Here is a 72,089-nt window from a genome sequence, read left to right as displayed (position 1 = left end):
TTAATCAATCCAACAAAACAATACACAGCAATACCATAACAATGCAATCCAATTCCAAAACCAAACCCGACCCAGCAACACTCAGAACTGCAATAAACAGAGCAAACACGACACAGAACAAACCAAAAGTAGTGAAACAAAAATGAATATTATCAACAACAGTATCAATATGAGTTACAATTTCAACAAAGCAGTGATTAAAAATCCCTCATTGACATTATCATTAGACATTAATAAAAAAAAAAAAAATTAACACTAGTGTCACAGTGGCTTACACTTGCATCACATCTCATAAGCTTGACAACACACTGTGTCCAATATTTTCACAAAGATAAAATAAGTCATATTTTTGGTTCATTTAATAGTCAAAACAAATTTACATTATTGCAATCAGTTGATAAAACATTGTCATTTACAATTATAAAAGCTTTTTACAAAAATCTACTACTCTGCTTGCATGTCAGCAGACTGGGGTAGATCCTGCTGAAATCCTATGTATTGAATGAATAGAGAATCCTTTTGAATCGGGAACAAATCGTTTTTGAATCAAGAATCGTGTTGAATTGAAAAAAAAAAAATCGATTTTGAATCGAATCGTGACCCCAAGAATCGATATTGAATCGAATCGTGGGACACCCGAAGATTCACAGCCCTAGTAGACATGCTGGCAGCGGGATATTTTTGATGAGCACGCTGTGGAGTAAACTTTAAGAAGTCAGCCAACACGCCTCGTCTGAATCTTTTATGATTAGACAAGACAACACATATATTTGCAAGGCCATTTTCAAGAAGGATATTTAAAGAGAAACTAAAGGCCTAATGAAACCCACTACTACCGACCACGCAGTCTGATAGTTTATATATCAATGATGAAATCTTAACATTGCAGCACATGCCAATACGGCCGGGTTAGTTTACTAAAGTGCAGTTTTAAATTTCGCGCAAAATATCCTGCTGAAAACGTCTCGGTATGATGACGTCAGCGCGTGACGTCACGGATTGTGGAGGACATTTTGGGACAGCATGGTGGCCAGCTATTAAGTCGTCTGTTTTCATCGCAAAATTTCACAGTATTCTGGACATCTGTGTTGGTGAATCTTTTGCAATTTGTTCAATGAACAATGGAGACAGCAAAGAAGAAAGCTGTAGGTGGGAAGCGGTTTGTTGCGGCAGGTGTTGTGCTGGATAACGCACCCCCGCCATATAATGCACCCCCTGACTGTTTTGCCGGATAACACAGCCGGTGTTTCATTGTTTACATTCCCGAAAGATGACAGTCAAGCTTTACCATTGGCCTGTGGAGAACTGGGACAACAGAGACTCTTACCAGGAGGACTTTGAGTTGGATATGCAGACGCGGTACCGTGAGTACGCATGCAGCTGCGGCTTCCAAACATTTGATCGCTTGCCCGTACGTGCGTGCCGCTATGTGCATGTCATGTACGTAACTTTGGGGACTTTGGGGAAATATATGTGCTGTATGAACTTTGGGGAGGTGGACGGTACTTTGGGCTGTGGGATTGAGTGTGTTGTGCAGGTGTTTGAGTTGTATTGGCGGGTTATATGGACGGGAGGGGGGAGGTGTTTGTTATGCGGGATTAATTTGTGGCATATTAAATATAAACCTGGTTGTGTTGTGACTAATAGAGTATATATATGTCTTGTGTTTATTTACTGTTTTAGTCATTCCCAGCTGAATATCAGGTCCCACCCGCCTCTCAAAGCATCTTCCCTATCTGAATCGCTCTCACTGCCCTCTAGTCCTTCACTCTCACTTTCCTCATCCACAAATATTTCATCCTCGCTCAAATTAATGGGGAAATCGTCGCTTTCTCGGTCCGAATCGCTCTCGCTGCTGGTGGCCATGATTGTAAACAATGTGCAGATGTGAGGAGCTCCACAACCTGTGACGTCACGCTACTCGTCTGCTACTTCCGGTACAGGCAAGGCTTTTTTATCAGCGACCAAAAGTTGTGAACTTTATCGTCGATGTTCTCTACTAAATCCTTTCAGCAAAAATATGGCAATATCGCGAAATGATCAAGTATGACACACAGAATGGACCTCCTATCCCCGTTTAAATAAGAAAATCGCATTTCAGTAGGCCTTTAAATCTTGTGAGACCATATCGACCTAGCTCAACTGTCTCGGCGATGAAATGGGAGTTCAGGTATTTTATTTCTTTATTTTTTCACGTTTAGTATGTTTTTTGCAATTTTAATTTTGACAGTACCACATAAGATATGTTTTAATAGCTGATGCGGGATTATTGATTTTTAAATGTGCCAGAAAATAACACTGTTGGTGGAGATTCAATGCACAGTAGTGTGTAAAAGTTTTTCTATATAGCATTTCTCCAGCAATGGTCATGTGGTGAAATAAATGATGGTATTTGGAGAGGTAATCATTGAAGTCGGACATCACTGAAGGCCTAGGTGGGAAACGCACGGCCCGCCACTGCCTGGGGATAAGTTGATTGGAAACACTAAATTGGCCCTCGTGTGTGAATGTTGTCTGTCTATCTGTGTTGGCCCTGCGATGAGGTGGCGACTTGGCCAAGGTGTACCCCGCCGTGACCTCAAAAGGAACAAGCGGTAGAAAATGGATGGATGAACCTCAGAAGTTCAGCTGTCTTTCAGAAAGCAAACATAAGAAGGAGCTTAAAAAGTAGATGTGTTTCTGTCAGGGGGGGTTCATCTGTGGAACAGCTTGGATCATTCCTTAAAATGTTCCAGTTCCATTCCCACATTTAAAAAACACTTTAAGACCAATGTCTTGGAAAAAATATATCACTCTTGAATCAACACAGTAGTTAATACTATGATCGATGTTAATTACAAACTAAATGTGGGATTAGATGTAAATATAAACGGAATACAATGATTTGCAAATCCTTTTCAACCCATTTTCAATTGAATGCACTACAAAGACAACATATTTGATGTTCAAACTCAAACTTGTTTTTTTTTTTGCAAATAATTAACTTAGAATTTCATGGCTGCAACACGTGTCAAAGTCGTTGGGAAAGGGCATGTTCACCACTGTGTTACATGGCCTTTCCTTTTAACAACACTCAGTAAACGTTTGGGAACTGAGGAAACTAATTGTTGAAGCTTTGAAAGTGGAATTCTTTCCCATTCTTGTTTTATGTAGAGCTTCAGTCGTTCAACAGTCCGGGGTCTCCGCTGTCGTATTTTACACTTCATAATGCGCCACACATTTTCGATGGGAGACAGGTCTGGACTGCAGGCGAGCCAGGAAAGTACCCGCACTCTTTTTTTACAAAGCCACGCCGTTGTAACACGTGCTGAATGTGGCTTGGCATTGTCTTGCTGAAATAAGCAGGGGCGTCCATGAAAAAGACGGCGCTTAGATGGCAGCATATGTTGTTCCAAAACCTGTATGTACCTTTCAGCATTAATGGTGCCTTCACAGATGTGTAAGTTACCCATGCTTTGGGCACTAATGCACACCCATACCATCAAAGATGCTGGCTTTTGAACTTTGCGTCGATAACAGTCTGGATGGTTCGCTTCCCCTTTGGACACGATGTCGAATATTTCCAAAAACAATTTGAAATGTGGACTTATCAGACCACAGAACACTTTTCCACTTTGCATGAGTCCATCTTAGATGATCTCGGGCCCAGAGAAGCTGGCGGCGTTTCTGGATGTTGTTGATAAATGGCTTTCGCTTTGCATAGTAGAGCTTTAACTTGCACTTACAGATGTAGCGACCCACTGTATTTAGTGACAGTGGTTTTCTGAAGTGTTCCTGAGCCAATGTGGTGATATCCTTTAGAGCATGATGTCGGTTTTTGATACAGTGCCGTCTGAGGGATCGAAGGTCACGGTCATTCAATGTTGGTTTCCGGCCATGCCGCTTACGTGGAGTGATTTCTCCAGATTCTCTGAACCTTTTGATGATATTATGGACCGTAGATGTTGAAATCCCTAAATTTCTTGCAATTGCACTTTGAGAAACGTTGTTCTTAAACTGTTTGACTATTTGCTCACGCAGTTGTGGACAAAGGGGTGTACCTCGCCCCATCCTTTCTTGTGAAAGACTGAGCATTTTTTGGGAAGCTGTTTTTATACCCAATCATGACACCCACCTGCTCCCAATTAGCCTGCACACCTGTGGGATGTTCCAAATAAGTGTTTGATGAGCATTCCTCAACTTTATCAGTATTTATTGCCATCTTTCCCAACTTCTTTGTCACGTGTTGCTGGCATCAAATTCTAAAGTTAATGATTATTTGCAAAAAAAATCAAATAAATCAGTTTGAACATCAAATATGTTGTCTTTGTAGCATATTCAACTGAATATGGGTTGAAAATGATTTGCAAATCATTGTATTCCGTTTATATTTACATCTAACACAATTTCCCAACTCATATGGAAACCGGGTTTGTAATTAGTACAACGGTTTAACTAACACGTGCTCAAGGATATTTCACTTTACTGTGTATATAATTGAACAGTGTTTATGTTGTGTACAAGGTGTATTTATAATATGTTGTGCAAAGGAAATTTCATATTTTTAGGAAGCTCATCTTGTATTTGACATTGTTTTTAGGGTTAGGCGCAATAAGTGTTCAACTTCAGCTTAAACCCTTTCGGTCTGCAACATTTTCAATTTATGAATGTTTTTTTTTTATGTAAAACTGTTTGTTTATTTTGTTGACCACTGACCGAAGAAAAAATAAACTCAACTAAATATCCCAAAATGTGTGTGGCAGTTATTGATTTGAAGAGTGGCTGTGATTGGCAATGTCCTTCCTTGTCAAACCATCAACAATTCCATATACGACTGATGATTAAAGCGAGATTGCATGGTGGAGTCTTTGTCATTTGGAGCTTTGCTGTTATTCTCTGCATTAAATGTGGAAAGTGTTCCCGTAAAATGATAACTAAGCAATTTAATTTAAAGCTTTTAGATCAAACTATAACTTGTTGACACTGCGATTATTTCTGAATATTAAACCCCGGCAAATTCCATTAATAAACAAATCAATGTGCAAACTAATTTTGCAAAGCTTGAAATATACAACCTGATCCTGGACACAACCTGATCCCGGACGGATGCCAGTTCACTGTCAACAGGCTCATGAAACAGAACAATTCTAAGTGCCTCAGTGGACTTTGACAACAAACGGGAAGGTGTACATCATCCAAGCAGCCTTGAAAGCAGCTTTCCTCATTCCTGTTGTGTCAGAAACTGGTGTGGGGGATTCGCAAGCAGGGACCCCGAGACTGCGACTGATGATCAAAAGTTTGGGTGCTGAAAAAAAGCACACGCCTTTGAGATGAGAAGTGCACCAGATCAAATCTCAGCACACTGAGCAGGGAAAAATACTTCCGTCCTTTAAGTGGGGAAAGATGTGGCTCCAAACTGGGCTGCAGTCAACCACCTCACAGTATATCGAGGTACATAAAAAAAAAGATGAAGCCCACAGTCACAGCTTTCATGCTAACTGACTAGCTGCATAGTCTACAGTAGTCACCTGGTAAGATCACAAAGCCATACATACTGTATGGTTGCTTATGGGCACATAGTGTGTTATTCATTTCTTTACATTAAAGGCCTACTGAAACCCACTACTACCGACCACGCAGTCTGATAGTTTATATATCAATGATGAAATCTTAACATTGCAACACACTAAAGTGCAATTTTAAATTTCGCGCCTAAATATCCTGCTGAAAACGTCTCGGTATGATGACGTCAGCGCGTGACGTCACAGATTGTAGAGGACATTTTGGGACAGCATGGTGGCCAGCTATTAAGTCGTCTGTTTTCATCGCAAAATTCCACAGTATTCTGGACGTCTGTGTTGGTGAATCTTTTGCAATTTGTTCAATGAACAATGGAGACAGCAAAGAAGAAAGCTGTAGGTGGGAAGCGGTGTATTGCGGGCGACTGCAGCAACACAAACACAGCCGGTGTTTCATTGTTTACATTCCCGGAAGATGACAGTCAAGCTTTACCATTGGCCTGTGGAGAACTGGGACAACAAAGACTCTTACCAGGAGGACTTTGAGTTGGATACGCAGACGCGGTGCCGTGAGTACGCATGCAGCTGCGGCTTCCAAACATTTGATCGCTTGCCCGTACGTGCGTGCCGCTATGTGCATGTCACGTATGTAACTTTAGAGAAATATATGTGCTGTATGAACTTTGGGGAGGTGAACGGTACTTTGGGCTGTGGGATTGAGTGTGTTGTGCAGGTGTTTGAGTTGTATTGGACGGGAGGGGGGAGGTGTTTGTTATGCGGGATTCATTTGTGGCATATTAAATATAAGCCTGGTTGTGTTGTGGCTAATAGAGTACATATATGTCTTGTGTTTATTTACTGTTTTAGTCATTCCCAGCTGAATATCAGGTCCCACCCGCCTCTCACAGCATCTTCCCTATCTGAATCGCTCCCACTGCCCTCTAGTCCTTCACTCTCACTTTCCTCATCCACAAATCTTTCATCCTCGCTCAAATTAATGGGGAAATCGTCGCTTTCTCGGTCCGAATCGCTCTCGCTGCTGGTGGCCATGATTGTAAACAATGTGCGGATGTGAGGAGCTCCACAACCTGTGACGTCACGCTACTCGTCTGCTACTTCCGGTACAGGCAAGGCTTTTTTATCAGCGACCAAAAGTTGCGGCCTTTATCGTCGATGTTCTCTACTAAATCCTTTCAGCAAAAATATGGCAATATCGCGAAATGATCAAGTATCACACATAGAATGGACCTGCTATCCCCGTTTAAATAAGAACATCGCATTTCAGTAGGCCTTTAAAAAACATGCAGTCTCTGCTCTACTGACATATTTGCTCATAGAAAGCAAGATGGCAGTTTGTGACCAAAAACAAAAGAGAGGTTTAGTCAACAACACCCAGTCAACAAAACATAAAAAACTTCAGATTCTGATATCAGAAGAGTTGGTAGATAGCAGCCCTGGTGCTCTTGAAGGGATTAATTCCCTGACCAAACGGTCTAATTTAAATGTTTCAAATTAAATAGGATCTGTATACTTCCATATAGAGCCAACAGGTCCACAGAGGACGCCATCGCCACAGCCCTTCACTCCTATCTGGGTCACCTGAAGACGAGGGGGAAACTACGTGCGGCAGCTTTTTGTGGATTATAGTTTGGCATTTAACACCATAATACCTGACAAGACTGGTGTCCAAACTTTCAGACCTAGGTCTATCGAACTCCATGTGGATTAAGGACTTCTTAACCAACCGCCCCCAGAGGGTGCAGTTGTGCCGCCACATGTCATCGAGCCTATACCTCAGCACCGGCTCTCCACAAGGCTGCGTGTTGAGCCCCCTACTCTACTCCCTCTACACATATGACTGCACACCTGCCCACTCCAGCAACACTGTCATCAAATGTGCGGATGACACCACCGTAGTGGGGCTCATCCCGGGGGGAGACCAGGCTGCATATAGGGACGAGGTGGAGAAGCTGTCGGAGTGGTGCACAGTAAACAACCTGGCTCTGAACACCTCCAAGACCAAGGAGCTGGTCATAGACTTCAGGAGGAAAAAAACGGACATCCTCCCCCTGGTCATCAGCGGTGACTGCGTGGAGAGGGTCTCCGACTTCCGCTTCCTGGGAGTCCACCTGGACGACGACCAAACCTGGAGCACCAACACCACGGCTACCATCAAGAAGGCACACCAGAGACTGCACTTCCTGAGAATACTCAGGAACAACCACCTCTCACAGGAACTGCTGGTGTCCTACCGGTGCTCTATTGATAGCATCCTGACCTACTGCATCTGCGTGTGGTTCAGCAGCTGCACGGCCGCAGAGAGAAAGGCGCTCCAAAGGGTCGTAAAGACCGCCCAGAAGATCATCGGATGCCCCCTCCTCTCCCTGGCTGACCTGTACAGCTCCCGCTGTCTCAGGAAAGCACAGAGCATCCTGAAAGACCCATTCCACCCCGGGCACCGCCACCTAGAACTGCTACTCTCGGGCAGATGCTATAGGGTGCTAAAAGCGGGCACAAATAGACTAAAAAACAGTTTTTACCAAAGAGCCATAGTAGCATTAAACAAGCACTGAGTCATGTCCTCATGTGTCATGTCTTTTTATTTTTTCGGACTATGATGTGCAAAAATGTTATATGTGTATATGTATGTATATGCATATGTATGGATATGTGTGGATATATATATATATATATATATATATATATATATATATATATATATATACTATTTAAATTACTAAATTATTGTGCTGGCTGTCCAGAGTCGGTTGGGGACATCTCTGCGCTGCTGACCCGTCTCCGCTCGGGATGGTCTCCTGCTGGCCCCACTATGAACTGGACTCTCACTATTATGTTAGATCCACTATGGACTGGACTCTCACTATTATGTTGGATCCACTATGGACTGGACTCTCACTATTATGTTAGATCCACTATGGACTGGACTCTCACTGTTATGTTAGATCCACTATGGACTGGACTCTCACTATTATGTTAGATCTATTATGGACTGGACTCTCACACTATTATGTTAGATCCACTATGGACTGGACTCTCACTATTATGTTGGATCCACTATGGACTGGACTCTCACTATTATGTTAGATCCACTATGGACTGGACTCTCACTACTATGTTAGATCCACTATGGACTGGACTTTCACTGTTATGTTAGATCCACTATGGACTGGACTCTCACTATTATGTTAGATCTATTATGGACTGGACTCTCACACTATTATGTTAGATCCACTATGGACTGGACTCTCACTATTATGTTAGATCTACTATGGACTGGGCTCTCACTATTATGTTAGATCTACTATGGACTGGACTCTCACTATTATGTTAGATCCACTATGGACTGGACTCTCACTATTATGTTAGATCCACTATGGACTGGACTCTCACTATTATGTTAGATCCACTATGGACTGGACTCTCACTACTATGTTAGATCCACTATGGACTGGACTTTCACTGTTATGTTAGATCTACTATGGACTGGACTCTCACACTATTATGTTAGATCCACTATGGACTGGACTCTCACTATTATGTTAGATCTACTATGGACTGGACTCTCACTATTATGTTAGATCCACTATGGACTGGACTCTCACTATTATGTTAGATCCACTATGGACTGGACTCTCACTATTATGTTAGATCCACTATGGACTGGACTCTCACATTATTATGTTAAATCCACTATGAACTGGACTCTTACTATTATGTTAGATCCACTATGGACTGGACTTTCACTGTTATGTTAGATCTACTATGGACTGGACTCTCACACTATTATGTTATATCCACTATGGACTGGACTCTCACTATTATGTTAGATCCACTATGGACTGGACTCTCAATACTATGTTAGATACACTATGGACTGGACTTTCACTGTTATGTTAGATCTACTATGGACTGGACTCTCACTATTATGTTAGATCCACTATGGACTGGACTCTCACTATTATGTTAGATCCACTATGGACTGGACTCTCACTATTATGTTAGATCCACTATGGACTGGACTCTCACTATTATGTTAGATCCACTATGGACTGGACTCTCACTACTATGTTAGATCCACTATGGACTGGACTTTCACTGTTATGTTAGATCTACTATGGACTGGACTCTCTCACTATTATGTTAGATCCACTATGGACTGGACTCTCACTACTATGTTAGATCCACTATGGACTGGACTCTCACTATTATGTTAGATCTACTATGGACTGGACTCTCACACTATTATGTTAGATCTACTATGGACTGGACTCTCACTATTATGTTAGATCTACTATGGACTGGACTCTCACAATATTATGTTAGATCCACTATGGACTGGACTCTCACTATTATGTTAGATCCACTATGGACTGGACTAAATATATATATATATAAATAAACATTGATTGATTGATTGATAGATTGAAAGACCCATTCCTGCCACCTAGAACTGCTACCCTCGGGCAGACGCTATAGGGTGCTAAAAGCGGGCACAAATAGACTAAAAAACAGTTTTTACCAAAGAGCCATAGTAGCATTAAACAAGCACTGAGTCATGTCCTCATGTGTCATGTCTTTTTATTTTTTCGGACTATGATGTGCAATAATGTTATATGTGTACATATGCATATGGATGGATATAGAATAGAATAGAATAGAATAGAAAGTACTTTATTGATCCCTGGGGGAAATTCATATGTGCATGTGTGTGGATATATACATACTGTATATATAGATAAACAAACCCCGTTTCCATATGAGTTGGGAAATTGTGTTAGATGTAAATATAAACGGAATACAATGATTTGCAAATCATTTTCAACCCATATTCAGTTGAAACGCTACAAAGACAACATATTTGATGTTCAAACTGATAAAAAAAATTTTTTTGCAAATAATCATTAACTTTAGAATTTGATGCCAGTAACACATGACAAAGAAGTTGGGAAAGGTGGCAATAAATACTGATAAAGTTGAGGAATGCTCATCAAACACTTATTTGGAACATCCCACAGGTGAACAGGCAAATTGGGAACAGGTGGGTGCCATGATTGGGTATAAATGTAGATTCCATGTCATTCACAAACAAGGATGGGGCGAGGGTCACCACTTTGTCAACAAACGCGTGAGCAAATTGTTGAACAGTTTAAGAAAAACCTTTCTCAAGCAGCTATTGCAAGGAATTTAGGGATTTCACCATCTACGGTCCGTAATATCATCAAAGGGTTCAGAGAATCTGGAGAAATCACTGCACGTAAGCAGCTAAGCCCGTGACCTTGGATCCCTCAGGCTGTACTGCATCAACAAGCGACATCGGTGTGTAAAGGATATCACCACATGGGCTCAGGAACACTTCAGAAACCCACTGTCAGTAACTACAGTTGGTCGCTACATCTGGAAGTGCAAGTTAAAACTCTCCTATGCAAGGCGAAAACCGTTTATCAACAACACCCAGAAACGCCGTTGGCTTCGCTGGGCCTGAGCTCATCTAAGATGGACTGATACAAAGTGGAAAAGTGTTCTGTGGTCTGATGAGTCCACATTTCAAATTGTTTTTGGAAACTGTGGACGTCGTGTCCTCCGGACCAAAGAGGAAAAGAACCATCTGGATTATTATAGGCGCAAAGTTGAAAAGCCAGCATCTGTGATGGTATGGGGGTGTATTAGTGCCCAAGACATGGGTAACTTACACATCTGTGAAGGCACCATTAATGCTGAAAGGTACATACAGGTTTTGGAGCAACATATGTTGCCATCCAAGCAACGTTACCATGGACGCCCCTGCTTATTTCAGCAAGACAATGCCAAGCTACGTGTTACATCAACGTGGCTTCATAGTAAAAGAGTGCGGGTACTAGACTGGCCTGCCTGTAGTCCAGACCTGTCTCCCATTGTAAATGTGTGGCGCATTATGAAGCCTAAAATACCACAACGGAGACCCCCGGACTGTTGAACAACTTAAGCTGTACATCAAGCAAGAATGGGAAAGAATTCCACCTGAGAAGCTTAAAAAATGTGTCTCGTCAGTTCCCAAACGTTTACTGAGTGTTCTTAAAAGGAAAGGCCATGTAACACAGTGGTGAACATGTCCTTTCCCAGACATGAAATTCTAAGTTAATTATTATTTGCAAAAAATAAATAAAGTTTATGAGTTTGAACATCAAATATGTTGTCTTTATATTTCATTCAATTGAAAATGGGTTGGAAAGGATTTGCAAATCATTGTATTCCGTTTATATTTACATCTAACACAATTTCCCAACTCATATGGAAACGGGGTTTGTATATCTTCTTTTTTATCTGCTCCAATTTCGTTGTTCTTTCAACCTGTTCACTGTAATAATGACAATACAACTCTATTCTATATACTATATGTACACAGCTGAATTAGAATGTTGTGCAAGAATGAAATAGTGTGAATTATTAATTCATAGAATATACGATCACATAAACATTCGTACCCCGGTCGCAAACATCTTCCATACTCCTATTTGTAAAATCTAGAGTAGAATTTATAAATGGTTTTCCTCAAAGAAGCTGGAAATGTCAGAGCATCATTGTGTTATTATTATTGAAAGTACTCACTGTGCCTTATCAGGCCAGTAGAACACCCTATTCCCAGAATGCAGACCTATTTGTGATTCTCAAATGTTCAAAGGCAGAATGGGAGGCAGAGCCTCCAGCCAACAGGTTCCCGACTTGTAAAAAAAAAAAAAAAACACCTTATAGATTCAGTTTGAAGGGGCCGATAGCCTGTCTGCATTTAAAAGAAGACTTGAGAGCTTCCTAACTCACACTCATCTTTTGGCTATGATGACAGGAACAAGGAACACAGCTTGTGGTCTCCAGCATCTAGCCTGGAGGCCATTTGCTCCCTGTGACTCATAACTGGCTCTTATTAAAGGCCTACTGAAATGCAATTTTCTTATTTAAACGGGGATAGAAGGTCCATTCTATGTGTCATACTTGATCATTTCGCGATATTGCCATATTTTTGCTGAAAGGATTTAGTAGAGAACATCGACGATAAAGTTCGCAACTTTTGGTCACTGATAAAAAAAGCCTTGCCTGTACCGGAAGTAGCAGACGAGTAGCGTGACGTCACAGGTTGTGGAGCTCCTCACATCTGCACATTGTTTACAATCATGGCCACCAGCAGCGAGAGCGATTCGGACCGAGAAAGCGACGATTTCCCCATTAATTTGAGCGAGGATGAAAGATTTGTCGATGAGGAAAGTGAGAGTGAAGGACTAGAGGGCAGTGGGAGCGATTCAGATAGGGAAGATGCTGTGAGAGGCGGGTGGGACCTGATATTCAGCTGGGAATGACTAAAACAGTAAATAAACACAAGACATATATATACTCTATTAGCCACAACACAACCAGGCTTTTTTTTAATATGCCACAAATTAATCCCGCATAACAAACACCTCCCCACACCCGTCCATATAACCCGCCAATACAACTCAAACACCTGCACAACACACTCAATCCCACAGTCCAAAGTACCGTTCACCTCCCCAAAGTTCATACAGCACATATATTTCCCCAAAGTCCCCAAAGTTACGTACGTGACATGAACATAGCGGCACGCACGTACGGGCAAGCGATCAAATGTTTGGAAGCCGCAGCTGCATGCGTACTCACGGTACCGCGTCTGGGCATTGTTGCGTTTGGACCAGTTGTTCCTCCCAGGGAATTCAAGTTTCTGGTCGTCGCTCCCGAGCTCTTTACGACACTTAAAGCTGAGTAAAAGAACCACCACAGACAGAATAGGTATTTTGTAATATATTTGCAAAGCTTTGTAAATATCATGAGACCAGTCCAGCATAGAACATTCAATCGCGCAGCTAAGATGGTCTAATCTAAAAAATGGCAACCTTCTCTTCTATAAAGTCTCTCTCCCTCCCACCCTCGTTGTCTTGTCTTTCCAGCCTAAACACATGCCCATTGTCCTCCGCACCTGGACATAAGAATAGATAAGAAGAAGGAGTATTTCTCTTTCTTACATTCCATATTCAAGGTTAGCACACAGTATTTGCAGACAACCAAAAGACCACAATTGGAAGAAAAACACTAGCTGTTTTGTAATATGATTATGAAATTAAAGAAGTAACACTTAAATTCGGATATATGTAAATATCTGCCTCCGACAGCATCCAACTCAAAGTCCTCCTGGTAAGAGTCTCTGTTGTCCCAGTTCTCCACAAGCCAATGGTAAAGCTTGACTGTCATCTTCCGGGAATGTAAACAATGAAACACCGGGTGTGTTATCCCGCACAACAGTCAGGGGGTGCATTCTACGGCGGGGGTGTGTTATCCGGCAGAACACCTGCCGCAATACACCGCTTCCCACCTACAGCTTTCTTCTTTGCTGTCTCCATTGTTCATTGAACAAATTGCAAAAGATTCACCAACACAGATGTCCAGAATACTGTGGAATTTTGCGATTGAAACAGACGACTTAATAGCTGGCCACCATGCTGTCCCAAAATGTCCTCCACAACCCGTGACGTCACGCGCAGGCGTCATCATACCGAGACGTTTTCAGCAGGATATTTCGCGCGAAATTTAAAATTGCACTTTAGTAAGCTAACCCGGCCGTATTGGCATGTGTTGCAATGTTAAGATTTCATCATTGATATATAAACTATCAGACTGCGTGGTCGGTAGTAGTGGGTTTCAGTAGGCCTTTAAAAAAGAAAGTTTAAACAGGAAAAAAGCAGAAATCGTTTCACAACGCTGACGTCTGTACATGAAGAAATAAAACTCCTGTTTTCACTGCATCTTTGTAATCCTAAACAAAAAGTGAGTAAGTAAACATCGTTCAACATGTTTGCAGCCATTTCTTACACCCTTTACAAAAACTTCAGATTTAAGGTAAAACTTCAGAATGACCCCAACATTCACTATAACTAGAGATGTCCGATAATATCGGGCTGCCGATATTATCGACCGATAAATGCTTTAAAATGTAATATCGGAAATTATCGGTATCGGTTTCAAAAAGTAAAATGTATGACTTTTTAAAACGCCGCTGTACGGAGCGGTACACGGACGTAGGGCAGACCTGGGCAAATTAAGGCCCGACTTGTGGGACTCTAACCTGGGTGTGCTTTTTGCTCATTTTCGGGACTTTTGCCCACTTTTCCAACTTTTTTCCCCCACTCACAGTGCGACTTTGCTGGGTGCGTTTTGGACATGTCGGGGAACCCTGGACTCGGGTGGGACGCGGCGGGACTTGTGGGACTCGAACCTGGTTGTGATTTTAGATACATTTCGGGACTTTTGCCCACTTTTCCAACTTTTCTTCCCCACTCACAGTGCGACTTTGCTGGGTGCGTTTTGGACATGTCGGGCACCCCCGGACTCGGGTGGGACGCGGCGGAACTTGTGGGACTCGAACCTGGGTGTGATTTTTGATCATTTTGTGGACTTTTGCTATGCATGCCTTCTCCCCGCTACGTTGATGTGTGCTGCTGCAAAAGTCCCAAGAGGGCGTTTTTGCCCCTCCAAACTCCCTCTCTTTGTTTATAGTGCATATTTTCTGCTGGATCTACTTTCTATTTACTCCAAGGAAAAAAACTAGCCAGCAGCAGCAAATTTTTACAATTGGTCGCCAAACTACGGCCCGCGGGCCGAACGCGGTACGCCGGCGTCCAAAATCCGGTTGGGGGATTTTTTTATTTTTTTTATTTTTTATTTTGGACATCTTGGGCATCCCAGGACTCGGGTGCGACTGCGGGACTTGTGGGACTCTAACCTGGGTGTCATTTTTGATCATTTTCGGGACTTTTGCCAACTTTTCCAAATTTTCTTCCCCCACTCACAGTGCGACTTTGCTGGGTGCGTTGTGGACATGTCGGGCACCCCCGGACTCGGGTGGGACACGGCGGGACTTGTGGGACTCTAACCTGGGTGTGATTTTTGATCATTTTCGGGACTTTTGCCAACTTTTCCAACTTTTTTCCCCCACTCACAGTGCGACTTTGCTGGGTGCGTTGTGGACATATCAGGCACCCCCGGACTTGGGTGGGACGCGGCGGGACTTGTGGGACTCTAACCTGGGTGTGCTTTTTGCTCATTTTCGGGACTATTGCCCACTTTTCCAACTTTTCTTCCCCACTCACAGTGCGACTTTGCTGGGTGCGTTGTGGACATGTCAGGCACCCCCAGACTCGAGTGGGACGCGGCGGGACTTGTGGGACTCTAACCTGGGTGTCCTTTTTGATCATTTTCGGGACTTTTGCCAACTTTTCCCCCCACTCACAGTGCGACTTTGCTGGGTGCGTTGTGGACATGTCGGGCACCCCCGGACTCCGGTGGGACGCGGCGGGACTTGTGGGACCCTAACCTGGGTTAGCTTTTCAATCTGGCCCGTCGGACATTCCCAAATAATTTTATTTAGATCTTTAAGATGTAAAGTGTAGCTGCCATTATGATGTTTTCTAATGACTAAGTCTTGAACTATACAAAGTATTTCAATGGTTGTAATCTGCACTTTTGCATGATATTTTAGTGACTAGTGTTGTCCCGATGCCAATATTATTTTGATACTTTTCTAAATAAAGGGGACTGGAAAAATTGCATTGTTGGCTTTATTTTAACAAAAAATCTTAGGGTGTGGCAGACCGGTACTTTTCAGAGGCGGTATGGTACCGAATATGATTCATTAGTATCGCGGTACTATTCTAATACCCGTATACCGTACAACCCTACTAGTGACTATGGTATTCTAAGTCACAGCAGCTCAGACGAGGCACCAAGCAGTGTGGGTGGGGAGCGTTTCCACAGAGTGTTTCCAGAGCCTGAAATGCGAGTGCCAGGGACAGACGCAGAAGGAGATTTTTACAAGAAAGTTCTGAAGCTTAGTGATTTATCACATATATCAGTTTGTAGATGTTTTTTTTTTTTTTTTACCCTTCGCGTTCATATTTCGCTGTTTGTTGCATTTTTGTTGCATTTGGCTTGATTGTTGTCATGTCTGTGTAATCATGTTTTGGTCATGTTTTGTTTAGTTATTGGACTCTTTAGTTTCTGGCTTTTCACTCCCTTGTCTTGTTTCCATGATTACCCATTTGTTTCACGTTTGGACTCATTGTGCACTCTTGTTTGTCACCATAGCAACCCATTAGTTTTCACCTGTCACGTCACGCACCTGTTTCACGTTTTGAGTCACGCACCTGTTTTCGTTAATCATGTCTGTAGTATTTAAGTTCATTGTTTTCAGTTTGTCTTTCTGGTGACATCCCACATTCTTACCCCTGTCACACTCTGTCTACCTCTGCGCACTCCATGCCTTGTCCAAGTAAGTTTTTTCTATTAATGCCACAGTTAGTGTTTTTGTTTAATTGTTCACATTTTTTTGCCCACGTGCAAGTCTTTTTGTTTCGTTAGTCAAGTTTGTACTTCCGCCTTGAGCGCGCTTTTTGTTCCTTTGAGTGTTATAAATAAATATGTATTTACCTTCACGCCATGACCAGTCCAGCTTTTCTTGCATCTCGGGAAAACAAACACACCATAGTCCACGTCTTGACAATTGTAAAATATGTCGATTGAGAGGGGGTGAGACGTTCATATGTTGTCAATATTCAGGGTTTTATCGTTAATAGGAAAATTAAAAATCCCATTCCGTTTTTAAGGCGGTCTGTCATAACATTTTTAGCATTCAATCAGACTTTATTGTGAGGTTTTATATTAGTTTTCGCAAAAATAGATATACCGGCCCCCAGACACATTTTTTTCTCTAAATTTGGCCCACCGAGTCAAAATAATTGCCCAGGCCTGACGTAGGAGGAAGTACAGAGCGCCAATAAACCTTAAAAGCACTGCCGGCTTTTCACACACACAAGTGAATGCAACGCATACTTGATCAACAGCCATACAGGTCACACTGAGGGTGGCCGTATAAACAACTTTAACACTGTTACAAATGTGCGCCACACTGTGAACCCACACCAAACAAGAATGACAAACATATTTCGGGAGAACATCCGCACCGTAACACAACATAAACACAACAGAACAAATACCCAGAACCCCTAGCAGCACTAACTCTTCCGGGACGCTACAATATACACCGCCCGCACCTCAACCTCCTCATGCTCTCTCAGGGAGAGCATGTCCCAAATTCCAAGCTGCTGTTTTGAGGCATGTTAAAAAAAAATAATGCACTTTGTGACTTTAATAATAAATATGGCAGTGCCATGTTGGCATTTTTTTCCATGACTTGAGTTGATTTATTTTGGAAACCTTGTTAGATTGTTTAATGCATCCAGCGGGGCATCACAACAAAATTAGGCATAATAATGTGTTAATTCAACAACTGTATATATCGGACTCGGACTCCAAGTCCGAGTCCATGGTTCTCGCCCAGAAAAGGGTGGAGTGCCATCTCCGGGTTGGGGAGGAAATCTTGCCCCAAGTGGAGGAGTTCAAGTACCTCGGAGTCTTGTTCACGAGTGAGGGAAGAGTGGATCGTGAGATCGACAGGCGGATCGGTGCGGCGTCTTTAGTAATGCGGACGCTGTATCGGTCCGTTGTGGTGAAAAAGGAGCTGAGCCGGAAGGCAAAGCTCTCAATTTACCGGTCGATCTACGTTCCCATCCTCACCTATGGTCATGAGCTTTGGGTTATGACCGAAAGGACAAGATCACGGGTACAAGCGGCTGAAATGAGTTTCCTCCGCCGAGTGGCGGGGCTCTCCCTTAGAGATAGGGTGAGAAGCTCTGTCATCCGGGAGGAGCTCAAAGTAAAGCCGCTGCTCCTCCACATGGAGAGGAGCCAGATGAGGTGGTTCGGGCATCTGGTCAGGATGCCACCCGAACGCCTCCCTAGGGAGGTGTTTAGGGCACGTCCGACCGGTAGGAGGGCGCGGGGAAGACCCAGGACACGTTGGGAACACTATGTCTCCCGGCTGGCCTGGGAACGCCTCGGGGTCCCACAGGAAGAGCTGGACGAAGTGGCTGGGGAGAGGGAAGTCTGGGCTTCCCTGCTTAGGCTGCTGCCCCCGCGACCCGACCTCGGATAAGCGGAAGAAGATGGATGGATGGATATATCGGTATCGGTAATTAAGAGTTGGACAATATCGGATAGCGGCAAAAAAGCCATTATCGGACATCTCTAGTTTTAAATATAGATTAGAATCATCATAGGTCCCATTTAAAAAAGTACCTTGCCATTTTAAATGTTGTATAGCGGTAATTCTAGGAAAGAAAAAGTCTGAGCGATACTGAAAGGTTTCTTTTGGCAGTGGTTTTGGTCACCTGGAGGTCCTGACTCACATACCACACCCACAAACCAATTTCTGTTATCTCCTCTGAAACATGAAGACAAAACTTTGATCTTTTTATTTCATTTCAAAGTACCAGTCTAACTCATCTCATCTGCTCATTATTCTCAACAATCCCTCTTTGACAATTTATTTGAAATACAGAAATAGTTTTGCGTGCAGTCAGATTGAAAGAGAGCATGCAGAAAATCTCATCTGTCAGCAGGTGGACTTCATTTATGACTTTTGGTGTTGAGAGACAATGGCTTCATTCAGAGGCCAAATGATCGGGCACAGATGGGGTTCAAGACTTTTCAACAATCGCCAATCATGACCTTTCCTCTGGACCTACAAACTGTCGAGCCTTGTCTGAATATTGTCTCAACAGCCGGCTTGTAGCATCTGTGCAGATGCTCCAACCTCCCCCGCACCTAACAAAGACCAGGTTCAGTCTCGGAGGCCTCATGACCCCACCTCCTGTGGCCAAACAACAAGCTCATTCACTGCACCTCTGCTGACCTCATTGTCTATTTATGAAGAGAAAATCCAGAGTTGCATTTTGTTAAATGGTCCAACTGCGGACACCCGACTGACAGTCCGCTCCAGGTCTGCGACTGGGCTCCAGATGAGCGCGCGACGGCACAAGCAAACAAAATGGTAAGAAAAATGACTTGCATGTGCTTTTCGTTCAACTGCTGTATGCGTCGGTATATAAACATGCAGCTTTGTCACAGTTTGCATGATTGATATTGTAAGTGTATCTCAAATTACCTAAAGCGGCATCTGTATTGTTTTTGAGTTACATGTGGTGACAATGACCTATTTAGCAACACTTACACAAGAGAGTAGCATTTATTTCACTGGAAAGTAAAACCAAATAAATTGACTAGCATCTAAACTGGGGTTGCAAAGGGGTGGAAAGTTTCCGGTAAATTTCCGGAAATTTACCACGAGAAGTTAAGCTCGGGAAGTTTGAAAATATTAACCATTTTTTTGATTATTCAAAGTTGGACACCGTCCATGGGAATTAATGGGAATATATGGGAATTCACGGGGAATTACAATAATGATATTACAGTGTTTCCCACAGGACAGGCATCTATTTGTGGTGGTGTGGTTGGGGGGTGGCGGCGGCAGCGGCGGCGATGACAAAGAAGAACGCGGAGTTGGAATATAATTACAACATTTTATGTACATATTTATATACAGATTTGAACAATTAGTGATTCACTGAAATATATTTATTAATTGTGGTTCTTACAAAAAATATATCTTATAAAATATAAAAGCTAAAATCAAATCAAATCAAATCAACTTTATTTATAAAGCACAAAATGTCTCTTAAAGCTCTGCCCCTTTAATTAGTGAATACTAAATAATTTAACTTTAGCCTACTACTACAACCATATTATTTACCAGCAACATGAAGTGAAACAGAGGCAGAGGCGTCCTGCCACAGTCAGTCAACCTCTTCCTCCTCCTCCTCCTGCTGCTGCTGAACAGGTCGCACCTGTGGTCCGGACTGTAGGCCTACCTCCTCTCCAAGTCGAGCCCTTTTCGGCCGTTGGAAATATTTTTCTATAGTCATCTGTGTGAAGGAGTGAACATCCAACATTAGAATTTATTACTAACGAGCAGAACCGCTCTATGTACAGTGCCGTCTAACCTTAAACGGCAGCAGCTCAACACATGCAGGGTTCAACGTTAAGGTTTTTTTCTACTTGCCCGACTTCTCAAATCTACTTGCCCCAATATTTTTACTTGTTCTGTCTAGGTTTTTTTCTGGCTGTGTAGTGCTCATGGCTTATATCTTACTAAAATCCTTCCCGTTGACTATTTACAACACTACACAGTATTTATTATTATTATTATCTATAATTACATTTAAATGGCATTGCATACATGTAAAATTAAATGCTATTTCACATTATTTGACCAGTAGCAGTTACACCCATCTGAACAGGTCAGCCACCTGTTTAAAGCCCGATCACAGTTGAAATCTTGAAATGAAGGGCCTTTAATGGCCAAAACATTAACCTGGACAACATTTTAACAGCTGGTTGGCTCAGATTTTATTCTTTTCATTGCATTCACATGCTGCAGTGGACAATTTAGCTTCAGTCCACGTGTGTTTATTGACAACAGGGTTATAACCTGGACACGTTAACTCGTCGGTATGAAAACATGTGACTGTTACTACGTGCATGAAGCAGCGTCAGGCTGCTCACCGTCAGTGAAACGCTCGGTGAAATCGCGGATTAACGTTAAATATATGACGAGCCGCAAGCGATGCAGCTATAACCTATCTACCTATATTACCCTCGTATTTTGATCCCGTCCGTCCGTCCCTCTTCTTCTTCTTCTTCTTCTGGCCCACCAGGTGAATTAAGTGCTATTGGCGGAGTTACAATGCATAGTAGGCTACCGCCACCTACTGCACCAGAGTTGTAACTACAAGCAACATTCACAGACAGTCCCATTGCTTTTATGAGCGGTCGAGCGAGTCAAAAGCCGAAAAATCCATTTGTGGCGGACGTAATTCTTTCGTGGCGGGCCGCCACAAATAAATGAATGTGTGGGAAACACTGATATATTATTGGACACTTGTCTATACGCTGCTGCATCTTTGTGGCATTTTTTGACGTAGCTCTTTGCACAGTATTTGCAAATGTACACAGCCTTTCCGCCTACATTGGTTGGGGTGAAATGTCTCCACACATCAGATGGTGTACGTGGCATTATTCTGTTTGTATTTATTTATTCTTGTAAAACACTAATGCTCCTCTCTGAGCTGCCACCTTAACGTGGTAGAGGAGTTTGCGTGTCCCAATGATCCTAGGAGCTATGTTGTCCGGGGGCTTCCATGCCCCCTGGTAGGGTCTCCCAAGACAAACAGGTCCTAGGTGAGGGATCAGACAAAGAGCAGCTCGAAGACTTCTATGGAAATGCAAGAACCGAGACTCAGATTTCCCTCGCCCGGACGCGGGTCACCGGGGCCCCCCTCCGGAGCCAGGCCCGGAGTTGGGGCACGATGGCGAGCGCCTGGTGGCCGGGCCTGTCCCCATGGGGCCCGGCCGGGCACAGCCCGAAGAGGCAAAGTGGGTCCCCCCTCCAATGGGCTCACCACCCATAGCAGGGGCCATAGAGGTCGGGTGCAATGTGAGCTGGGCGGTAGCCGAAGGCAGGGCACTTGGCGGTCCGATCCTCGGCTACAGAAGCTAGCTCTTGGGACGTGGAACGTCACCTCGCTGGGGGGGAAGGAGCCTGAGCTAGTGCGCGAGGTAGAGAAGTTCCGGTTGGATATAGTCGGACTCACCTCGACGCACAGCAAGGGCTCTGGAACCAGTTCTCTCGAGAGGGGCTGGACTCTCTTCCACTCTGGCGTTGCCAGCAGTGAGAGGCGACGGGCTGGGGTGGCAATTCTTGTTGCCCCCCGGCTCAGAGCCTGCATGTTGGAGTTCAACCCGGTGGACGAGAGGGTAGCTTCCCTCCGCCTTCGGGTGGGGGGACGGGTCCTGACTGTTGTTTGCGCTTACGCGCCAAACAGCAGCTCAGAGTACCCACCCTTTTTGGATTCACTCGAGGGAGTACTTGAGAGTGCTCCCCCGGGTGATTCCCTCGTTCTACTGGGGGACTTCAACGCTCATATTGGCAACGACAGTGAAACCTGGAGAGGCGTGATTGGGAAGAATGGCCGCCCGGATCTGAACCCAAGTGGTGTTTTGTTATTGGACTTTTGTGCCCGTCACGGATTGTCCATAACGAACACCATGTTCAAGCATAAGGGTGTCCATATGTGCACTTGGCACCAGGACACCCTAGGCCGCAGTTCTATGATCGACTTTGTAGTTGTGTCATCGGATTTGCGGCCTCATGTTTTGGACACTCGGGTGAAGAGAGGGGCGGAGCTTTCTACCGATCACCACCTGGTGGTGAGTTGGCTGCGATGGTGGGGGAGGATGCCGGACAGACCTGGCAGGCCCAAACGCATTGTGAGGGTTTGCTGGGAACGTCTGGCAGAGTCTCCTGTCAGAGAGAGTTTCAATTCCCACCTCCGGAAGAACTTTGAACATGTCACGAGGGAGGTGCTGGACATTGAGTCCGAGTGGACCATGTTCCGCACCTCTATTGTCGAGGCGGCTGATTGGAGCTGTGGCCGCAAGGTAGTTGGTGCCTGTCGTGGCGGTAATCCTAGAACCCGTTGGTGGACACCGGCGGTGAGGGATGCCGTCAAGCTGAAGAAGGAGTCCTATCGGGTTCTTTTGGCTCATGGGACTCCTGAGGCAGCGGACAGGTACCGACAGGCCAAGCGGTGTGCGGCTTCAGCGGTCGCGGAGGCAAAAACTCGGACATGGGAGGAGTTCGGGGAAGCCATGGAAAACGACTTCCGGACGGCTTCGAAGCGATTCTGGACCACCATCCACCGCCTCAGGAAGGGGAAGCAGTGCACTACCAACACCGTGTATGGTGCGGATGGTGTTCTGCTGACCTCGACTGCGGAAGTTGTGGATCGGTGGAGGGAATACTTCGAAGACCTCCTCAATCCCACCAACACGTCTTCCTATGAGGAAGCAGTGCCTGAGGAATCTGTGGTGGGCTCTCCTATTTCTGGGGCTGAGGTTGCTGAGGTAGTTAAAAAGCTCCTCGGTGGGTGGATGAGATCCGCCCGGAGTTCCTTAAGGCTCTGGATGCTGTAGGGCTGTCTTGGTTGACAAGACTCTGCAGCATCGCGTGGACATCGGGGGAAGTACCTCTGGATTGGCAGACCGGGGTGGTGGTTCCTCTCTTTAAAAAGGGGAACCGGAGGGTGTGTTCTAACTATCGTGGGATCACACTCCTCAGCCTTCCCGGTAAGGTCTATTCAGGTGTACTGGAGAGGAGGCTACGCCGGATAGTCGAACCTCGGATTCAGGAGGAACAGTGCGGTTTTCGTCCTGGTCGTGGAACTGTGGACCAGCTCTATACTCTCGGCAGGGTCCTTGAGGGTGCATGGGAGTTTGCCCAACCAGTCTACATGTGCTTTGTGGACTTGGAGAAGGCATTCGACCGTGTCCCTCGGGAAGTCCTGTGGGGAGTGCTCAGAGAGTATGGGGTTTCGGACTGTCTGATTGTGGCGGTCCGCTCCCTGTATGATCAGTGTCAGAGCTTGGTTCGCATTGCCGGCAGTAAGTCGGACACGTTTCCGGTGAGGGTTGGACTCCGCCAAGGCTGCCCTTTGTCACCGATTCTGTTCATAACTTTTATGGACGGAATTTCTAGGCGCAGTCAAGGCGTTGAGGGGATCCGGTTTGGTGGCTGCAGGATTAGGTCTCTGCTTTTTGCAGATGATTTGGTCCTGATGGCTTCATCTGGCCAGGATCTTCAGCTCTCACTGGATCGGTTCGCAGCTGAGTGTGAAGCGACTGGGATGAGAATCAGCACCTCCAAGTCCGAGTCCATGGTTCTCGCCCGGAAAAGGGTGGAGTGCCATCTCCGGGTTGGGGAGGAGATCTTGCCCCAAGTGGAGAAGTTCAAGTACCTCGGAGTCTTGTTCACGAGTGAGGGAAGAGTGGATCGTGAGATCGACAGGCGGATCGGTGCGGCGTCTTCAGCAATGCGGACGCTGTATCGATCCGTTGTGGTGAAGAAGGAGCTGAGCCGGAAGGCAAAGCTCTCAATTTACCGGTCGATCTACGTTCCCATCCTCACCTATGGTCATGAGCTTTGGGTTATGACCGAAAGGACAAGATCACGGGTACAAGCAGGCCGAAATGAGTTTCCTCCGCCGGGTGGCGGGGCTCTCCCTTAGAGATAGGGTGAGAAGCTCTGTCATCCGGGGGGAGCTCAAAGTAAAGCCGCTGCTCCTCCGCATCGAGAGGAGCCAGATGAGGTGGTTCGGGCATCTGGTCAGGATGCCACCCGAGCGCCTCCCTAAGGAGGTGTTTAGGGCATGTCCGACCGGTAGGAGGCCACGAGGAAGACCCAGGACACGTTGGGAAGACTATGTCTCCCGGCTGGCCTGGGAACGCCTCGGGATCCCCCGGGAGGAGCTGGACGAAGTGGCTGGGGAGAGGGAAGTCTGGGCTTCCCTGCTTAGGCTGCTGCCCCCGCGACCCGACCTCGGATAAGCGGAAGAAGATGGATGGATGGAAACACTAATGCAATGCCACACACAGATATAACTAGTCAGCTAAACTAGGGATGTCGGATAATGGCTTTTTTGCCGATATCCGATATTCCGATATTGTCCAACTCTTAATTACCGATACCGATATCAACCGATACCGATATATACAGTCGTGGGATTAACACATTATTATGCCTCATTTGGACAACCAGGTAAGGTGAAGATACATATATATATTAAACAAAATAATAAAATAAAATAAGATAAATACATTTAAAAAAAATTATTGAATAAAAAAAGAAAGTAAAACAATATAAAAACAGTTACATAAAACAAGTAATTAATGAAAATTAGTAAAATTAACTGTTAAAGGTTAGTACTATTAGTGGAGCAGCAGCACGCACAATCATGTGTGCTTACGGACTGTATCCCTGCAGACTGTATTGATATATATTGATATATAATGTAGGAACCACAATATTAATAACAGAAAGAAACAACCCTTTTGTGTGAATGAGTGTGAATGGGGGAGGGAGGTGTTTTGGGTTGGTGCACTAATTGTAAGTGTATCTTGTGTTTTTTATATTTATTTAATAAAAATAAAAAAACTTATCACTTTCCTCTGGCACTGTTCCCCTAGCATTCAAGAAAGCGGTTATTCATCCTCTGCTCAAAAGACCTAACCTTGATCCTGACCTCATGGTAAACTACCGACCGGTGTCCCACCTTCCCTTTATTTCGAAAATCCTCGAAAAAATTGTCGCACAGCAGCTAAATGAACACTTAGTGTCTAACAATCTCTGTGAACCTTTTCAATCCGGTTTCAGGGCAAATCACTCTACGGAGACAGCCCTCGCAAAAATGACTAATGATCTACTGCTGACGATGGATTCTGATGCGTCATCTATGTTGCTGCTTCTTGATCTTAGCGCTGCTTTCGATACCGTCGATCATAATATTTTATTAGAGCGTATCAAAACACGTATTGGTATGTCAGACTTAGCCTTGTCGTGGTTTAACTCTTATCTTACTGACAGGATGCAATGCGTCTCCCATAATAATGTGACCTCTGACTATGTTAAGGTAACGTGCGGAGTTCCTCAGGGTTCGGTTCTTGGCCCTGCACTCTTTAGTATTTACATGCTGCCGCTAGGCGACATCATACGCAAATACGGTGTTAGCTTTCATTGCTATGCTGATGACACCCAACTCTACATGCCCCTAAGGCTGACCAACACGCCGGATTGTAGTCAGCTGGAGGCGTGTCTTAATGAAATTAAACATTGGATGTCCGCTAACTTCTTGCAACTCAACGCCAAGAAAACGGAAATGCTGATTATCGGTCCTGCTAAACACCGACATTTATTTAATAATACCACCTTAACATTTGACAACCAAACAATTACACAAGGCGAATCAGTAAAGAATCTGGGTATTATCTTCGACCCAACTCTCTCGTTTGAATCACACATTAAGAGTGTTACTAAAACGGCCTTCTTTCATCTCCGTAATATCGCTAAAATTCGTTCTATTTTATCCACTAGCGACGCTGAGATCATTATTCATGCGTTCGTTACGTCTCGTCTCGACTACTGTAACGTATTATTTTCGGGTCTCCCTATGTCTAGCATTAAAAAATTACAGTTGGTACAAAATGCGGCTGTTAGACTTTTGACAAGAACTAGAAAGTTTGATCATATTACGCCTATACTGGCTCACCTGCACTGGCTTCCTGTGCACTTAAGAAGTGACTTTAAGGTTTTACTACTTACGTATAAAATACTACACGGTCTAGCTCCGTCCTATCTTGTCGATTGTATTGTACCATATGTCCCGGCAAGAAATCTGCGTTCAAAGAACTCCGGCTTATTAGTGATTCCCAGAGCCCAAAAAAAGTCTGCGGGCTATAGAGCGTTTTCTATTCGGGCTCCAGTACTATGGAATGCCCTCCCGGTAACAATTAGAGATGCTACCTCAGTAGAAGCATTTAAGTCCCATCTTAAAACTCATTTGTATACTCTAGCCTTTAAATAGCCCCCCTGTTGGACCAGTTGATCTGCCGTTTCTTTTCTTTTCTCCTCTGCTCCCCTTTTCCTTGAGGGGGGGGGGGGCACAGGTCCGGTGGCCATGGATGAAGTGCTGGCTGTCCAGAGTCGGGACCCGGGGTGGACCGCTCGCCTGTGCATCGGCTGGGAACATCTCTACGCTGCTGACCCGTCTCCGCTCGGGATGGTGTCCTGCTGGCCCCACTATGGACTGGACTCTTACTATTATGTTGGATCCACTATGGACTGGACTCTCACAATATTATGTCAGACCCACTCGACATCCATTGCTTTCGGTCTCCCCTAGAGGGGGGGGGTTACCCACATATGCGGTCCTCTCCAAGGTTTCTCATAGTCATTCACATCGACGTCCCACTGGGGTGAGTTTTTCCTTGCCCGTATGTGGGCTTTGTACCGAGGATGTCGTTGTGGCTTGTGCAGCCCTTTGAGACACTTGTGATTTAGGGCTATATAAATAAAGATTGATTGATTGATTGAAAAATAAAAAAAATAAAATAAAAAAAAGATACCGATAATAAAAAAACGATACCGATAATTTCCGATATTACATTTTAAAGCATTTATCGGCCGATATTATCGACCGACATCCTAAGCTAAACAATTGGAGAAGTCTTTAAAAATATTTTACTGATGGACAAATGAATAGAAATAGGCTAGATGAATAAATGAACAGTCAATCAGCATGCTGAATCAAACTATAAGCTACATTATTGTATAACAACAGAATGGCTAGCAGAACAGAAGGCAGAGGAAACTACACCTTTTCATTTAGTATTAGCAAGTTGAACTTTACACATCACAAAAAAAGGTCAATTCGGATCGCTAACGTTGTTAGCATATATGAATGGGATTTAACATAGAGAAAATTAGCATCACGGCTAACGGAGAAATATTTTTGGTTCATTATGAGACTGTGGTGGTACATAAACCTAGCTCGCTATAAATATTTGCCCCAAAATCATTTAACAAGTACAGGAACATCTAGCTAGCTTGAGTGGAAGTCTGCTGGAGTAGTCTACAGTCATACAATAACAAACAATTACACTTCTATTCAACTTAAATACCATAGATCAAATATATTTACCCCAGTAATACAAACCCCGTTTCCATATGAGTTGGGAAATTGTGTTAGATGTAAATATAAATGGAATACAATGATTTGCAAATCATTTTCAACCCATATTCAGTTGAATATGCTATTTGATGTTCAAACTGATAAACTTTTTTTTTTTGCAAATAATCATTAACTTTAGAATTTGATGCCAGCAACACGTGACAAAGAAGTTGGGAAAGGTGGCAATAAATACTCATAAAGTTGAGGAATGCTCATCAAACACTTATTTGGAACATCCCACAGGTGAACAGGCTAATTGGGAACAGGTGGGTGCCATGATTGGGTATAAAAGTAGATTCTATGAAATGCTCAGTCATTCACAAACAAGGATGGGGCGAGGGTCACCACTTTGTCAACAAATGCGTGAGCAAATTGTTGAACAGTTTAAGAAAAACCTTTCTCAACCAGCTATTGCAAGGAATTCAGGGATTTCACCATCTACGGTCCGCAATATCAAAAGATTCAGAGAATCTGGAGAAATCACTGCGCGTAAGCAGCTAAGCCCGTGACCTTCGATCCCTCAGGCTGTACTGCATCAACAAGCGACATCAGTGTGTAAAGGATATCACCACATGGGCTCAGGAACACTTCAGAAACCCACTGTCAGTAACTACAGTTGGTCGCTACATCTGGAAGTGCAAGTTAAATATCTCCTATGCAAGGCAAAAACCGTTTATCAACAACACCCAGAAACGCAGTCGGCTTCGCTGGGCCTGAGCTCATCTAAGATGGACTGATACAAAGTGGAAAAGTGTTCTGTGGTCTGATGAGTCCACATTTCAAATTGTTTTTGGAAACTGTGGACGTCGTGTCCTCCGGACCAAAGAGGAAAAGAACCATCCGGATTGTTATATGCGCAAAGTTGAAAAGCCAGCATCTGTGATGGTACGGGGGTGTATTAGTGCCCAAGACATGGGTAACTTACACATCTGTGAAGGCGCCACTAATGCTGAAAGGTACATACAGGTTTTGGAGCAACATATGTTGCCATCCAAGCAACGTTACCATGGACGCCCCTGCTTATTTCAGCAAGACAATGCCAAGCCACGTGTTACATCAGCGTGGCTTCATAGTACTAGACTGGCCTGCCTGTAGTCCAGACCTGTCTCCCATTGAAAATGTGTTTCGCATTATGAAGCCTAAAATACCACAACGGAGACCCCCGGACTGTTGAACAACTTAAGCTGTACATCAAGCAAGAATGGGAAAGAATTCCACCTGAGAAGCTTAAAAAATGTGTTATGTCAGTTCCCAAACGTTTACTGAGTGTTGTTAAAAGGAAAGGCCATGTAACACAGTGGTGAACATGCCCTTTCCCAACTACTTTGGCACGTGTTGCAGCCATGAAATTCTAAGTTGATTATTATTTGCAAAAAAAATAAATAAAGTTTATGAGTTTGAACATCAAATATGTTGTCTTTGTAGTGCATTCAATTGAATATGGGTTGAAAAGGATTTGCAAATCATTGTATTCCGTTTATATTTACATCTAACACAATTTCCCAACTCATATGGAAACGGGGTTTGTATCATCAAAACTTAACTGACTGAAGTCCTTGGGGTCTAATACTAGTGTGGCCTTAATAGCCCTGCTGTAGTGTGTAGCATGCTGGGAATTATTGTATATTATTATCTGTGCATGTGATGGAGGAATGCACTGTGCAGGGTTGAAATTCAACTGAATTTGCATGAAATCAGGTTGTTTTAGCTAATAATCATACTGCAAGATCTAGCATGTTGCATTCAATGTTTATTCCCATTAATTCCCATGGAAAGTTTCCAACTTTGAATATTCCCGGAATTTTGCAACCCTAATCTAAACAGTCAGACTGTCAATACGCTTGTCATAGAAAGCATCTGCTACAAAGGGTGAGCAAGGCCTGGAATTAAAAAACAAATAACATCACGACCTGAATCACAATAAGATCATCAAGAACAGCAGCCAATGATAATGTCCTGTGATGTGCTTACTGACGTTCTGACAGAATCCTGATGGGGACACATTATCAGTGATTGAGAATACGGTGGCCATCGGCCATCCCTTCCGCTCAGAGGAGGCATCAGTCGTGCGACAAAGCGAGGGAGCGCAGAACTGCTTTAAAGGGTTTCAGACCACACCGCACAGTAAGTGTCTGTCATAATGGCTGATCACCAACTAAGAGCAGCTAAAACTTAATCGAGCCTGAACCTGGAGGCTGTCCTTTCATCACTTGTTTGCAGGAAGTATAGAAACTGAGCAAACATTTCACAAAAAGCAGTGATTTTTTTGTGTTTTCATCTCCAACTTTAAGGTCATGTGAACACTCATAAAAAAAGAAATATTAGATTAGCTGTTAGTAGGTTGTGCAGGTCTCCTGTACATCATACTTTTTTCTGGAAAATAAGGTTTATGAATATGAACGAGGAATGGCATTTAAAACATTTTTTTTTTATCAAATATCTCCAAGTTGCGTGAAATACTAAAGGGGAGCTGCACTGTTTTAGGACTTTAGCCTATTATTCACAATCCCTATGTAAGACAAGAACACACATCTCTTTTTTATGCATTCTTAGTCGTAAAATACAGCAAACAATGGGAGTACTCTATTGCGCCCATAAAGCTCTCTAAAAACACCACCAACAATACTCCATTAACAGTGCATCTGGAAAGTATTCATAGCGCTTCACTTTTTCCACATTTTGTTATGTAACAGCCTTATTCCAACATGAAATGAATTCATCCATCCATCTTTTTCCGGTTATCTGAGGTCGGGTCGCGGGGGCAGCAGCCTAAGCAGGGAAGCCCAGACTTCCCTCTCCCCAGCCACTTCGTCCAGCTCCTCCCGGGGGATCCCGAGGCGTTCCCAGGCCAGCCGGGAGACATAGTCTTCCAAACGTGTCCTGGGTCTTCCCGTGGCCTCCTACCGGTCGGACGTGCCCGAAACACCTCCCTAGGGAGGCGTTCGGGTGGCATCCTGACCAGATACCCGAACCACCTAATCTGGCTCCTCTCCATGTGGAGGAGCAGCAGCTTTACTTTGAGCTCCTCCCGGATGGCAGAGCTTCTCACCCTATCTCTAAGGGAGAGACCCGCCACCCGGCGGAGGAAGCTCATTTTGGCCGCTTGTACCCGTGATCTTGTCCTTTCGGTCATAACCCAAAGCTCATGACCATAGGTGAGGATGGGAACGTAGATCGACCGGTAAATTGAGAGCTTTGCCTTCCGGCTCAGCTCCGTCTTCACCACAACGGATCGATACAGCGTCCGCAATACTGAAGACGCAGCACCAATCCGCCTGTTGATCTCACCATCCACTCTTCCCTCACTCGCGAACAAGACTCCGAGGTACTTGAACTCCTCCACTTGGGGCAAGATCTCCTCCCCAACCCGGAGATGGCACTCCACCCTTTTCCGGGCGAGAACCATGGACTCGGACTTGGAGGTGCTGATTCTCATCCCAGTCGCTTCACACTCGGCTGCGAACCGATCCAGTGAGAGCTGAAGATCCTGGCCAGATGAAGCCATCAGTACCACATCATCTGCAAAAAGCAGAGACCTAATCCTGCAGCCACCAAACCACATCCCCTCAACGCCTTGACTGCGCCTAGAAATTCTGTCCATAAAAGTTAAGAACAGAATCGGTGACAAAGGGCAGCCTTGGCGGAGTCCGACCCTCACTGGAAACGGGTCCGACTTACTGCCGGCAATGCGGACCAAGCTCTGACACTGATCATACAGGGAGCGGACAGAGCTTCTCACCCTATCTCTAAGGGAGAGCCCCGCCACCCGGCGGAGGAAACTCATTTCGGCCGCTTGAACCCGTGATCTTGTCCTTTCGGTCATAACCCAAAGCTCATGACCATAGGTGAGGATGGGAACGTAGATCGACCGGTAAATTGAGAGCTTTGCCTTCCGGCTCAGCTCCTTCTTCACCACAACGGATCGATACAGCGTCCGGATTACTGAAGACGCCGCACCGATCCGCCTGTCGATCTCACGATCCACTCTTCCCTCACTCGCGAACAAGACTCCGAGGTACTTGAACTCCTCCACTTGGGGCAAGATCTCCTCCCCAACCCGGAGATGGCACTCCACCCTTTTCCGGGCAAGAACCATGGACTCGGACTTGGAGGTGCTGATTCTCATCCCAGTCGCTTCACACTCGGCTGCGAACCGATCCAGTGAGAGCTGAAGATCCTGGCCAGATGAAGCCATCAGGACCACATCATCTGCAAAAAGCAGAGACCTAATCCTGCAGCCACCAAACCAGATCCCCTCAACGCCCTGACTGCGCCTAAAAATTCTGTCCATAAAAGTTATGAACAGAATCGGTGACAAAGGGCAGCCTTGGCGGAGTCCAACCCTCACTGGAAACGGGTCCGACTTACTGCCGGCAATGCGGACCAAGCTCTGACACTGATTATACAGGGAGCGGACCGCCACAATCAGACAGTCCGTTACCCCATACTCTCTGAGCACTCCCCACGTTGTCCTCAAAACTCTACTAACAATACCCCATGAATACTTGGATTGATGCACCATTGTCAGCAATTACAACCTGGTCTTTTGGAATACGATGCCACAAGCTTGGCACACCCATCTTTGGACAGTTTCACCCATTCTTCTTTGCAGCACTTCTCAAGCTCCATCAGATTGTATGGGAAGTGGATGTCTCTGTACATTGCTACATTCATCTACGTCTAGTCAAGGAGGTGACCGACAACCCAATAGTCTCTCTTGTCAGAGATTGAGCATTCCTCTGCTAGACCAATTCCATTTCTAGGCCCCCTGAAAGAGTATTGGTGTGGGCCCCTCTACAGCATGCATTGTCACCTTCAATATTCTTGTTTTCTAGTGTTCCCGGCGGTGCCTGACACCTAATTTGCTTCTTTCTTTTTCACGTTTAACGACTTAACAAGTCAGAGTATTTATTATTAGTTATCTTATTCTCATTTCACTGATTTGCAACATGTTAAAGGCCTACTGAAATGTGATTTTCTTATTTAAACGGGGATAGCAGGTCCATTCTATGTGTCGTACTTGATCATTTCGCGATATTGCCATATTTTTGCTGAAAGGATTTAGTAGAGAACATCGAGGTTAAAGTTCACAACTTTTGGTCGCTGATAAAAAAGCCTTGCCTGTACCGGAAGTAGCAGACGAGTAGCGTGACGTCACAGGTTGTGGAGCTCCTCACATCTGCACATTGTTTACAATCATGGCCACCAGCAGCGAGAGCGATTCGAACCAAGAAAGCGACGATTTCCCCATTAATTTGAGCGAGGATGAACGATTCGTGGATGAGGAAAGTGAGAGTGAAGGACTAGAGGGCAGTGGGAGCGATTCAGATAGGGAAGATGCTGTGAGAGGCGGGTGGGACCTGATATTCAGCTGGGAATGACTAAAACAGTAAATAAACACAAGACATATATATACTCTATTAGCCACAACACAACCAGGCTTATATTTAATATGCCACAAATTAATCCCGCATAACAAACACCTCCCCCCTCCCGTCCATATAACCCGCCAATACAACTCAAACACCTGCACAACACACTCAATCCCACAGCCCAAAGTACCGTTCACCTCCCCAAAATTCATACAGCACATATATTTCCCAAAGTCCCCAAAGTTACGTACGTGACATGCACATAGCGGCACGCACGTACGGGCAAGCGATCAAATGTTTGGAAGCCGCAGCTGCATGCGTACTCACGGTACCGCGTCTGTGCATCCAAATCAAAGTCCTCCTGGTAAGAGTCTCTGTTGTCCCAGTTCTCCACAGGCCAATGGTAAAGCTTGACTGTCATCTTCCGGGAATGTAAACAATGAAACACCGGCTGTGTTTGTGTTGTTGCTGCAGTCGGCCGCAATACACCGCTTCCCACCTACAGCTTTCTTCTTTGCTGTCTCCATTGTTCATTGAACAAATTGCAAAAGATTTACCAACACAGATGTCCAGAATACTGTGGAATTTTGCGATGAAAACAGACGACTTAATAGCTGGCCACCATGCTGTCCCAAAATGTCCTCCACAATCCGTGACGTCACGCGCTGACATCATCATACCGAGACGTTTTCAGCAGGATATTTTGCGCAAAATTTAAAATTGCACTTTAGTAAGCTAACCCGGCCGTATCGGCATGTGTTGCAATGTTAAGATTTCATCATTGATGTATAAACTATCAGACTGCGTGGTCGGTAGTAGTGGGTTTCAGTAGGCCTTTAAAAAAGAAAGTTTAAACAGGAAAAAAGCAGAAATCGTTTCACAACGCTGACGTCTGTACATGAAGAAATAAAACTCCTGTTTTCACTGCATCTTTGTAATCCTGAACAAAAAGTGACTAAGTAAACATCGTTCAACATGTTTGCAGCCATTTCTTACACCCTTTACAAAAACTTCAGATTTAAGGTAAAACTTAAGAATGACCCCAACATTCACTATAACTAGAGATGTCCGATAATATCGGGCTGCCGATATTATCGACCGATAAATGCTTTAAAATGTAATATCGGAAATTATCGGTATCGGTTTCAAAAAGTAAAATGTATGACTTTTTAAAACGCCGCTGTACGGAGTGGTACACGGTCATACACTTTTCATTGCAAATACATTTTCAATTAAAATAGGCAGTGGGTAATTATTTGTATTCACATGTCCCACGGTCCCATTGCACAGTTTACAAGACCACATTGAACACATCATCGCTGACCTTCAACAGATGCTCATAATTAGTAATAAGGATCATTATTCTGTCACTCAGTATATAATTCTTCTTCTTTGGCAGCTTAGTCACAGATGACCATGCTAATATACGCTCTTGTGTCAGACACTTATTTCGATTTGATGTTTAATTTTTAATTTTATTTATTTTAATTTTGTAAAGGTACTTGAATTATTATTAATAGTTTGTTTTTATTTAAATAGTTTTGTCATCCTATTTTAGTCAATTATTAGTAATATATTTTCAGTTTTAATGAGTGTTGTAATTATACAATGCACATATTTAACTATAATTTTCACATTTTAACTTGATGTTGGATGGAAACGGGGTTTGTACTTACATTGTGTATATAAAACATTAATGGAGGTTTTTGGATGCTTTAGAGCAGTGCTTTTCAACCACTGTGCCGTGAGATACAGTCTGGTGTACCGTGGGAAAAAAAGTAATTTCACCTACTTGGGTGAAAAATAATTATTGCAAACCAGTAATAATAATCTGCAAATGTGCCGTTGTTGAGTGTCTGTGCTGTCTAGAGCCCGGCAGAGTAACCGTGTTGTACTCTTCCATATCAGTAGGTGGCAGCAGGTAGCTAATTGCTTTGTAGATGTCGGGAACATGGTTTGTCATGATCACAATATGCAGGTAAAAAGGTGTCTAATGCTTAAACCAAAAACAAACAAAAGGCGAATGCCGCTAAGAAAAGGCATTGAAGCTTAGGGAAGGCTATGCAAAGTAAACAAAAAACAGAATGCTTGACGACAGCAAAGACTTACAGCGTGTGGAGCAGACGGCGTCCACAAAGTACATCCGAACATGACATGACAATCCACAATGTCCCCGCAAAGGATAGCGACAGCTGAAATAGTCTTGATTGCTAAAACAAAACATGTGCGGGGAATAGCGCTCAAGGAAGACATGAAACTTTTACAGGAAAATACCAAACAAAACAGGAAAAGCCACCAAAATAGGAGCGCAAGACAAGAACTAAAACACTACACACCGGAAGACACCAAAAAACTCCAAATAAGTCACGGCGTGATGTGACAGTACTTTGAGACAAGAGCTATAGTCATGCATGGTTGGTTATGGTTTGAATTATTATCCAACACTCGCGACAACAACTTTTTATTGTCAATATCAGCTGCTGAGTTTCATTTTTTGAATGTTTTCTGCTGGTGGTGTGCCTCCACATTTTTTCAATGAAAAGCCCTTTAGAAGCATTAAAAATAAGCTGACTCAATTTAACATATTGAATAGATTGTATTTTACATCTTCTCAGCTGTTTAAAATTAGTGTAGTAGATAGCAAGTTATGTATGAAGTGTCAGGCAGCGGAGGCAACTCTTGTTCATTTATTGTGGGAATGTCAGAGAATAAAAAAGCGATAGTTGAAAACAACAAAAGAAGCAATCATATTCCTTAATATAAACATCCCAATGCATACTTGGTCAACAGCCATACAGGTCACACTGAGGGTGGCCGTACAAACAACTTTAACACTGTTACAAATATGCGCCACACTGTGAACCCACACCAAACAAGAATGACAAACACATTTCGGGAGAACATCCGCACCGTAACACAACATAAACACAACAGAACAAATACCCAGAATCCCTTGCAGCACTAACTCTTCCGGGACGCTACAATGTACACCCCCCGCTACCCTATAACCCCCAACCCCGCCCACCTCAACCTCCTCATGCTCTCTCAGGGAGAGCATGTCCCAAATTCCAAGCTGCTATTTTGAGGCATGTTAAAAAAAAAAAATGCACTTTGTGACTCCAATAATAAATATGGCAGTGCCATGTTGGCATTTTTTTTCCATAACTTGAGTTGATTTATTTGGGAAAACCTTGTTACATTGTTTAATGCATCACAACAAAATTAGGCATAATAATGTGTTAATTCCACGACTGTATATATCGGTATCTGTTGATATCGGTATCGGTAATTAAGAGTTGGACAATATCGGAATATCGGTAAAAAAGCCATTATCGGACATCTCTAATAATAATGAGTCATATATTGGAATATGGGTTCCATTATTTAAATTTGTTTTAACTATTAAATGAACCAAAAATATGACTTATTTTATCTTTGTGGAAAATATTGGACACAATGTGTTTATGAGATGCAAGTGTAAGCCACTGTGACACTATTGTTTATTTTATTTTTTTTAAATGTCTGTAATGATAATGTCAATGATGGACCACTACTATGTTGAAATTGTTACTAATATTGATACTGTTGATAATATTCATTTTTGTTTCACTACTTTTAGATTGTTCTGTGTCATGTTTGTGTGTCCTCTCAATTGCTCTGTTTATCGCTATTCTGAATGTTGCTGGCTCGGGTTTGGTTTTGGAATTGCATTGCATTATTATGGTATTGTTGTGTATTGTTTTGTTGGATTGCATTATTATGGTGTTGTTGGATTGATTTATAAATTCATTAAAAAAAATGTTTTAAAGTAATTTAAAAAATGTGCTTTGGCTCTAAAAAGGTTGAAAAACACTGCTTTAGAGTGCTATATAGGCGGAATAAAGCAGCTCCCCTTCGCTTCATTGTTAGCTGACTTTTGTTTATTTATGAGTCAGAATGCATAAAAAAAGAAAAACATGTGTTCTGGTCTTACATACAACAGCGTTTTGTTCAGGAGAAAACACACAGAAGATAATACAAATAACAGAAGAAATGAACAAATTAAAAAGATGGTTTGACAAAAACAGTCTATCGTTCAATCTCGGTAAAACTAAAATAATGCTATTTGGTAACAGTAGAAGAGAAAGTCAAACACAAATACAAATAGACGGAATAGAAATTGAAAGAGTAAATGAAACCAAATTTCTAGGTGTAATGATTGATAATAATTTGAACTGGAAATCTCATGTAAAAAATATACAACATAAAGTAGCAAGAAACACGTCAATAATTAATAAAGCAAAATATGTTCTAGACCAGTGGTCGGCAACCCGAGGCTCCGGAGCCGCATGCGGCTCTTTGATCACTCTGATGCGGCTCAGCTGCATACTTGCTGACCCTCCCGATTTTTCCTGCCTCTCCCGGAAATCTCCCGGGGCAACAATATTGAGGGCGTGCCTTTAGCGTCCGATTTTACACTATCTGCGTGCCGGCCCAGTCACATGTTGTATGCGGGCTCTGCCCTTCACAAGTAAGGGACTGCAACGCATACTTGGTTGGTCAACAGCCATACAGGTCACACTGAGGGTGGCCGTATAAAACAACTTTAACACTGTTACTAATATGCGCCAAACCATGACCACCCCCGAACATGACAAACACATTTCTGGAGAACATCCGCACCGTAACACAACATAAACACAACAGCAAAAATACCCAGAATCCCATGCAGCACTAACTCTTCCGGGCTACATTATACACCCCCCGCTAACCCCCCCCACAGCCCCGCCCACCTAAACCGACACAGAGAGGGGGAAGGGGGGGTTGATGTGTGGGGGGGTTGGGGGGCCGGGGTTTGGTGGTAGCGGGGGTGTATAATGTAGCCCGGAAGAGTTAGTGCTGCATGGGATTCTGGGTATTTGTTATGTTGTGTTACGGTGGGCATGTTCTCCAGAAATGTGTTTGTCATTCTTGTTTGGTGTGGGTTCACAGTGTGGCGCATATTAGTAACAGTGTTAAAGTTGTTTTATACGGCCACCCTCAGTGTAACCTGTATGGCTGTTGACTAAGTAAGCATTGCAGTCACTTATGTGTGTCTGCAGAAGCCGCATACAACATGTGACTGGGCTGGCACGCTGTTTATACAGCCTGTAGAGGGCGCTAAAGACAGTGCCATCACGGCAGGCCCTTATTATTGTTGTTTTGGTGAAAATCAGCAGACATTCGATAGAATAGTTGCCCTGAATTGCGGGAGTCTCCCGGAAAAATTGGGAGGGTTGGCAAGTATGACGCTGTCAAGCGCCATTCATACAGAACTCGCGAAATAACGTCTCGCGAGCCGCGTGTCTGGTTTATACATAGCACAAATTTTAAAAAAAAAACTGTATGCAGTGTTATTTCATTTTAAATTTCAAAAGAGTTTTGTGGCTCACATTGTTTTCTTGAATTTGTGAAACGGGTCAAAATGGCTCTTTGAGTGGTAAAGGTTGCCGACCCCTGTTCTAGACCAAAAATCACTTCATATTCTCTACTGCTTGCTCGTGTTACATATCTGAGTTACTGTGTAGAAATATGGGGAAATAACTACAAAAGTACACTTCATTCATTAACGGTGTTACAAAAAATATCAGTTATAATAATACATAATGTTGGATATAGAATCAAAGATACTGAAATTCCACGACATAGTGAATTTGCAAACAGCTACAATTATACACAAAGCAAACTATAACCTGCTACCCAAGAATATACAACAATTCTTCTCAACAAAAAAGAAGAAATATAATCTTAGAAAAAAATTTAATTTAAAACATTTGTACGCATGTACAACACTTAAGACCTTCAGTATATCAGTATGTGGAATTAAATGATGGAATGGATTAAGCAAAGCAATCAAACAAAGTACTAATATGATCCACTTCAAGAAACTCTTCAAAGTGTTTACAAAGTACAAAGAAGAAGAACCATGATAAACAATCTGAATTTATTTCATCCATCCATTCTTTCATTCTCAAAACAATCTTACGTATTTCATCATATGAAATGTAACTTACTTCACCAATTATTTATTTATTTATTTATTTTTATTGAGAGTATTTATGGAGTATATTGTGAATAATTGAGAACAGGAAGTGAACAAAAGTTTTAGCAACTGTTAAGTAAAAGAAAAGGGGTAGGATTAAATAAGCTCTCCTTCTTCCTACTCCTTTTCCAACATGTTGAAAAGAGAAACTGGAATATGTGATGTATCATGTTGTATGCATGCATGTTCCAAATAAACTCAACTCAACATAAACAAGTGCAGTCCCCTTCAAGCAGGGGGAGTGAAGGAGCAGAAAGTGTAATAACTGGTAACTCTAGCTCACAGGCTGCTGAGGATGCTTGCCGCCGTGTGTGTACTTGGACTCCTGGGAGGTTTGGCTGTCAGTGTCTGGATATTAGGTGAGTGGAATTGTACTGCATAAAAAAAGAACACAGGTATCTTAAAAAAAAAAAAGCTAAGAGCGGTTTTAATGCACTACAGTGAAACCGACCAGATTGATGCTCATATCATACTTGCCAACCCTCCCGAATTTTCCGGGAGACCCCCGAATTTCAGTGCCTCTCCCGAAAATCTCCAGGGACAACCATTCTACCGAATTTCTCCCGATTTCCAGCTGGACAACAATATTTAGCCTTTAAGGCACGCCTCCTCCAGGTCCATGTGGACCTGAGTGAGGACAGCCTGTCGTGACGTCCGCTTTTCCTCCATATAAACAGCGTGCCGGCCCAGTCACGTTAAAACATCTACGGCTTTTGGAGAGTGCACACAGGGCCGGCCCGTGGCATAGGCCGTATAGGTAAATGCTAAGGGCGCCGTCCATCAGGGGGCGCCACGCCAGTGCCACAAATGTAGGAGAAAAAAAAAAAAAAAGTTGGTACTATTATTTCTAAATACAAAAAATAATCCCACGTTAATTAAAATGCAAAGTAAAGCCTATATAATAGAAATATAATTTGTTACAACATTACCCCCCCCCCCCCCCCCCCCCCCCCCCCCGCACGGTGCGCCCCCTCCCTTCCCGTATCATGACTCTTTTTGGACGTCACCACATCAAAAAATCAACACAAGATGTCAAAACGGCCAAAACTGTCAGGTGCCCAGGGAAGAAAAAAGAGAAAAGAAGAGGAGGAGAAACGAGAAAATACAGAGGTAGCAGGTAGGTAAAGTTAGCCTACATGAAATGATTTGTCTGTTACAGAATGTGATAGTAACCTGGCTTTTTAGCATTAAGCTAATGTTACATGACTCGGCAATTGCTAATCAATAAATAGCTAGTTCTGTTTTAACGTCGGGTTAATATTGTGGAGGGGGCTAAATTGTTATGGAAAATAATAATGTAACATTAGGTAATTACAGTACTCCCACCTTACATTCCTCAGGGACATTTGTATTAGATCTTTTAAGCAGGTGTTTTTTGTTTACATTGTTATTGCCTTCTGGTTAGCTAATGTTTGCCCTGCAGGTAATAGTCACTTTTCCACCCCTTTATATATTAGGTATAGTTGTAAGCCTAGTTGTTAAAGTGCACATCATTAATGTTAATTAAGCAATATGTATGTAAAAAATATTGTATTTCATATATTCATTTTTTATTTTTTGCATTCATTTATTTATTCATATTTGTTTTTATCTTGTTAACTATTCTGATTGTTAATTTGCTTTCTTTAAGTAAAAAAAAGGTCAAAGACAAAGCTATTCGGTTTCTTGTGAGTATATACACTTCACTGCCGATGTGGGGGGGCGCCACCTAAAATCTTGCCTAGGGCGCCAGATTGGTTAGGGCCGGGCCTGAGTGCACACACAACAAGAAGGAGACGAAGCAGAAGAACGAAGAAAAGACAGTCATGGCGACGACGAGTAAGAAGAAGAAGTACGCTTGCAAGTTCCAAAATGATTGGAAACAAGAATTAGAAAAATAGTGACAGAGAATAGAACGAGGATGGACAATTCAACCCTAAACTCACTCCTTTCCTGCAAATTAAATTTCACAGATGCTGCCTATCCTATGCTCCTTCAAAGGCTGTGCTACCAGCTGCTAAGCATTGCACTTTCAAATACAACATTGAGTAGAGGAGTGTTATGTGTGTGTATATGTGTAAATATATGAACACTGAATTTAGAATTTCATGGCTGCAACACGTGCCAAAGTAGTAGGGAAAGGGCATGTTCACCACTGTGTTATATGGCCTTTCCTTTTAACAACACTCAGTAAACGTTTGGGAACTGAGGAGACACATTTCTTAAGCTTCTCAGGTGGAATTCTTTCCCATTCTTGCTTGATGTACAGCTTAAGTTGTTCAACAGTCCGGGGGTCTCCGTTGTGGTATTTTAGGCGTCATAATGCGCCACCATTTTCAATGGGAGACAGGTCTGGACTACAGGCAGGCCAGTCTAGTACCCGCACTCTTTTACTATGAAGCCACGTTGATGTAACACGTGGCTTGACATTGTTTTGCTAAAATAAGCAGAGGCGTCCATGGTACCGTTGCTTGAATGGAAACATATGTTGCTCCAAAACCTGTATGTACCTTTCAGCATTAATGGTGCCTTCACAGATGTGTAAGTTACCCATGTATTGGGCACTAATACACCCCCATACCATCACACATGCTGGCTTTTACACTTTGCGCCTATAACAATCCGGATGGTTCTTTTCCTCTTTGGTCCGGAGGACACCACGTCCACGATTTCCAAAAACAATTTGAAATGTGGACTCGTCAGACCATAGAAGACTTTTCCACTTTGTATCAGTTCATCTTAGATGAGCTCAGGCCCAGCGAAGCCGACGGCATTTCTGGGTGTTGTTGATAAACGGTTTTTGCCTTGCATAGGAAAGTTTTAACTTGCACTTAGAGATGTAGCGACCAACTGCAGTTACTGACAGTGGGTTTCTGAAGTGTTCCTGAGCCCATGTGGTGATATCCTTTACACACTGATGTCGATTGTTGATGCAGTACAGCCTGAGGGATCGAAGGTCACGGGCTTAGCTGCTTACGTGCAGTGATTTCTCCAGATTATCTGAACCCTTTGATGATATTATGGATGGTGAAATCCCTAAATTCCTTGCAATAGCTGGTTGAGAAAGGTTTTTCTTAAACTGTTCAACAATTTGCTCCCACATTTGTTGACAAAGTGGTGACCCTCGCCCCATCCTTGTTTGTGAATGACTGAGCATTTCATGGAATCTACTTTTATACCCAATCATGGCACCCACCTGTTCCCAATTAGCCTGCTCACCTGTGGGATGTTCCAAATAAGTGTTTGATGAGCATTCCTCAACGTTATCAGTATTTATTGCCACCTTTCCCAACTTCTTTGTCACGTGTTGCTGGCATCAAATTCTAAAGTTAATGATTATTTGCAAAAAAAAAAAATGTTTATCAGTTTGAACATCAAATATGTTGTCTTTGTAGCATATTCAACTGAATATGGGTTGAAAATGATTTGCAAATCATTGTATTCCGTTTATATTTACATCTAACACTATTTCCCAACTCATATGGAAACAGGGTTTGTATATATATATAAATATATATATATATATATAAATATAAAATAAATACTTGAATTTCAGTGAATTCTAGCTATAAATATACTCCTCCCCCTTTAACCCCGCCCCCGCCCACCCACCTCAAACCCCCCCAATCTCCCGGATTCGGAGGTCTCAAGGTTGGCAAGTATGGCTATAGAAAACGAGTCTTCTAGTGACAAACTTAACAAAAGGCTCTTCAATTCACTCTTGATAATGGATTTGGGTATATGATAGGGTGCAGCCAATCAATTATGTTTATTGCTGACTGTTTCTAAATTTGACAATCTAATTTAAATTGCACTTTTAACCTAATGCCGTTTTAATGATCATTTACATTTCATTATCTTTAATTTACATTACTGACAACTCAACTATCTCACCACTCTTGTAGTCAAGTTTCTTCTGAGGCCGTCGTCCTCTCACCATTTGGTAGGACTCGGGGACACAAAGGACACGCCGTTCTGCAACGTGACGGAAGACGCTTCCATTTCCGACCCCAGGAAAGGTCTGTGTTACCTTCCTTTCTTCCCTGCTAATTGGCGGCGAGATTCCGTTTCATTGTCAAACAGGGGGAAAAAAAGAAGCTGTGAAGAGCAGTGAAGTTCTTAGCGGGGGTCACAGTTCAGCTCTGAAGTCAATTTCAGCCGAAAATTACCATTCAAAACCTGAGAGCGGAATTGTTGCTTTTTTTCCCCCTTTTACCTTAGAGACTTGCCCATTGGCTGGCATGAACACATGTAATGATCATTAGTGCTTATTTGACTACATTACCATACAATAGATCCTTTTTTTTGCTCTCCTCAATCAATTTGCACTCATGGAGGGTTCATCAAATGTTGGCCGGGAGCCTGCATCGGGAGGGATTTTCAATCAATCCGGTTCAGTGTTTTACAGGATCAGCCCAGAGAACTCCCTGCTGGAGATCCAGCTCGGAAAGCTGCTCGCCTGGCTACCAGTGTGCTACGAAAGATGGAACTCCTCTCTGGGAACGCTGGTCTGCAGGCAGCTGGGTTATCTGAGGTACGTCTGCTCCTGTCGGCGTGATCTCATTACTGAACTCGGCTCTTGAAAGTCGTGCACGGACTCACAAATCACCGTACCATTCCAGCTAAAAACTGCCGAAAGCTCTCTGTTCTGATGGGAGCGTAATAGAAAATCTGACAAAAAAGTGAAGCATTAAGCTCCATTTTTTAATAGATGGAGGGTGTGTCATCCACTTCACCAAATAAACACCATAGCTCCAATGAACCTATCCAAGGTAATAAACAAACAAGGAGGCACAACAAGGAGGCTGTAATACCAATACTATGAACATCATATGTCAGAGTAGGGATGTCCCGATCCAGGTTTTTGCACTTCCGATCCGATACCGATATTGTTTTTGCACTTCCGATCCGATACTGACCGAAACCGATACTGACCAATACTGGCCTATCCGAGCATGTATTAAAGTTTAAAGTTATTTAGCCTACTTAGTTGTCAGAATCATGTTGAAAAGGGTTTTAGAACTCTTGATAACAACTTGCCAGCTGAATTAGGGGAGTTTGAATAATACACAATGGTTGGTAACAAGAAACTGACCTGTTTATTCAAGGATAAACACAAAATAGACAAAACTATACATGACAAACAGAAATGGCATCATTGAACTAGGGCTGGGCGATATGGCCTTTTTTTAATATTGCGATATTTTAAGGCCGTATTGCGATACACGATATATATCTCGATATTTTGCCCTAGCCTTGAATGAACACTTGATGCATATAATCACAGCAGTATGATGATTCTATGTGTTTTGATTGATTGATTGAGACTTTTATTAGTAGGTTGCACAGTGAAGTACATATTCCATACAATTGACCACTAAATGGTAACACCCCAATAAGTTTTTCAACTCGGGGTCCACTTAAATTGATTCATGATTCAGATATATACTATCAGATATATACTATCATCATAATACAGTCATCACACAAGATAATCACATTGAATTATTTACATTATTTATAATCCAGGGTGTGGAGGGGGGCGCCGGATGTAAGTGTCAAAAAGACAGCCAAAAGAGTTTGATATGAGAATAAATCTAAAGTTAAAATATAAGGTAGAAATGCACCCATTTGCAGGAAATGTAGTCTTGATTTTCAAAATTTTCTTTCAAGGCTTGCATGTCTACATTAAAACATTCTTCTTCATACTGCATTAATATATGCTACTTTTAAACTTTCATGCAGAGAAGGAAATCACAACTAAAAAATCACAAATTTTTTCATGCGGTGTTGACCTGGAAATGTTTGCCTCGACATTTTGATGGTGTGGACGTGTGGCACCGAATGGAGATAAGCGTCTCGACAGACGTTACAATATTTGAACAATGATGACGAAAACTGTTTTCTCTGTCGTGTCAGTGTGTCGAAAATTGTTATGCGCTTATTTTTTTATTAGATTTTGTGCGTGGCATAGATTTGCCGTGCGCAGAGGACACTTAAACAGTGCGCAATTGCACAGGCGCGCACCTTAGAGAGAACATTGGTCACACGGCTGCGCTAGCATCACAGCTAACGTTAGCCATGCTGCTACGTCTCTGCTGGGAGAGGGCGTATACGTATGTGACGTGTGACGTGACAGTATGTGACGTATGACGTGACAGTTTGTGACGTATGTCGTGACAGTTTGTGACGTATGTCGTGACAGTATGTGACGTATGACGTGACAGTATGTGACGCGTGTAAGAAGGTGCGCTTGCTGTCTGTGAGAGGGAGACACAGAAAAGAGTGAGAAGAGCCTGTCGTGCAATGCCAGCAGCTAAAAGCAACTGCGTAAGAATTCACAGACCTGTGGATGTGTTGAAGGTGTGCTGGAAAATGCGGAACGGAAATTAGGGAGCAGCAGAAAAGTGGAATGTATTATTTAAATCGGTGTGTTGGAAAACACGGACCGGAGTTGTTTTTTTTTAAAGTGGATCTGGATCGGCATTTTCCCATGCCTTGCCGATACGCATTTTTTGGCAAATATCGGCGGCCGATCCGATCCAAATATCAGATCGGGACATCCCTATGTCAGAGTAGCTGTCATTACACCCCACTTGCAGACCCGACATGGCATCTGTAAAGCCAAAGTTTGTGGTAGAGCTTTCTAAAAAAAGCAATTCGAGTTGATGTGTAACCCATACAACTGATACATTGTATCAGTAACTTTCAAGGCAAATTATACTATTATAAAATAGAATAGTAAGATGAGAAGGATTGACACTGCAGGCATATCAGTCTCAATTAGGGCTGGGCGATATGGCCTTTTTTTAAGATCTCGATATTTTAAGGGCCTTAACCTTGAATGAACACTTGATGCATATAATCACAGCAGTATGATGATTCTATGTGTCTACATTAAAACATTCTTCTTCATACTGCATTAATATATGCTACTTTTAAACTTTCATGCAGAGAAGGAAATCACAACTAAAAAAATCACCATTTTTTTCATACGGTGTTGATCTGGAAATGTTTGCCTCTGCATTTTGATGGTGTGGACGTGTGGCACCGAATGGAGATAAGCGTCTCGGCAGGCGTTACAATATTTGAACAATGATGACGAAAACTGTTTTCTCTGTCGTGTCTGTGTGTCGAAAATTGTTATGCGCTTATTTTTTTATTTGATTTTGTGCGTGGCATAGATTTGCTATGCGCAATTGCACAGGTGCGCACCTTAGCGGCTGCGCTAGCATCACAGCTAACGTTAGCCATGCTGCTACCTCTCTGCTGGGAGAGGACGTATACGTATGTGACGTATGACGTGACAGTATGTGACGTATGTCGTGACAGTATGTGACGTGTGTAAGAAGGTGCGCTTGCTGTCTGTGAGAGGGAGACACAGGAAAGAGTGAGAAGAGCCTGTCGTGTAATGCCAGCAGCTAAAAGCAACTGCGTGAGAATCCACAGACCTGTGGATGTGTTGAAGGTGTGCTGGAAAATGCGGAACGGAAATTAGGGAGCAGCAGAAAAGTGGAATGTATTATTTAAATCGGTGCGTTGGAAAACACGGACCGGAGTTTTTTTTTTAAAACTGGATCTGGATTGGCATTTTCCCATGCCTTGCCGATACGCATTTTTTGACAAATATCGGCGGCCGATCCGATCCAAATATCGGATCGGGACATCCCTATGTCAGAGTAGCTGTCCTTACACCCCACTTGCAGACCAGACATGGCATCTGTAAAGCCAAAGTTTGTGGTAGAGCTTTCTAAAAAAGAAATTAGAGTCGATGTGTAACCCATACAACTGATACATGTTACAAATTTCAAGGCAAATTATACTATTATAAAATAGAATAGTAAGATGAGAAGGATTGACACTGGAGGCATACCAGTCTCAATTAGGGCTGGGCGATATGGCCTTTTTTTAAGATCTCGATATTTTTAGGTCATGTCACGATACACGATACATATCTGGATATTTTGCCTCAGCCTTGAATGAACACTTGATGCATATAATCACAGCAGTATGATGATTCTATGTGTCTACATTAAAACATTCTTCTTCATACTGCATTAATATATGCTACTTTTAAACTTTCATACTAAGTCAATTTAGCAAAAGTGTATTTATTAAACAGTTATTAAGCAGTGGCACAAACATTCATGTCATTTCAAAACAGAAAGTGCAAGATTGTCAGAGACATTTTAAAACAAGAAATTAGTGCACTTTTGTGCATGACGTCACTAAGATGACATATCAAAACAACACTAAATTAAGGTGCACTTTTTGTACAGAACGCCACTACAATAGTTTAAAACAAATAAAGTCACTTTTGTGCATGATGTCACACAAGATATTTCAATAAGTGTCAAATAAAAATGAGCTGCATAATAGGAAATCAAATAGTGTATGTCCTTCGCTATGTGGTAGGTTCCTGCGGACGTTATCTCCTTCTGTTGTTGACTATTTTTTTCATACGCTGTTGTGGAAATTTTTGCCTCGGCATTTTGTTGGTGTGGCACCGAATGGAGATGTTGACATGCGGAGTTTCAAGCACTCTTCATTCTCTAGCAGGTGACTTTTCAAATGATGCTACATATTAGCAGTAATGCTACTTTTTGTAGCAACGCTTTTGCCCTACACTTGACAAATTACGGTTGTCTGTTCAACATCTTCCCGCTTGAAGCCAAACCACCGCCAGACGATGGACCCTGTGCTGTTTTTCTTGGGAATTAATTATTCCTTCAATTGTTACCAGATTCTCATCTTTCTCTCGTATTACCACTCGCACCACAGCTAACGTTACCCATGCCAGTACCTCTCTGCTCCGCGAGGGCGTATACGTATGTGACGTATGTAAGAAGGTGCGCTTGTTTTATCACTTGAAAGAGTGATAAAAGCCTGTAGTGTAATGCCCGCAGCTAAAAGCAATTGCGTGAGAACGTATACTCCAGTGACGTGCGGTGAGGTTGATGGCTGGTGAGGCACTGACTTCATCACAGTCAGATTTACAAACATATGAACCCTAAAGAGTATCTTATTCACCATTTGATTGGCAGCAGTTAACGGGTTATGTTTAAAAGCTCATACCAGCATTCTTCCCTGCTTGGCACTCAGCATCAAGAGTTGGAATTGGGGGTTAAATCACCAAAAATGATTCCCGGGCGCTGCTGCCCACTGCTCCCCTCACCTCCCAGGGGGTGAACAAGGGGATGGGTCAAATGCAGAGGACAAATTTCACCACACCTAGTGTGTGTGTGACAATCATTGCTACTTTAACTTAACTTTAACTTTACACATACAAACTGTAGCACACAAAAAAGCACATTTAATAAAAAAACGTTATTATGATCTTACCTTTACTTATAAATGCGCCGCTGTTGTGCTAAATTTATGAACCCCCTGATGGGAGTGTTATGTCAACTAAAGCCCTCACTTCAACTTTCCACGTGCAAGATTGAATCTATTTAAAAAAGTGTAACCGAGGGTTTATAAATGTCGCCTATACTGTATGAAACTACAAAATAACAAACACAGAGGCTCCAGTTTACACGAGGACCACTTTATTTACCTTCTTTCAAAAACTTTCGCTCCACTCCAACGTGACAAAAATTCCGCTCTTAGCGCCTTCAAAATAAGAGCTCAAGGCATATACTGTATAACAGCGCATAACAGGAACTTAACATCACAAAGAGGAAAGCCCATAAAATAGGTTACAAAAGTTATTTAATAAGAAGCCAAAAAATGCAAAAACAATAATGTTCGTGTTGGAGGAGTTGTGAATTAGGTACACCTGCAGTCTGCAGGTGTACCTAATGTTGTGGCCCTGCAGTCATTCACAACTCCTCCAACACGAACATTATTGTTTTTTCCCTTTTTGGCTTCTTATGAAATAACTTTTTTAAATAGATTCAATCTTGCACGTGGAAAGTTTAAGTGTGGGCTTTAGTTGATATAACAATTCTACGGCGGGGGTGCAGGAGGCGGGATTACTGGAGCCTCAGCCAGTGCGTCTTTTGCAGCCGTTTTATGATCGCTCAGCACAAGAAATACGTAACACACATACAGTTGTTGACAAAATACACACACATTATATACCTCAGCTAACTAAACTATGGAAATGTATAATATAGTTCATATAGCAATACGGTCTCACTGCACAGCAGGCCAGCAGTTAGCCGAGTCCGTCCATGTTGAGGCACTGAGTGACGTACCTCGACTGGCTGCTGTTCACCGCACCGTCTCTTCTCAGTATTTGAACGGCAAATGTGAAAATTCAGCGATTTTGAATAAAAAATAATCTAAAACTGGTGAAGTTAAATGGAAAATAACTTTATAGTATAATCACTGGATACATTTAACAATTTAATATATATTTTTTTCTTTTTACATTTTTTTTCTTTCCATGATGGGAGGTGAGGCCCCGCCTCACCTGCCTCTAGTGACTGCATGTCACTGGTATACTCCAATATCACGATATAGTCATTTTCTATTTCGCACAGAGACAAACCTGCGATAAATCGAGTATATTCCATATATCGCCCAGCCCTAGTCTCAATGCAACATTCAAAGGGGAAGGAGGCTGGCTGACAGCAGATACTAGAATGCCCAAATAAGTATTTCCACGACACTGTGAAGTCACACTGTCCACTGTTAAAAAAAAGACTGAAAAACAGAGTGGTCACGCTGAAATGCATGAACCTCATGATTTGACGCTTTGGCGTTGTTTAACACAAATATCCAAATTTGTAACAACATTTATAAGTCAGAAAGGTGGAAAATCATTGGTCCCCTCCTAAGCAAAACTAACTTTTGGCACCGGTTTTGGTGTATTTTGGGGGTTACTGCTCCGGGCGCCCCCACTACCACGGGGACCACGCTAGCCTTGACCTTCCACATCCGTTCCAGCTGCTCTTTCAACACTTGGTACTTTCAAATAAAAACATAGAGGTATGGTGGAGATATTTTTAAAACCATCTTCTCCCAAACATGCCGTTTGGAATTTGAGGCTTTAGTGACGTATTTTGCCTTAGTTACGTCAGCAGATATCTCCATATATGGTAGAGCTTTACCTAAAAAACTTTGCGTGCGTCCTCCATTTTAATCCAGTTGTAGTCAATAAGTTCCTTTTGTTTGTTTTTTGCTCTTGATGTGGAGAAAACTGGCTCGTAAATGCGCATGCATGCTAAAATCCTCTGCTGTTACCATTTCTGATAAAAAGTAGCATGTAGTTCTAACTTATATCTGTCAGGAGACTGGATATGGAAGCTCTAAAAACTACAACATGGCTGACTGGGAAGAAGACGCAGTCGAAGGCGTCTTGGCCTGTATGAAGACCGCCTACAAAACGGCGCATTCTGAAGAGACAGTCACAAAGTGGCTTGAAGATGGTCTGTAAAGCGAAATCTATGCAAAATTTTGCCCAAAGCACCACCATTACAAGTTATGTAATTTGATTTGATTTATAAAATTGTATTTATTGATTGATTGATGTGTAGTCCAGAAGGAAGGTTTTTTTTTAATGTAGAAAAATTCATAATATGACCTAGGGATGTCCCGATCCAGGTTTTTGCACTTCAGATCCGATACCGATATTGTTTTTGCATTTCCGATCCGATACCGATACTGACCGATACCGATACTGGCCTATCCAAGCATGTATTAAAGTTTAAAGTTATTTAGCCTATTTAGTTGTCAGAACCATGTTGAAAAGGGTTTTAGTACTCTTGATAACAACTAGCCAGCTGAATTAGGGGAGTTTGAATAATACACAATGGTTGGTAACAAGAAACTGACCTGTTTATTCAAGGATAAACACAAAATAGACAAAATTATACATGACAAACAGAAATGGCATCATTGAACTAGGGCTGGGCAATATGGCCTTTTTTTAATATTGCGATATTTTAAGGCCATATTGCGATACACGATATATATCTCGATATTTTGCCTTAGCCTTGAATGAACACTTGATGCATATAATCACAGCAGTATGATGATTCTATGTGTTTTGATTGATTGATTGAGACTTTTATTAGTAGGTTGCACAGTGAAGTACATATTCCGTACAATTGACCACTAAATGGTAACACCCCAATAAGTTTTTCAACTTGTTTAAGTCGGGGTCCACTTAAATTGATTCATGATACAGATATATACTATCAGATATATACTATCATCATAATACAGTCATCACACAAGATAATCACATTGAATTATTTACATTATTTATAATCCAGGGTGTGGAGGGGGGCGCCGGATGTAAGTGTCAAAAAGACAGCCAAAAGAGTTTGATATGAGAATAAATCTAAAATTAAAATATAGGGTAGAAATGCACCCATTTGCAGGAAATGTAGTCTTGATTTTCAAAATTTTCTTTCAAGGCTTGCATGTCTACATTAAAACATTCTTCTTCATACTGCATTAATATATGCTACTTTTAAACTTTCATGCAGAGAAGGAAATCACAACTAAAAAAATCACTATTTTTTTCATACGGTGTTGATCTGGAAATGTTTGCCTCTGCATTTTGATGGTGTGGACGTGTGGCACCGAATGGAGATAAGCGTCTCGCCCGGCGTTACAATATTTGAACAATGATGACGAAAACTGTTTTCTCTGTCGTGTCCGTGTGTCGAAAATTGTTATGCGCTTATTTTTTTATTTGATTTTGTGCGTGGCATAGATTTGCCGTGCGCAATTGCACAGGCGCGCACCTTAGCGGCTGCGCTAGCATCACAGCTAACGTTAGCCATGCTGCTACCTCTCTGCTGGGAGAGGACGTATACGTATGTGACGTATGACGTGACAGTATGTGACGTATGACGTGACAGTATGTGACGTGTGTAAGAACGTGCGCTCGCTGTCTGTGAGAGGGAGACACAGGAAAGAGTGAGAAGAGCCTGTCGTGTAATGCCAGCAGCTAAAAGCAACTGCGTGAGAATCCACAGACCTGTGGATGTGTTGAAGGTGTGCTGGAAAATACTGAACGGAAATTAGGGAGCAGCAGAAAAGTGGAATGTATTATTTAAATCGGTGCGTTGGAAAACACGGACCGGTGTTTTTTTTTTTTTTCAAACTGGATCTGGATCGGCATTTTCCCATGCCTTGCCGATACGCATTTTTTGGCAAATATCGGCGGCCGATCCGATCCAAATATCAGATCGGAACATCCCTATGTCAGAGTAGCTGTCATTACACCCCACTTGCAGACCAGACATGGCATCTGTAAAGCCAAAGTTCGTGGTACAGCTTTCTAAAAAATCAATTAGAGTCAATGTGTAACCCATACAACTGATACATGTTACAACTTTCAAGGCAAATTATACTATTATAAAATAGAATGGTACGATGAGAAGGATTGACACTGGAGGCATACCAGTCTCAATTAGGGCTGGGCGATATGGCCTTTTTTTAAGATCTCGATATTTTAAGGGCCATGTAACGAAACACCATATATATCTGGATATTTTGCCTTAACCTTGAATGAACACTTGATGCATATAATCACAGCAGTATGATGATTCTATGTGTCTACATTAAAACATTCTTCTTCATACTGCATTAATATATGCTACTTTTAAACTTCCATACTAGGGATGTCCCGATCCAGGTTTTTGCACTTCCGATCCGATACCGATATTGTTTTTGCACTTCCGATCCGATACCGATACTTGATTCATGATACAGATATATACTATCATCATAATACAGTCATCACACAAGATAATCACATTGAATTATTTACATTATTTATAATCCAGGGTGTGGAGGGGGGCGCCGGATGTAAGTGTCAAAAAGACAGCCAAAAGAGTTTGATATGAGAATAAATCTAAAGTTAAAATATAGAGTAGAAATGCACCCATTTGCAGGAAATGTAGTCTTGATTTTCAAAATTTTCTTTCAAGGCTTGCATGTCTACATTAAAACATTCTTCTTCATACTGCATTAATATATGCTACTTTTGAACTTTCATGCAGAGAAGGAAATCACAACTAAAAAAATCACTAATTTTGATGTGGAAATTTTTGCCTCGGCATTTTGATGGTGTGGACGTGTGGCACCGAATGGAGATAAGCGTCTCGACAGACGTCACAATATTTGAACAATGATGACGAAAACTGTTTTCTCTGTCGTGACCGTGTGTCGAAAATTGTTATGCGCTTATTTTTTTATTTGATTTTGTGCGTGGCATATAATTGCTATGCGCAGAGGACGCTTATACAGTGCGCAATTGCACAGGCGAGCACCTTAAAGGGAGCGTTGCTCGCACGGCTGCGCTAGCATCACAGCTAACGTTAGCCATGCTGCTACCTCTCTGCTTGGGGAGGACGTATACGTATGTGACGTATGACGTGACAGTATGTGACGTGTGACGTGACAGTATGTGACGTGTGTAAGAAGGTGCACTTTCTGTCTGTGAGAGGGAGACACAGGAAATAGTGAGAAGAGCCTGTCGTGTAATGCCAGCAGCTAAAAACAACTGCGTGAGAATTGTGGATGTGTTGAAGGTGTGCTGGAAAATGCGGAACGGAAGATACGGAGCAACAGAAAAGTGGAATGTATTATTTAAATTGGTGCGTTGGAAAACACGGACCGGAGTTTTTTTAAAACTGGATCTGGATCGGCATTTTCCCATGCCTTGCCGATACGCAATTTTTGGCAAATATCGGCAGCCGATCCGATCCAAATATCGGATCGGGACATCCCTAATATGACCCCTTTATGGTCACAGTTCGATTCAATTTGGATACAGTCAGGGAAAAAAATTCAAAACTAACTTTTGTGTTCAATGATTTTTACAACTAAGCATGAAAACGCAATTGCAATCTGCTGACAGGTAATTATCCGATAACTCTCAAACTATAAAATAAAAAAATTGAAGTATACAAAAAAAAACAATTAGTCCACCTTTAGTCACAATACCCAGGTTTGTGGAGGTGCCTTGCAATCCAAATGTATACTTCCATACAGCAGCGTTCGGTTTGATACCTACACTATATTGCCAAAAGTAATTGGCCACCTGCCTTGACTCACATATGAACTTGAAGTGCCATCCCATTCCTAACCAATAGGGTTAAATATGATGTGGGTCCACCTTTTGCAGCTATTACAGCTTCAACTATTCTGGGAAGGCTGTCCACAAGGTTGCGAAGTGTGTTTATAGGAATTCTCCACCATTCTTCCAAAAGCGCTGATGTTGGTGGAGAAGGCCTGGCTCTCAGTCTCCGTTCTAATTCATCCCAAAGGTGTTCTATCGGGTTCAGGTCAGGACTCTGTGCAGGCCAGTCAAGTTCATCCCACACCAGACTCTGTCATCCATGTCTTTATGGACCTTGCTTTGTGCACTGGTGCACAGTCATGTTGGAAGAGGAAGGCGCCCCGCTCCAAACTGTTCCCACAAGGTTTTGAGCATGGAATTGTCCAAAATGTTTTGGTATCCTGGAGCATTCAAAGTTCCTTTCACTGGAACTAAGGGGCCAAGCCCAACTCTTGAAAAACCACCCCACACCATATATCCTCCTCCACCAAATTTCACACTCGTTTTCCTGGTAATCTCCAAACCCAGACTCGTCCATCAGAAATTTCACGACTGGATTTGTTGCACAGGTGGCATCCTATGACAGTTACGCGCTGGAAATCACTGAGAGCGGCCCATTCTTTCACAAATGTTTGTAGAAACAGTCTCCATGTCTAAGTGCCTGATTTTATACACCTGTGATTTATTTATTTATTTACATTTATTGATTAGGACACCTGATTCTGATCACTTGGATGGGTGGCCAAATACTTTTGGCAATATATTGTATATATTTGTTACAGCCCTAATAAATATGAATGAATACAACATTTATGTATATATTATAATACATTTGTAAATATATAAAGATCTTACCCCTAATATGTATCTAATAGGGATGTCCGATAATATCGGACTGCCGATATTATCGGCCGATAAGTGCTTTAAAATGTAATATCGGAAATTATCGGTTTCAAAAAGTAAAATGTATGACTTTTTAAAAACGCCACTGTGTACACGGACGTAGGGAGAAGTACAGAGCACCAATAAACCTTAAAGGCACTGCCTTTGCGTGCCGGCCCAATCACATAATATCTACGGCTTTTCACACACACAAGTGAATGCCATGCATACTTGGTCAACAGCCATACAGGTCACACTGAGGGTGGCCGTATAAACAACTTTAACAGTATTACAAATATGTGCGACACTATGAACCCACACCAAACAAGAATGACAAACACATTTCGGGAGAACATCTGCACCGTAACACAACATAAACACAACAGAACAAATACCCAGAAACCCTTGGAGCACTAACTCTTCCGGGACGCTACAATATACACCGCCCGCTACCCCCCTTCTCAACCTCCTCATGCCCTCTCAGGGAGAGCATGTCCCAAATTCCAAACTGCTGTTTTGAGGCATGTTAAAAAAAATAATGCACTTTGTGACAATAATAAATATGGCAGTGCCATGTTGGCATTTTTTTCCATAACTTGAGTTGATTTATTTTGAAAAACCTTGTTATATTGTTTAATGCATCCAGTGGGGCATCACAACAAAATTAGGCATAACAATGTGTTCATTCCACGACTGTATATATCGGTATTAGGGATGTCCGATAATATCGGCCTGCCGATATTATCGGCCGATAAATGCGTTAAAAAGTAATATCGGAAATTATTGGTATCGTTTTTTTTATTATCAGTATCGTTTTTTTTGTTGTTGTTTTTTGTCCCGATTAAGAGGAATGTTTTGACGGTGGAACGGTTGAAATTAGAGATGTTGCATTTATCGGCCAAAATGAGAGATGTTGCATTTATGTTGAAATTAGAGATGTTGAGATGTTGCTTTAAAATGTAATATCGGAAATTATCGGTATTTGTTTTTTTATTATCGGTATCGTTTTTTATTTAATTTTTTTTATTAAATCAACATAAAAAACACAAGATACACTTACAATTAGTGCACCAACCCAAAAAACCTTCCTCCCCCATTCACACTCATTCACACAAAAGGGTTGTTTCTTTCTGTTATTAATATTGTGGTTCCTACATTATATATCAATATATATCAATACAGTCTGCAAGGGATACAGTCCGTAAGCACACATGATTGTGCGTGCTGCTGGTCCACTAATAGTACTAACCTTTAACAGATTAATTTAAATCATTTTCATTAATTACTAGTTTCTATGTAACTGTTTTTATATTGTTTTACTTTCTTTTTTATTCAAGAATTGTTTTAAATTTATTTATCTTATTTTATTTTTTTTAAAAGGACCTTATCTTCACCATACCTGGTTGTCCGAATTAGGCATAATAATGTGTTAATTTCCCGACTGTATATATCGGTATTAGGGATGACCGATAATATTGGCTTGCCGATATTATCGGCCGATAAATGCGTTAAAATGTAATATCGGAAATTATTGGTATCGTTTTTTTTATTATCAGTATCGTTTTTTTTTTTTTTTTTTGTCCCGATTAAGAGGAATGTTTTGACGGTGGAACGGTTGAAATTAGAGATGTTGCATTTATCGGCCAAAATGAGAGATGTTGCATTTATGCTGGAATTAGAGATGTTGCATTTAAATGCGTTAAAATGTAATATCGGAAATGATCGGTATTAGTTTTTTTATTATCGGTATCGTTTTTTTAATTTTTTAATTTATTTTTTTATTAAATCAACATAAAAAACACAAGATACACTTACAATTAGTGCACCAACCCAAAAAACCTCCCTCCCCCATTCACACTCATTCACACAAAAGGGTTGTTTCTTTCTGTTATTAATATTGTGGTTCCTACATTATATATCAATATATATCAATACAGTCTGCAAGGGATACAGTCTGTAAGCACACATGATTGTGCGTGCTGCTGGTCCACTAATAGTACTAACCTTTAACACTTAATTCTACTCATTTTCATTAACTACTAGTTTCTATGTAACTGTTTTTATATTGTTTTACTTTCTTTTTTATTCAAGAATTTTTTTTAAATTTATTTATCTTATTTTTTTTAAAAGGACCTTATCTTCACCATACCTGGTTGTCCGAATTAAGCATAATAATGTGTTAATTTCCCGACTGTATATATCGGTATTAGGGATGTCCGATAATATCGGCCTGCCGATATTATCGGCCGATAAATGCGTTAAAATGTAACATCGGAAATTATTGGTATCGTTTTTTTTATTATCAGTATCGTTTTTTTTTGTTTGTTTTTTGTCCCGATTAAGAGGAATGTTTTGACGGTGGAACGGTTGTGTCAAGACTTGGTCTTGGGTGTGTGCTTTTCCGGGATGCAACGGAAAGTTGGCTCGGGCGAGACGGGAATGAAGGTACATGATTTATTCATTATTATCAAAAAAAAAGGAATAAATGAAAGCGCGCACAGTGGCGGAGAATAAACTATGAAATCAAAAGACTATAGCAAAAAGTACAAACAAAAAACACGCACATTGGCGGAGAACAAACTATGAAACCAAAAAGACTATAAACATGGAACAAAAACTTACTTGGCTTGGACAAAAATAGTTGCATGGAGAATGGACATGGAAAGAAGTATCAGGCATGGACAGAGCATAAATGTGGTGAGGTCGTCAGAAAGACAAACTGAAAAACACTGAACTTAAATACTACAGACATGATTAACGAAAACAGGTGCGTGACTCAAGACGTGAAACAGGTGCGTGACGTGACAGGTGAAAACTAATGGGTTGCTATGGTGACAATCAAGAGTGCACAATGAGTCCAAACGTGGAACAGGTGAAACTAATGGGGTAATCATGGAAACAAGACAAGGGAGTGAAAAGACAGAAACTAAAGAGTCCTATAATTAAACAAAACATGACTTAAAACAAAACATGATTACACAGACATGACAGGTTGAAATTAGAGATGTTGCATTTATCGGCCAAAATGAGAGATGTTGCATTTATGTTGAAATTAGAGATGTTGCATTTAAATGCGTTAAAATGTAATATCGGAAATTATCGGTATTGTTTTTTTTCTTATCGGTATCGGGTTTTTTTTGTTTGTTTTTTTTGTTTTTTTTAATGAAATCAACATTAAAAACACAAGATACACTTACAATTAGTGGACCAACCCAAAAAAAACCTTCCTCCCCTCATTCACACTCATTCACACAAATGGGTTGTTTCTGTTATTAATATTCTGGTTTCTACATTATATATCAATATATATCAATACAGTCTGCAAGGGATACAGTCCGTAAGCACACATGATTGTGCGTGCTGCTGGTCCACTAATAGTACTAACCTTTAACAGCTAATTTGACTCATTTTCATTAATTACTAGTTTCTATCTAACTGTTTTTATATTGTTTTACTTTCTTTTTTATTCAAGAAAATGTTTTTAATTTATCTTTTTTTTTTTTTTTTTTAAAGTACCTTATCTTCACCATACCTGGTTGTCCGAATTAGGCATAATAATGTGTTAATTTCACGACTGTATATATCGGTATTAGGGATGTCCGTTAATATCGGCCTGCCGATATTATCGGCCGATAAATGCGTTAAAATGTAATATCGGAAATTATTTGTATCGTTTTTTTTATTATCAGTATCGTTTTTTTTTTGTTTTTTTTTGTCCCGATTAAGAGGAATGTTTTGACGGTGGAACGGTTGAAATTAGAGATGTTGCATTTATCGGCCAAAATGAGAGATGTTGCATTCATGTTGAAATTAGAGATGTTGCATTTAAATGCGTTAAAATGTAATATCGGAAATTATCGGTATTAGTTTTTTTTATTATCGGTATCATTTTTTTTAATTTATTTTTATTTATTTATTTATTTTTATTAAATCAACATAAAAAACACAAGATACACTTACAATTAGTGCACCAACCCAAAAAAACCTTCCTCCCCCATTTACACTCATTCACACAAATGGGTTGTTTCTTTCTGTTATTAATATTGTGGTTCCTACATTATATATCAATATATATCAATACAGTCTGCAAGGGATACAGTCTGTAAGCACACATGATTGTGCGTGCTGCTGGTCCACTAATAGTACTAACCTTTAACAGTTAATTTTACTCATTTTCATTAATTACTAGTTTCTATGTAACTGTTTTTATTTTGTTTTACTTTCTTTTTTATTCAAGAAAATGTTTTTAATTTATTTATCTTTTTTTTATTTTTTTATTTAAAGTACCTTATCTTCACCATACCTGGTTGTCCAAATTAGGCATAATAATGAGTTAATTCCACGACTGCATATATCGGTTGATATCGATATCGGTAATTAAAGAGTTGGACAATATAGGAATATCGGATATCGGCAAAAAGCCAATTTGGACATACCTAATCGGTATCGGTTGATATCTGAATCGGTAATTAAGAGTTGGACAATATCGTCAAAAAAGCCATTATTGGACATCTCTAGTATCGAATATTCTCTGCAGTTGATTATATAAAAGCCCACAGCCCAATGAGAAAACTGCCTCTGTATATGTTGTTATTCCAGACTGACCAAGCAGAAAGGAGTGAATCTGACTGACATTGGGCCAAACTACACTGATGGCTTTTTACAGATAACCTCAGACAACAGGGGCACTCTGGAAAACATGTGGCAATTCAGGTAACGTTGAACAGTGATGAAGATAAAGCTATCGGTACTGAAACATGGACTACTGATTATCAGTTATTGCATTATTATTATTTTTTATCTAGGCGGAGGTGCATCACTGACAAGGTTATCGCTTTACAATGTTTTGGTGAGAATGTTCATCTTCACAGCCCTATAGCTAGACGTCATTCTGCAAAATACCCGTATCCATGCCAAACGTGTCACAAAGTGTGGCTGATCCTGAATAAATGTGGTTGTAGAGTGCGGAACACGAGCAAAGCTGCCCAGGATAATCGGGGGAGTGGAGGCCTCGCTGGGCAGGTGGCCCTGGCAGGTTAGCCTCTACTACGGCAACCGACACACCTGCGGAGGCTCCATCATCACCAGCCAATGGATAGTCACAGCTGCTCATTGTGTGCAAAAGTAAGAACTGTACCGCGGCATTAAACGCTCAAATGCTGCGACCTTTACAAAGCAGAAGAATGACACCACACAGCACAGGTGACAATTGTCCCCTTTCAAGACCTGACTCCTGCTTATTTTTCTTTAAATGTCAGCTACAGGCTGCCTCAGGTATCCAGCTGGGCAGCCTACACGGGTCTCGTGACACACTCGGCAAAAATGACGGAACATGTGAGGCATGCCGTGGAGAAGATCATCTACAACAAGAACTACAAACATGTGAGCCACGATAGCGACATCGCCTTAATGAAACTACGGACACCGCTTAATTTCTCAGGTAGCAAACGCCTGTGAGCATTACCAACATATTAGTGATGACCAGTGCTGTGATACATACTCATACCTGCCAACTTTTGAAATCAGAAAAACCTAGTAGCCAGGGTCAAGGGGCCGCAGGCCCCGGTAGGTCCAGGATAAAGTCCTGGTGGGGGGTTCAGGCTTCGCCCCCCGACGCAAAATGATTATTAGCATTCAGACAGGTTAAAATGTTGCTAAAACCATCACTTTTCTATCAGTCACAGTGACTTTTCAAAACAAAAATATTACAGCAAAAATCATATGGGTTGATTGACATGTTTATTCTGTAAGCTAACTTCAATAGTTTGAAATTATTTTGACAGTTAATGCCAGTTATCCTGTCAACCTTTCACAAGACTTCAATTTGTTAATTGAAAGTATAAACAGTATAAACACTTTTTACAGTAAACAAATGGTAAAACAGTACTAAACAATTCCATTAAAAAAAAACTGGTGTCATTATTAACTTTCTGTCCAAGCTTGTATAATCTACTGCCTTGTTCAATTGTATAAAATATTCTGTGCCTAAAATTCACATTTCTATCACAATTATCATACTGTAAACATGGTAAGCTAACTTCATTAAAATTAATAGTCCTGTCAATAGCATGGAATTACAATTCAAATGTAGTTTTTTTGTAAGCCTTTCAAAAGAATTCAAAATATGAAAAATTAATGAAAATTAATTGAAGCCATCAGACACTTGAAAAGTGGCACATCACATCTCTAATGTAATCATTTTAACTTTTCAACAGAAATAGCACTGCAAAAATATTAAGGACATATACTTCTGTATTTTGGTAGTTATGCTGTCAACATTTAACAAGATTTCTTCAACTTGGACTTGAAAGCATAAATAGTATAAGCACTTTTAACAGTATAACAGTACTAAACAATTCCAATAGATAACATTGGTGTCATTACCTTTTTGTGGCTAAAATCCGAAAAACGTTGAAAGTTTTCCACTTGTATCGCTAGCAACGGCATTAGACTTGTGTTATTTTTGTCCCAACGTGGTCTTTTACATCGCTAATTCCTCCGTGTCCGATCGAAAAATCTTGTCTGCACAAGGTGCAATTCGCGTAGTTTTCACCCTTTTTGGAACGGATAATTATTCCCGGATAGTCTTTTGAATATTCTTTACGGAATGACTGCAGTTTTCTTTTCGGTTTAAGACTCGTTTGCGATGTTTCTCCGGCTGATTCCATGATCGTTCGCTCGTTTGGAAACAATGGCAACAGGTGCCTCGTGCTTGGCAGCGGTGCTATAAATAGCCTCGCGCATTTAAAAACAAATTTTTTTTTTAATTAATGAAAAAACTTATTTTTTATCACTGCAACCGTAACCCGGAATAGGTTGATGAAAACCGTACTAATTACGGGAAAACCGGAGTAGTTGGCAGGTATGCATACTCTATACCAGGGATTATTAACCTTTTTGACCTTGGGGCCCAACTTTTCCACTGCAGAGAGGCCCAGGGCCCACTCAAATATTAACACTGAATTAGTCATTGATTTTAATCATATTAATAATGATATCGAATATACTTACAGTTTACAGCCTTGTCAAATGACACGAAGCCATGTGTTAGTCCAAAAGATTATTATCAAGGTTTAGGTCAAAAATAAATACTAATCAATTATACTGCAAAAGAAGGGATGGAAAATACAAACATACAATTCAAATAATAATATATATGTTTCTCACATAAACTGTTGATAAATTCAAAGTGCAAATGGAAATACAGCTTCACCACTTTAGTCATAATTTTTTGCGCTGAAGAAACTTCCACTGCCACAAGTGGACTGCTGTGACCCATAGGGACAACAGCTGAGAAACGGATATTTTTGACAACCACCTATAGGGGCACTCGCGGCCCAACAACTATGGTTAAACACTGCTCTATACAATCTTTTACCATTGCTAAACTACTTTTTCACCTTCTTCTGCCTATATTTACCTACTTTGTACCATCTTTTACCAATATAACCTTCTTTTTTTTTACCTTCTTCTGGCATGTTTACCTACTTTATACCATCTTTTACCAATATAAACTCTTTTTTTTTTAACTTCTTCTGGCATGTTTACCTACTTTATACCATCTTTTACCAATTTGACCTTTTTTTTTACCTTCTTCTGGCATATTTACCTACTTTATACCATCGTTTACCACTGTAACCTTTTTCTTACCTTCTTCTGGCATGTTTACCTACTTTATACCATCTTTTACCAATATAACCTATTTTTTTTACCTTCTTCTGGCATGTTTACCTACTTTATACCATCTTTTACCAATATAACCTCTTTGTTTACCTTCTTCTGGCATGTTTACCTACTTTATACCATCTTTTACCAATATAACCTCTTTTTTTAACCTTCTTCTGGGATGTTTACCTACTTTAGACCATCTTTTACCAATATAACCTCTTTGTTTACCTTCTTCTGGCATGTTTACCTACTTTATACCATATTTTACCAATATAACCTCTTTGTTTACCTTCTTCTGACATGTTTACCTACTTTATACCATCTTTTACCAATATAACCTCTTTTTTTTTAACCTTCTTCTGGCATATATACCTACTTTATACCATCTTTTACCAATGTAGCCTCTTCTTTTTTATCTTCTGTAAATATTTACCTACTTTATATCATCATTTACCAATGTAACCTCTTTTTTACCTACTTTATACCATCTTTTACCAATACAACCTCTTTTTTTTACCTTCTTCTGGCATGTTTACCTACTTTATACCATCTTTTACCAATATAACCTCTTTGTTTACCTTCTTCTGACATGTTTACCTACTTTATACCATCTTTTACCAATATAACCTTTTTTTTTTTACCTTATTCTGGCATGTTTACCTACTTTATACCATCTTTTACCAATATAACCTTTTTTTTACCTTCTTCTGGCATGTTTACCTACTTTATACCATCTTTTACCAATATGACCTTTTTTTTTTACCTTCTTCTGGCATATTTACCTACTTTATACCATCGTTTACCAATGTAACCTTTTTCTTACCTTCTTCTGGCATGTTTACCTACTTTATACCATCTTTTACCAATATAACCTCTTTTTTTTCCTTCTTCTGGCATGTTTACCTACTTTATACCATCTTTTACCAATATAACCTCTTTGTTTACCTTCTTCTGGCATGTTTACCTACTTTATACCATCTTTTACCAATATAACCTCTTTTTCTACCTTCTTCTGGCATGTTTACCTACTTTATACCATCTTTTACCAATATAACATTTTTTTTTTACCTTCTTCTGGCATGTTTACCTACTTTATACCATCTTTTACCAATATAACCTCTTTGTTTACCTTCTTCTGACATGTTTACCTACTTTATACCATCTTTTACCAATATAACCTTTTTTTTTTACCTTATTCTGGCATGTTTACCTACTTTATACCATCTTTTACCAATATAACCTTTTTTTACCTTCTTCTGGCATGCTTACCTACTTTATACCATCTTTTACCAATATGACCTTTTTTTTTTTTACCTTCTTCTGGCATATTTACCTACTTTATACCATCTTTTACCAATATAACCTCTTTTTTTTTCCTTCTTCTGGCATGTTTACCTACTTTATACCATCTTTTACCAATATAACCTCTTTGTTTACCTTCTTCTGGCATGTTTACCTACTTTATACCATCTTTTACCAATATAACCTCTTTTTCTACCTTCTTCTGGCATGTTTACCTACTTTATACCATCTTTTACCAATATAACCTATTTTTTTACCTTCTCCTGGCATGTTTACCTACTTTATACCATCTTTTACCAATATAACCTCTTTGTTTACCTTCTTCTGACATGTTTACCTACTTTATACCATCTTTTACCAATATAATCTTTTTTTTTTTTACCTTATTCTGGCATGTTTACCTACTTTATACCATCTTTTACCAATATAACCTCTTTTCTTCTACCTTCTGTATATATTTACCTACTTTATACCATATTTTACCAATATAACCTCTTTTCTTCTACCTTCTGTATATATTTACCTACTTTATACCATCTTTTACCAATATAACCTCTTTTCTTCTACCTTCTGTATATATTTACCTACTTTATACCATCGTTTACCAATGTAACCTCTTTTTTTACCTTCTTCTGGCATGTCTACCTACTTTATACCATCTTTTACCAATATAACCTCTTTTCTTCTACCTTCTGTATATATTTACCTACTTTATACCATCGTTTACCAATGTAACCTCTTTTTTTACCTTCTTCTGGCATGTCTACCTACTTTATACCATCGTTTACCAATATAACCTCTTTTTTGTACCTTCTTCTGGCATGTTTACCTACTTTATACCATCCTTTACCAATATAACCTCTTTTTTTACCTTCTTCTGGCATGTTTACCCACTTTATACCATCTTTTACCAATATAACCTTTTTTTACCTTCTTCTGGCATGTTTACCTACTTTATACCATCTTTTACCAATATAATCTCTTTTTTTACCTTCTTCTGGCATGTTTACCTACTTTATACCATCTTTTACAAATGTTAACTTTATTCTTTACTTTCTTCTGCCATGTTTACTTACTTTAAACAACCTTTTACTTGTTCACCATCTTCTGCCTATGTTTACCTACATCATACCATGTTTACCTACTTTCTTTTTACCTTCTTCTGCCCAGGTTTACCCACTTTAACCCTTGTGTAATGTTCATACTGTTGTTACTCAGCCAGCGTTTGTGGGTCTGATGGACCCGTTGCATTTTGTGGCTTTTAATGCCTCACAATCAATCACTTTTATGTTAAAATACTGAACAGATGTTTATTGGGATAAGGTAAACATCAGTTCAGTATTTTAACAGAAAAGTGTATATTGTTGTTACTCAGCCAGCGTTTGTGGGTCTGATGGACCCGTTGCATTTTGTGGCTTTTAATGCCTCACAATCAATCACTTTTATGTTAAAATACTGAACAGATGTTTATTGGGATAAGGTAAACATCAGTTCAGTATTTTAACAGAAAAGTGTTTGATTGTGAGGCATTAAAAGCCACAAAATGCAACGGGTCCATCAGACCCACAAACGCTGGCTGAGTAACAACAATATGAACGTTGCACGGAAAAAATTCTCTGCCAGTTTCTGCATCCCACAGGGATTCTTCTTTTGTGTTTCTGCACCGGCGGTTCCCACACAAGGTTGCAACATTGTTTGTCAACACTGTCTGCTCTCATTTTCTCGCACAATTGACCCTCTGATGTTCTGTGTACCTACACTCTGTCCTCCTCCTGTCTAGGCCTGCTGTGTGTGTGTGTGTGTGTGTGTGTGTGTGTGTGTGTGTGTGTGTGTGTGTGTGGGTGTGTGTGTGTGTGTGTGTGTGTGGTACACAGAACATCAATTTCCACACTTCTATTAGCCCCGGGTCCAGTGGACCCGGACATCTCATATGTAACAGAAATGTGTAGGGGGGGTGTATGGTATGTGGTCATTAAATGTGTATTCTGATATATGTTCTTCACAGAAAATGAGCCAAAGTCAGTGAGTCTCAGTTTGAAAAATTAATTAATTGTATCATTTTTCTTTTAAGAAAAAGTGAAAATGGGTCCTACAGACCTGAACACCACACAATATTTTACCTATGTTTACATACTGTCGGTATCAATTATTATTAGCCTTTATTTAACCAGGTAAAATCCCATTGAGATCAAAGATCTCTTTTCCAAGGGAGACCTGGCCAAGAGGGCAGCAGCAAGGTTACATTAAAAACAATAAACAAATACATAAAACATCACATTTACAACATTAAAACTTGCTCACATGACACATGTGCATACAGACAAGGTAGACTGCAATCCTTTCACAGAAGCTTTAAACTCATTCAACGTAACTAGGGTTTGAAGTTTAATGTTCGATTGTAGGTTATTCCAAGCCTTCGGTGCTGAAAACCTAAATGCTTTCTTGCCCAGTTCAGTTCTTACTTTGGGGACGACAAATTGCAGAACATTCATTGAACGAAGATGCCCAATAAAGAAAGATACATTAATTTATGTCAAACACAAACTAAAAAGCATGGCACATGCTTTCCTTCACGTTCTTTGTAATTAGTTAACAGCTAATAGCATATTATACAAGATAAATATTCTTTGCCATACTGCAAAAGTACCGTATTTTTCGGACTATAAGTCGCAGTTTTTTTCATAGTTTGGCCGGGGGTGCGACTTATACTCAGGAGCGACTTGTGTGTGAAATTATTAACACATTACCGTAAAATATCAAATAATATTATTTATCTCATTCACGTAAGAGACTAGACGTATTAGATTTCATGGGATTTAGCGATTAGGAGTGACAGATTGTTTGGTAAACGTATAGCATGTTCTATATGTTATAGTTATTTGAATGACTCTTACCATAATATGTTACGTTAACATACCAGTTGGTTATTTATGCCTCATATAACGTACACTTATTCAGCCTGTTGTTCACTATTCTTCATTTATTTTAAATTGCCTTTCAAATGTCTATTCTTGTTGTTGGGTCTTATCAAATAAATTTCCCCCAAAAATGTGACTTATATATGTTTTTTTTCCTTCTTTATTATGCATTTACGGCCGGTGCGACTTATACTCCGGAGCGACTTATACTCTGAAAAATACGGTACTCAAGTTAATTATGTATACTGGTGAAATTATGCACAGAATATTGATAGTAGACATTTATTGATTGGCCACTGGTGAGAAAGACCTCCTGTGGATTTATGTGGCGCAAATTACTGTGCTCTCTTACTGGGTTGTAGGATTAAATTATAGGCCTTAAAAATCGAACTAACTTGGATGAACTTGATACGTTATATTACACGCTGTTTATCAAATTAAAGCCAGTTAAATTACATTAAATGTGAAGCATTTACAGTAGTAGATGAAGTACTTTTATAACATAGCATTAGTCTTAAAGGGGAACATTATCACCAGACCTATGTAAGCGTCAATATATACCTTGATGTTGCAGAAAAAAGACCATATATTTTTTTCACCGATTTCCGAACTCTAAATGGGTGAATTTTGGCGAATTAAACGCATTTCTATTATTCGCTCTCGGAGCGATGTTGTGACGTCACATCGGGAAGCAATCCGCCATTTTCTCAAAACACCGAGTCAAATCAGCTCTGTTATTTTCCGTTTTTTTCGACTGTTTTCCGTACCTTGGAGACATCATGCCTCGTCGGTGTGTTGTCGGAGGGTGTAACAACACGAACAGGGACGGATTCAAGTTGCACCAGTGGCCCAAAGATGCGAAAGTGGCAAGAAATTGGACGTTTGTTCCGCACACTTTACCGACGAAAGCTATGCTACGACAGAGATGGCAAGAATGTGTGGATATCCTGCGACACTCAAAGCAGATGCATTTCCAACGATAAAGTCAAAGAAATCTGCCGCCAGACCCCCATTGAATCTGCCGGAGTGTGTGAGCAATTCAGGGACAACTGGACAGATCAGTTTTCAGGAAAAGAGAGCGGATGAGGGTATGTCTACAGAATATATTAATTGATGAAAATTGTATTCATTACTCGCGGTTTTACGTAAATTATTATACATAAACTGTGTTTACCAATAATTTAGCTTAAAAACATTTATTTTTTTCAATCATTCGAGTACATACGACGTCCCATCGGGAAGCAATCCGCCATTTTCTCAAACACATTACAAACACCGAGTCAAATCAGCTCTGTTATTTTCCGTTTTTCCGACTGTTTTCCGTACCTTGGAGACATCATGCCTCGTCGGTGTGTTGTCGGAGGGTGTAACAACACGAACAGGGACGGATTCAAGTTGCACCAGTGGCCCAAAGATGCGAAAGTGGCAAGAAATTGGACGTTTGTTCCGCACACTTTACCGACGAAAGCTATGCTACGACAGAGATGGCAAGAATGTGTGGATATCCTGCGACACTCAAAGCAGATGCATTTCCAACGATAAAGTCAAAGAAATCTGCCGCCAGACCCCCATTGAATCCGCCGGAGTGTGTGAGCAATTCAGGGACAAAGGACCTCGGTAGCACGGCAAGCAATGGCGGCAGTTTGTTCCCGCAGACGAGCGAGCTAAACCCCCTATCGACCATACCTTCCCTGGCCTGCTGACATCAACTCCAAAACTGGACAGATCAACTTTCAGGAAAAGAGCCCGGATGAGGGTATGTCTACAGAATATATTAATTGATGAAAATTGGGCTGTCTGCACTCTCAAAGTGCATGTTGTTGCCAAATACATTTCATATGCTGTAAACCTAGTCCATAGTTGTTAGTTTCCTTTAATGCCAAACAAACACATACCAATCGTTGGTTAGAAGGCGATCGCCGAATTCGTCCTCGCTTTCTCCCGTGTCGCTGGCTGTCGTGTCGTTTTAGTCAGTTTCGCTTGCATACGGTTCAAACCGATATGGCTCAATAGCTTCAGTTTCTTCTTCAATTTCGTTTTCGCTACCTGCCTCCACACTACAACCATCCGTTTCAATACATGCGTAATCTGTTGAATCGCTTAAGCCGCTGAAATCCGAGTCTGAATCCGAGCTGTTTGTTTGTATTCACTATGTGACGTCACAGGTAAATGGCCGGGTGTATATAACGATGGTTAAAATCAGGCACTTTGAAGCTTTTTTTAGGGATATTGCGTGATGGGTAAAATTTTGAAAAAAACTTCGAAAAATACAATAAGCCACTGGGAACTGATTTTTAATGGTTTTAACCCTTCTGAAATTGTGATAATGTTCCCCTTTAAGTTAATGTTGAATGGTTCATCCTTTTACAAATACTTGGTTGTAATAAGTTTAATGTTTGCCACAATGGACATAAACATGTTTCCATCTTCCCTCTTTCTTTAGATATAGTTAGGCCTGTTTGCTTGCCCCAATACGACTACGATGTACCTGGAGGTACGCAGTGCTGGATCTCTGGCTGGGGTTACACACAACCTGACGGTGGTACGAAAGACACCGCTCTCAAAACAAAACAAATTCTGTGTTCCGAGTGTACTGACAGAGCATCCGTGGGACGTTTTTTCTCCCTCAGTTAACTCATCAAACACCCTAAAAGAGGCCCCCATTCCCATAATAAGCACCAACAGGTGCAACAGCTCCTGCATGTACAATGGCGAGATCACACCGAGGATGCTCTGTGCCGGATACACGGAGGGCAAAGTGGACGCCTGTCAGGTGAGATGCGAGATTCTGACTGTACCTTGCAGAGACGTTTGGAAGATTGTCGGCATAAGTGAAGTCTGGAGCTGTCAGTCAACATCTGTATTCAACGCCGGTGTAGGGAGACAGTGGCGGTCCTTTGGTGTGCCAGGATGACAACGTGTGGAGATTGATGGGGGTTGTCAGCTGGGGAAACGGCTGCGCTGAGCCCAACCACCCCGGAGTCTACACCAAAGTGGCGGAATTTCTCGGCTGGATCTATGAGATTATGGAGGTAAACACAAATAAGTACATATCATAGTGTTATTTAAATACATTACACTTCAGGTAAAAGTATATATAATGAAATCCAATATAACATTCCTAATGCCATATTCTTCTGACAATGTTTACTGCACTTTACAGAATTACTGAGTCAGACGAGGCCCCCAGCAATTCAGCAATTCAGAGCGCTTTCTACATTTTTACAACACACGTTGAATGTGAACGTAAAATTCAGTCTAAAAGCATTAAGAAGCATTGTTACTTTGTATTTTTTAATTTTTATGTACCAAATAAAGTACTGTATCTTCTAATTGCAGTGACGTGCGGTGAGGTTGATGGCTGGTGAGGCACTGACTTCATCACAGTCAGATTTACTAAAGAGTATCTTATTCACCATTTGATTGGCAGCAGTTAACGGGTTATGTTTAAAAGCTCATACCAGCATTCTTCCCTGCTTGGCACTCAGCATCAAGGGTTGGAATTGGGGGTTAAATCACCAAAAATGATTCCCAGGCGCGGCGCCGCTGCTGCCCACTGCTCCCCTCACCTCCCAGGGGGTGATCAAGGAGATGGGTCAAATGCAGAGGACAAATTTCATTACACCTAGTGTGTGTGTGACAATCATTGGTACTTTAACTTAACTTTAACTTTACACATACAAACTGTAGCACACAAAAAAAGCACATTTAATAAAAAAAAACGTTATTATGGTCATACCTTTACTTAGAAATTAAGTCCATGTGCCGCAACTAAAGCCCTCACTTAAACTTTCCACGTGCAAGATTGAATCTATTTAAAAAAGTGTAACCGAGGGTTTATAAATGTCGCCTATACTGTATGAAACTACAAAATAACAAACACGGAGGCTCCAGTTTACACGAGGACCACTTTATTTACATTCTTTCAAAAACCTCCGCAACGTGACATCACTTCCGCTCTTAGCGCCTTCAAAATAAGAGCTCAAGGCATATACTGTATAACAGCGCATAACAGGAACTTAACATCACAAAGAGGAAAGCCCATGAAAATAGGTTACAAAAGTTATTTAATAAGAAGCCAAAAAGTGCAAAAACAATAATGTTTGTGTTGGAGGAGTTGTGAATTAGGTACACCTGCAGTCTGCAGGTGTATCTAATGTTGTGTCCCTGCAGTCAATCGCAACTCCTCCAACACCAACATTATTGTTTTTGCACTTTTTGGCTTCTAATGAAATAATTTTTTTAAATAGATTCAATCTTGCACGTGGAAAGTTTAAGTGTCGGCTTTAGTTGATATAACAATTCTACGGCGGGGGTGCAGGAGGCGGGGCTACTGGAGCCTCAGCCAGTGCGTCTTTTGCAGCCGTTTTATGATCGCTCAGCACAAGAAATGCGTTACACACATACAGTTGTTGACAAAATACACTGTACATTATATACCTCAGCTAACTAAACTATAGAAATGTATAATATAATTCATATAGCAATACAGTCTCACTGCACAGCAGGCCAGCAGTTAGCCGAATCATTGCGCAATCCATGTTGAGGCACTGAGTGACGTGCCTCAACTGGCTGCTGTTCACCGCACCGTCTCTTCTCAGTATTTGAACGGCAAATGTGAAAATTCAGTGATTTTGAATAAAAATAATCTAAAACTGGTGAAGTTAAATGGAAAATAACTTTATAGTATAATCACTGGATACATATAACAATTTAATTTTTTTTTTTTCTTTTTACTTTTTTTTTTCTTTCCATGATGGCAGGTGAGGCCCCGCCTCACCTGCCTCTAGTGACTGCACGTCACTGT

The 72,089-nt window shown here is 41.3% G+C and overlaps 1 protein-coding gene across 1 annotated transcript; it reads left to right on the top strand.

Annotated features, from left to right (window-relative positions):
- The first annotated feature begins 19,405 nt into the window (after positions 1–19,405).
- On the top strand, positions 19,406–70,546 carry tmprss5 (transmembrane serine protease 5). Its single transcript, XM_061973158.1, has 13 exons — positions 19,406–19,446; positions 30,061–30,199; positions 39,787–39,867; positions 43,393–43,506; positions 43,886–44,021; positions 59,994–60,107; positions 60,200–60,243; positions 60,356–60,518; positions 60,653–60,834; positions 69,726–69,824; positions 69,913–70,055; positions 70,162–70,314; positions 70,446–70,546. The coding sequence occupies exons 1-13, from the start codon at positions 19,444–19,446 to the stop codon at positions 70,452–70,454; spliced, it is 1,380 nt and encodes a 459-aa protein (XP_061829142.1). The 5' UTR covers positions 19,406–19,443; the 3' UTR covers positions 70,455–70,546.
- The last annotated feature ends 1,543 nt before the right edge of the window (positions 70,547–72,089 follow it).

This window comes from Nerophis lumbriciformis, linkage group LG17, assembly GCF_033978685.3.
Source record: "Nerophis lumbriciformis linkage group LG17, RoL_Nlum_v2.1, whole genome shotgun sequence".
NCBI classification, from domain to species: Eukaryota; Metazoa; Chordata; class Actinopteri; order Syngnathiformes; family Syngnathidae; genus Nerophis; species Nerophis lumbriciformis.
Note: the sequence above shows the minus strand (reverse complement) of the source record. Positions and strands in the feature narration are given on the sequence as shown.

What these genes read in the sequence shown, in the direction of transcription:
- tmprss5 (XM_061973158.1), top strand. An exon ending in GAAAACATGTGGCAATTCAG is followed by an intron (nt 60,108 to 60,199) that starts GTAACGTTGAAC and finishes TTTTTTATCTAG; the next exon opens with GCGGAGGTGCATCACTGACA. An exon ending in TATCGCTTTACAATGTTTTG is followed by an intron (nt 60,244 to 60,355) that starts GTGAGAATGTTC and finishes ATGTGGTTGTAG; the next exon opens with AGTGCGGAACACGAGCAAAG.